The following is a 72,089-nucleotide window of genomic DNA, read 5'->3' on the forward strand; positions in this document are numbered from 1 at the left end:
AAAAGAAAATAGTCATTATTATTATCTCCCTTTAATGTGTAGGTATATATGAGTGGTGTATATATTACATGTACATGAGTGCTTGTCCTCCGATTTAATCTCATAGGGGGATATGGGTATATCTTGATACAACCTCATAAAAAAACTCACATCTTAGGACTTTGGCTCTTGCTGCTAGAGTGTTACCCCTCTCTTAGGTGAAATGAACAAGATTTGTTCCAAACAAGATGCAATAATAAATAATGAGTAAATAATAGTAATCCCAATAAGTGCAAGTAGAAAAACTCATAGATCCATGCACTAATTTCTTCTTATATTGAAAAAGGGAAGGCTTAGGTATCATCATCAATCAACATAGGGATGGTGCTAATGTTATAACAAATGTTATGGATAGACAAGACTATTGAATAAAAAGGTGATGTGATGCACATAGAGTGGGGAAGTTTCAAGCATCAAGAGCAGTTGAAGAGCATATAGTTTTTTCAAAATGTGCTAGAGATTTGACATAACCCTGATAAAATTTAAGGAAATTGCTACATAGTGTCAACAAATCAAATTAAAATGAACAAAATTGCTTGACACCACCCATAAGGGGTTTACTAACCCCCATGAGCTCCTATCTTCAAGTTGGCTCAAAGATTAACAGCATATGGCTATAGAATGAAACCATGTGATTCTGTGTAACCTTCAATCAATCTATTTTGTACTTGTGCCACTTAATTCTTTTCTCATGAAACGATTTTCACACATTAGGATTCAATTCTCTATGGGTGTGTGTGTGTGTGTGTACACACACACACACACACACACACACACACACACACACGTGATAAAAGACTGATAAAGAGAGAGCACACACTAAAGAGCAAACCGTAATCCATTAGTGTAACCCTAACCAAAGAGGGAAGCCATATCCACTCTCACACAATGCATAATAGAAGAGAACTTCACACCACACACTAAATGTACTGTGTTCACACACCAAATAACCCTATCTAATGTCCACACATTGTGGCCAGTTGGATGCGACCATTTATTGTCACACACACATGCTGCTATCTACCTTGCCAGCACATATTGTGCCTAGCTCTAGATGTCATCGAGCTTGTAATCTCAACAGCCCCTCTCAAGCTCATGATGTACAGCCATAGATAAAGAAGATGAGCTTGGGCTATCAACACTTTTCTTCTCAACACTCCCCCTCAAGCTCATCATATCCATCTCTCGTACTCCAAGCCTGTCTCGGAAGTACTCAAACTTGTCCTTCCCAAGTGACTTAGTGAATATGTCAGCCACTTGCTCATCTGCCTTTACATAAGACAAATTAATCTATCCATCCAACACTTTCTCCCTGATGAAATGATAATGGACCTCTATGTGTTTGGTCCTCACATAATCGACACGGTTACTAGCTAGTTGTATACTGCTCATGTTGTCACAGTGTATGATAACTCCATCATAATAATGCTGACCCAAATCACCAAGTAGCTTTTTCAGCAACATCACCTCACATACGGCCATAGCCACACCTCTATACTCCGCCTCTGTTACTAGACAAGGCAACTGTGGGTTGCTTCTTGCTACTCCAACTCACTGCAGCATTCCCAATGCTGGACGCATACCCACTAGTAGATCTCCTATCATATGAACTTTCTGCCCAATCTGCATGTGTGTAACCATACACATTCAACTCTTTCCCTGATTCATAAAATAGACCATAATGGGCAGTGGTCTTCACATATCTCATAATCCTCCTGACAGCATCCAAATGAGGCTTTCTCATTTTCCTGTACATGGTGACATCTTCCAGTTCATCACCCAAATTAGCTATAAGCTTCATATTCTGCTGCTCCAATGGTGTCATCATAGGCTTACAACCTGTCATTCCATACTTTGCTAACATGTCTAAGGCGGCATACTGCCTTTACACCAGCCATATACCATGAGATGTCCTGATCACCTCAATACCAAGAAAGAATCTGAGTTCACCCAAATCCTTCATATTAAACTGTGTGCTTAAAGACATCTTCACATCCTCAATGTCTTTCCCATGATCACCTGTCACAATCAAGTCATCCACATAAATGACTATCACAACCAATCCATTCTGTGTCTTCTTCACAACATAAAGTGAAGAATCTGAGTTTCCCACATGAAAACCAATGCTCATAAGATACTTGCTTATTTTCTCACTCCAAGATCTTGGTGCCTACTTTAAATACAATGCTTTCTTCAATTTACATACACATGTGGGATACTTAGGGTGTATATACCCCTCTAGTTGTTCCATAAATACTTTCTCTTGTAGCTCACCATTGAGGAAGGCATTCTTCACATCCATTTGAAACATATTATTCCATCCACGAGAAGCAGCCATAGATATCACAGACCTAACTATAGCCATCTTAGCCACTGGGCTAAATGTCTCATCATAATCAAAACCATGTGTCTGTGCATATCCTTTTGCAACCAACCTTGCTTTTTATGCCTCTCTATTGAACCATCTGATTTACACTTCATGTTGTAAACCCATTTACAGCCAATCACATTCTTGCCATTTGGAAAATCTACCGAATCCCACGTGTCATTATGCACCAAGGCATCCATCTTCTCATCCATGGCTCTATCCCATGTTTCCTTGCCAATAGCCTCTTCAAAACATGAAGGCTCTACATGCTTTACCACTGATGTCATATATGCATAATACATAGCATAACCGCTGTATGTCAACCTCTGTTTTACTGGGTATCTCACTCTCTGTGATCTCCTCACTGGTTGTGGCTCACTACGAGCTCCATGTTCTCATGTTCTCTAGCATGTAGTGGCACATACCTATCATCCTAACGCCTGGAGTTATTATTTTTGGAATCCCTAATTCTTCATCAAGGCTTTCTGAGCTTGATGAATCATAACCTGTAATACCAATGCCAATACCTTCGACTTTCTTCTTTCCTTTTTGTCCACAGCACTACTCTCAGTGCTCACATCATGTCTCAATCTTTCTGACCATGGACTCAAGTGGTCCACTCATACTCGTAGATTCTTGCATAGGAAGATTCACATCCTCATTTTCATCTATGTCATCAACTATGACATGCTCACTTTCTTTGTACCCCAAGTTCGCATCTTATCACAAAGATCACATCTCTACTAATGACAACCTATTTTGTCACTGGATTATAGCATTTGTATGCTTTTCTTTCTTGCGCATACCCAATGAAAACACATTTTTCACCCTTTGGATCCAATTTCCTTCTTCTCTCATCTAGTACATGAACATATGCAACACATCCAAAGACTTTCAAGTGACCAATATTATCCGGCCTAAATCCTCTCATCCTCATAATAGGTGTACTCTCATGTATAGCTGCGCGGTAGGAGTCATGTTCACACAAGTACACTGCAGTAGCAAACATCTTGTATTTATTTTAGTACATTACTCAGGGAACACGGCTCATATGTGGTGACTATTCAAGAAAGGGGTGCCTTAGCACTTTCTACGAAATTTTGGATTCTATTCAAGTACACTGCAGTAGCAAACATCTTGTATTTATTTTAGTACATTACTCAGGGAACAAGGCTCATATGTGGTGACTATTCAAGAAAGGGGTGCCTTAGCACTTTCTACGGAATTTTGGATTCTATTTTTTTTTTGGGTCCAAGCGGATTGATAACATGGCAATTGTGGAGTAGGGTCTGGATATTATAGTCCCTCGCAAATGGATTCTAGGGAATTTTTAGATTCTATTTTTTATAACATGGCAATTGTGGAGTAGGGTTTGGATATTATAGTCCCTCACAAATGGATGTTTTCTCCAAGTGAGGGATGGGTAGTCTCCACACAGGTTGGGAGGTGTGTGTTCACTATCTCTTAAGTCAAGTGGCACAACAAGATGGACATCTTGCTGATTAGAATAGATCCAATATTGCCATTCTTGGTTTCTGTTAGGATGCCACTCCAATACTTATCAGATGCATCAGAGTAGACTGTGAGATGCCCATTTGTAGAAAGATGCATCTTAGGTAGAGAGAGACATTTTTCTTATATTTTCTTGACTGCTTCAGTTTGCTTTTCTATCGACCTTGTTTTTGCTGTCATAAATTTTTGGAGGAGTGCCGATCTTTGGAGAGGTTCAAAGGGTAAATCCAAGGAGATATAATTCAAAAACTTTAAAAACATTTGGGCAACCTTGATGTTAGGGAATCTTTCTAGAAAACTGCATATTTTTTAGATTACATGCTCTTGCAGATTCACTCCTAGAAATTTTTTCTTTTGGAGAAACATATGTAATTTCTTTTTTTTGAAATTACAAATCCAAACCTTTCTAGTATACATATAAACTAATTCAAGTGCTTGACATGGTTAGTGAGGCATTTAGAAAAGATTAAGACATCATCAATGTATAGGGCCAAATTTTTTTAAAATTGCCTAAATAATGAGTCTATGCATCTTTGGAACTTAGATGGTGCATTCTTTAGTCCAACGGCATTACCTTTGACGACTTATATTGCCCTTGAGGAACCACAAAAAGTGTGATGTTGATCTTACTTGGCAATCTTTATCTAGTGGACGCAAGATTTCATATCTAGCTATGAACACCATTTTATCAAAGAGATTGAATTAATAAGATTATCCTTGTTCAGAATGGGATATTTTTTAATCAATTAGATGTTGATTGAGTTTTTTGTAACCTACTAGCATTCTCTTTTTCCCCCTTTCGATCTCATTATATTTATTTCCAAGAAAGCAGGAGAAGACTAGTTTGAGTCACCTTCCCCATAATCAATCCTTTCAGTATCATATCATTCTCATAAGCTTCCTACATTCTTTGAAGTTATTAGGACTCATTCTTGGGTGAGATGCCTTTATAGGGATGTCACCTTCTTTCAATGGTAGCTCAGTTCAAATCTAGATTTTCCCATCTAGCAAGTGGTTTTTTAGAACACAGATATTTCTTCTTGATTGCCTTAATCTCAAGAGCACAACTTTGCTTTTTTGAGTCAAAGAATTCTTCAATAGAATCTTCTTTGTCAGGAAGATGGGCTATCTTTTTTATAGGGTTATTAGCAGTAAACAATGATAATTCCTTTGATTTTTTGATCTTCATAGTAGCCTTGTTGACCTTGATCTTGAAGATATTCCTTTTGGAATAGTGATGATGTTGAAATCCATGGATATCATGTGCATGAGAGCAAGGTGATTAATGCTAATCTTACACAAATTAAACATGATTCGAGTGGATTAACCTAAGGTGGGTGTAATCTAAGTGTACTCATGTTGATGAGTAAGTGTAATAAAATCAAGCACAATTAGGTTACAAGATTAAGACTTGTACTCATAGAGACGCTTGAGATATGTGTAAGTGATATATTTCATTGCTTGAAATGGCCCCCTTTTATATGAGGAGGTACACCCTTGGTCTTGTACATCAATGTGGGACATATCCCTTTGCTCATGTGGCTACATGCTATGCTTTGCACTTTCTTTGGCTTACTCAACTCACTCCCTACCTCTTCTTTGTGCTCTTTGGCACCACACATCTCAACATCCTCCCTTGGTGATAAATCTGTGGGCTAGGTGGTCAGATGTGAGGTTTACATGTCATCACCCCCCTTATTTCTAACTTTTTTGGGTAACTCAAAGGCTCTTTGGCTTGGTTACTCTCTAGCTCAGAGGTTTTTAGAGGTGGTTTGAAGGGTTTTGCAAAAAGCTTGAGAGATTAAGGAGAAATTAGCAAAGTCAATGTTGGCCACAAATCGCTAAAGTTTAGAAAGGCTTGAACAACCAGAGCAACTCCATACTTGGATTCACTTGCTTAACAAGATTAAGATTTGTACTCATAGAGAGGCTTGAGATGTGTGCAAGTGATATATTTCATTACTTGAAATGACCCCCTTTTATATGATGAGGTACACCCTTGGGCTTGTACATCAATGTGGAATATATCCGTTTGCTCATGTGGCTGCATGCTATGCTTTGCACTTTCTTGGCTTAATCAACTCACTCCCTACCCTTGTGCTCTTTGGCACCATATTTATCAACAGATGATGCCCAATTTTGGCATCATTTTGGTCAATTTCTCATGGTTCTACAAGGGTAAATCTATGTTCTTGGAATTATTTGATGGCATTTATGCCTTTGTTGTACTTACATTGCTACAATTCTATGCTGTAAATGCTTAGCTATATTGGGTATGCAATACATTTAAGCTAATGCATAAAATGTTTGCTCTCTTATTTGATTTTGAGGCATAGGACTATAATTTATGAAATCACAAAAGTCCAAGTCAAATTCTTGATAGAGGATTTTGTATCGTGAGGTTTTAAAATGTATAAGGACAAACATGTTTAAGAAATGCAAAAAGGGGAGTTGGGGAGTTGTGTGTTAACCCATTCCTAGGGTTAACAAGAGATACCACCATTACATCAAGGAGTCAAGGTAGATACACCAAAGAGTCATACATTCAAGATATGAAGCAATGGTGTCCAAAGCTACAACTTGGACGGGTGCCCGTAATGGTTCGATGGAATACTTATGGCGATTTCTGCTTCTTCAAGAGCATGTGGTAGCATGTAGGATGAAGTCCCAAGTGATGTACATGGATATATTATGAGAGTAGTCATTGTAATAGCATTAGGCCTCTTATGAGCCTAAAGCGCCGGACCGCCGGCCATAGTTTAAGTGACTGTGAACACTTATGGCCATGTATATAAGTGAATTTCTCTCATAATACATGAGACTCTCCCATTGTGCAATAGAGTCTTGCTCTTGCTAATTCTCTAGTTAAATTTGCAGCAATGTGATGAGCTATGTGGATCAAACACAAGAATCAACATGATTAAAAGGTGATTAGATGATTAAGATGAGATTAGTGAAACAATTAATCTAATAGGATAATGTAGGCATGGATACTCAAAAACTAGCAATTTCTCATTAGGCCAATGCCTCAATTCATAGGTTTTACATCCACAAGATGCCAAGCATCTAATCCCACTGATTTCTCCTTGATTTGTACCACCTCCCCTACATCTGGGAGAACCTTTTCCTAGAATCTTTCCACACCCCTATATTCACTCATGCCACCCTTGATTCTCTCATCAATAGATTATTATCACCTTTTCATTGCTACCCACTTAATTACAGACTCCCTTTTTAAAGTCTCTTGCTAAGGGCTTGTTCCTGCACACACCCATTCACTTGCATATTTCAACACCTCCCCTCAAGTAAATAACTCTAGCACACTTGGACCCTATACCAAGTTTCTCTCTTACTTGGGAGCCCCCGACCAGTGCCTCAAGTCCCTAACTCAATAGTCCTTTGACACTCTCTCTCTCTATGTGTCCAAGGCTACTACAAGTGTCCGACCTTGACTAAAGTGCTCACACATACATCTACCACATGGCCTACATCATCGGTGGCTCAGAGGTGGTTTTACTCTATTGGGGCAGGTTACATTGGGTTGTGGGGTTTCTCTCTCTTTCTCTCTCAGAAAAGATGTCTTAACTCCTCTTAGGAGTCTACATGAAGTTTGCCGATGTCGATCCGTCTTCATTTGGTTTGCTGTAGTAGTCTCTAGCCATGTGTCTTGGCTTCCCACAGTTGTGGCAAGTGAAGGTCCTTCCTCCTCCCCTGCCTCTTCCTCTTCCTCGTCCTTGTGCAAGACCTCCTTGGGCATAGAATGCTTTCTCCTTTCTGTTCTTCCACTCATTCTCTCCATTTTCCACTGGACATTCATCTCTTCCCTCAACTAGTCCCCACAGATTCTTCCTCATGAGCGAATACATTGTCTTTGTTTGCTATGTATGGAACTGTTCCACGTTAAATTTAGCTATTTCTTATGCAGTGCTCATGATGTGAAGGGGGTCTTAGCTCTTGATCCAATCCAAGATTCAAGACCAGTGTCTACCCTTTTACAACTCAAATCTAGTGTTAAATGATGATTACAACATATTTACAAGCATGAATACACTAAAAATTGTATAAAGCCAAGGGTAACTGATTTGTACTGAATGGTTGGGATATCAAACCACTGTCAAATTGCAATCTAAAGTGATAGAGATCTGTATTAGATACCCAATGGTAAATTTGAACCATCAATTGCACCAAAAAATAGTGATTAGTACTAATTAATCATTGATTAGTGAAATAATCCCTTGTTTTGTGTGCAAAAAATAGAGTGTACGGGGAGGTCAGATCTGGTGCCTTAGATCCTTTCAAAGGCATCAATAGCAGTTAGTCTAGTAGAGGATCAAGCCAAGAAACAAAAGATTTGACCAAACATTGAATGCTTAATCTCTATTTTACCAAAGTCACTTGCAGATTTGATGTAGAGCTTGATGCCACTTCTCCTTGAGGAATTGCTCAAATCTGAGATAACCAGCATGTTCAGCACACCCAAAAAACCTTTGGGCTAGCTCCAATAGCTCCAATTCCAAGTAGTGATGATGTATTTGAAGTTTTTCTCAGAAAACAAGGCGTCGGTGAGACCACGATTTTTTGCAGATCCTGGCGGCGGTTTGACGCGTTGATGCGCTGGTCTGAGAAGCGTAGAGGTTGTAACTAGATGTGGCTAAAAGATTATAGCCTAATGTTAAGGCTGGAGGGAGATCAAGCCCCTCCACCAGCTAGGGGTGCAGAAGGTTAGTTGAAAAAGACTAAAAAGGTGATTAACTCCTAATCAAGATTAGTAGGGTGATTAGGAGGATGATTAGGCTAAAAGTTAGATGAATCCTAAGCTTGGCTCTGATACCAAGTTAAATTTGCAGCAATGTGATGAGCTATGGTAGATTAAACACAAGAATTAACATGATTAGAAGGTGATTAGAAGATGATTAAGATGAGATTAGTGAACAATTAATCTAATAAGATAATGTAGGCATGGATACTCAAAAACCAACAATTTCTCATTAGGCCAATGCCTCAATTTATAGGTTTTATATCCACAAGATGACAAGCATCTAATCCCACTGATTTCTCCTTGATTTGTGCCACCTCACATCCTCCCCTACATCTGGGGCACCTTTTCCTAGAATCTTTCCACATCCCTATATTCACTCATGCTACCCTTGATTCTCTCATCAGTAGATTATTCTCACCTTTTCACTGCTACCCACTTAATTACAGACTCCCTTTTACAATCTCTTGCTATAAGGGCTTGTTCCCGCACACACCCATTCACTTGCATATTTCAATACCTCTTGTTAATCTCTCTCTCTAAAAACCCTTTCTCATAGTCTATCATGGCCAACTCTTCATGCCACATCATTGCCACTTGCACTAACATGGCATTGTGCACACAACGATCGTGCACTTACTGAAAACTAAGAATTTAATTCATTACACAAGGAACATTCTCGCACACATCATGGTGGACGGTGCCACCTCCACATTGTCACCCTTATGTAGGGAGCATAGAAGGCAGCCTTTGAATCTTCCAAAACCATTTGTCACTAAAATGTCCCTCACCATTCATGATAATTCTTGCTCCCTAGACCTTGACATGATGTGCCCCCATCATTTGAGGATTTCTACTCCATACCCAATTCAAAAGCCCCATTGGAATCTCTTTAGGGTGGCCTACCTCTACTATCAGTAGAATTTCATGTCATGAACCATTTAACTAAAGTAGCCTCTTACCTCGACAAGGTCAATCATGGTCTTTCATAACCAATCCATATGGGGCTTGGATAAAACTATTCCCTTACATTGATTCCTACCATGATAAATTTTTTTTTAGGGAAGGTTGAGATACCAGATGGGTCACTTTGTCAGATCTTGCTCAGTGAGAATCTCATGTAAAGAGCCCTACACTTGATGGCCCATGCATCTGAATTCCATAGTGGGAAGGGAGCCATTGCCGAGGTTTGGCACCTAATCCTCGCAAACGATGACTTCAATTCTAATGGGGCTAAATTTGAAGACCTCAATTCTAAAGAGGCTAAATTTGATGACAGTCATCCCATAATGGGTTCCACTAGCTCGTGTGCTCACCTTCTTGACTCACTTAGAAGGCCCGAGACTACTATAACAGGGTGTCCCTCACCATCCTTACTAAGCTGCTTTTTTGGCCAACCGAGATAAATTGGGCTAAAGTCTTCTACAAAGCTCCAAAGCTCATGCGAACCTAGCATGCAAGGCACATTGTGTACATATGCTCACAAATATCCTTCGTCATGCCATTGACAAAGAGATTCCACCACCCGTGTCTCGCTGCCTCGTGCCCTCTGGTGTAACATCTCACTAATACCCACAAGCCCCAACCTTTTCCAAAAAGAAACACAAACAGGAGCCATCCCACAACTTATCTGTTTCTTTCCAAGTCCCGGAACCTTCTACTACCCCCATATCAATGGCTCTAGCCCAACTATAGCCTTAATCCCCTAGTGCCCACCATCCTGATTGCTAGTCCACTCACAAGATCTTGGCTCTGCAACAAGTGATATGTTTGAGCCTTAAATCTTCTTTACATTTGACCCACATCTGTGGGAGGGGTGCTTGAAGCCCAAGCTAAGATGCCCATCAAGAGAGTACCAAATGACCCATGATCGGGCTCCCACCACCCTCTCCAAATCTACTATCGCCAACTCCTACTTCACTCGAACCTCCACCTTCTCAGTTGGTCTTTTGCCCTTTGGACCATCCCCCCATACCCACCTCTTTGACACACTCAAGGATGTGATAGTTTGGTCTCTTACCATGTCTTCTTTCCATCAGAATTAACCCATGATTTTGTAGCTGCTCTTAGCACTTCCAACATCGAAACTCACTGGTGGGTCAAGCTTATTGGCCTTATAGCTGAAATCTCCAGGTGTCACATCCTCCAACACGAGAAGAGCTCAAAGGAGCGAGGATGTATACATCAGGGAAGAGGGCCATTCCCAACAATCGCTTTAGGCTACCCATAAGAAGAATGCTAAGCTTAAATCTAAGGTCAAGAAAGCTAAACGTGAAATCCATCGGCTTTGTGGTAGTTTAGCTAACGAAGCCACTTAAGAGGAGCTAGCTTGCACTCACAAGTAGGACATGTATGTGCTCTACCTTCAATACCAAGCCCTAGAGACCACCAAGTTTACAGTAGCGCCTAGGCACATAAAACCCAAAAGGAAAAATTCCTAGATGAGCTCAAACAAGCTAAAGTCAAAAAGCCCCAAGCAGTCCGTGCGACTAACCAATTTACAAAGGAGTGTGATGCTACCCTTGCCACAACACATAACCAGAGCTCATTGAGTTCCATGAGGAGTACAATCACATAGTGAGCAAAGCGGCTGCTAGGGAAGTGGCCTACCAAGACCTCCTCCTCTAAGAAAACCCTCATCACTGAGGCATATGTCAAAACTCATAAAACAGAGACCTTGCCTTGGATGATACCCCATTGGAAGGGTGCAACCAAAGGAAGTTAGGCATGCTTCTCTCATGGGTCCACAACCTTACCCTTATCAACCAAACCATGGCTCTTTATTTGCTTTAATTCAATATCCTTTTATCAGACCCTACTATTTGAACCCCTCCCTTCCACACCATCTTAGCCTGCATCAACACCATGTACCAACCCATCCTCACTACCCTTTTCTTCTTCGGTCCATCCTCACCACCCTTTTCTTCTTCAACCAAGCCATATTGTAAGATCCTTCTCTTACCCTCTATTTTATAAATGTAGAAAAATCATTAAAATCTATGTGATGTTGTAGAGAGAGAAAAAGGGAATAATGTTGTATTTTTCTTTAACTAAGGTTGAAATTCTTCTTAATGATTTGAATTATTTTAGCATATAAAAATTAATTATAGTGGGAGTACCAAGATTTATAAACCCAAAATTAATTATAGTGGGAGTAGCATATAAAAAATAATTAAGACTTGGGAGCCTACGTGCACATGTGCAACCCTGGTAGTAGTATGTAATAAAGTGAAGATGAGGGAATTTAAAGAAATAGACCCCGAAAAAGAGTTCAGTACTGTCAATTTTCCTAATGTTAATATTTGGTATAAAAACATTAAGGTTATCCCCAAGAAAATAAATAAAAATTCACCTTAGGCAAGGAGTGTGCACATTAATAAATTAAATCTACAAGATTAAATAGACTAAGGTTGCAAAACCATGGTATGATGAAAACCAAGGGTGGATTTTTAAGGTAGAAAGTGAGAAACCATGGGTAGTAAGTAAAAAAGAGTAGTACATGTGGTAAGTAGAAAGTGAGGAACCATGGGTAGTCAATAAATAAGAGTAGTAAGTCTGGTAAGTAGTTTTCACCAACCTTAGGTGTCATGCATACCTCTGTTAGTTTACTTTAGAAAAAGGCACCTCATACATACCTCAAGACTTTGTCTAGCCCATAATTTGCTCAAGTGCACACAATTAACTTTAGGTGCATGGTAGGCTAGAGTACCCACTTATCTAGAGTGGTTATGCATGTATGTAGGCATGGCTAGGGCTATAAAATGGGGCCATCCCCCTTCATTTTCTCGTGCCTCATTTAGAAGGACCTAGATGCTAGTTTATCAAAGTTATTACTCCTTACAATAGTACTCCAAGTCCTTGAAGTGTCATTGTACCCTATAGTCTACTCATTTTAGCTAGTAGACATCATAATTGGTCACATTTGGGCATTGAATTCAAGGTAGAAAAATTGGTGGGATCTCTTGAGCAAGTGGGAGGCTTCCACATGTTAATTTCAAGCCTTTTTACATGTAAGTTGGCATACCTTGATTTAAATTTGAATTTTGCAATACAAATTGTACTCTTTGAATGTTGAATTCAAAAGTTCATTAATTAGTGAGGAATGAATTTATTATTATTATTCAACTCTCTCTCAATAACTTAAGAAGAGAAATTATTGAATTTATTCCCATTTGACCACTAGATCTTAAGAAGCTAAATTGAATGGTCTAAGAAGGATAAACACACCTTGAATTTAAGAATTCCTTTATGCTATAAAAATTATCAAGGCTACCTTAGGATAAAAACTGCATAGAAGAAATTAGGAATCATTGGACCCTTAATTTTACCAAAGTAGGTTCGGAGAAATTTTTGGGTATAATTCCGTTAAATTTATCTAGATTTAATAAAAGAAAATTTAAGAGGCTAGGATTATTAACCTATGCATCCCCCCTTTTTCATGTACACCTAGTGTGCATATGCATAGGGTTCCATTTCACACATAAGGGGAAAAATTGTTTAATTCAAGTAAAGCTTTTGTTTTACATAATTATGTTCAATTGTTATAATAGACCCTTACGAAATGACCCTAGTAATTGTAAGAAATGACCCTAGTAATTGTAGGGAAAATAACATAATTCGAGAGAGTGAAGATTTTCAAGAGTCTCTTTATCTCTTTAGAATATAGGTTATAAATAGGTTGTTGTCCTATAATTAACCCTTAACCTAGAAGGAATTTTTGGGATTACAATGAGGGCTTGAATGTAGATTATACCTTGGAATAGTTCTAGAGAGAGAAGACTTCTTTATAATTTATGTATCTCTCTCTAAAAGGGGGATTATGTTTAGAAGATTAATCTTTGATGTTTAGAAGATTAATCTTTGATGTTTACTCCTACTTTAAAAAGAAATTTAGAGGAATGCTTGAGTCTAAAACAAGGGTAAACAATGATAAAGTGGATATTAGTTTAAACGTAGAGAGAGAAAGTCTTAGATTAAGTCCATAAGATAGGATAAATTAGGATTTCTAGAATGATATAGAGTCTTAATTTTTAAGGCCAAGTAACAAGACACTTAGGCTTAATTTGTAAGTGGAAATTATTCCTTAGACTAGAGATTGGAGTAAAGTAAACCTTGAAGATGAAGGTTTAATCAAGGTAAGTTTATGAGAGAGAGAAAAGAAGATAGTAAGACCTAGGCATTTAGTTGATCTAGTTGAGTATTAAAGATTTTCGCCAATAGAATGAACCAATGATTTAGTTGAGACTTTTATAAGTCCTTAAAAGCCCATAAGTATACTCAACTATGTATTATATATAGAATATAAAATTAGTTGTCCTCTAAATAAGACTTTTTGATGGAAAGTCTTAAAGGCCTAAAGTCCTAAGACATTGAATATGCTGGAAGACGTATGGAGATCTAAAAAAAGTTATGAACTTAGAACTAAAGGTCACATACACCTTATAAGTTTTTTTACCTCGTGACCTTAAATCTCACCCTTCATTAAATTTAGAAAGGTTATAAGGATTCTTGGTAGATTAAAGTATCTCAAGGAATTGGATATTTTTTTGTGGAATGGTAGAGACCTTGCCTAGACTATGTGGTTGGAGGATCAACAATCAAAGTTACAACTCGAGGACTATGGAAGTCTTGTCGAACTTGCAATGTTTTACCAAGACTATGAATGCATGAGTGATGCATAAATGCTCGATCATGTTTTACTTGTTTGCCTTTGTATTCATTGTGAATTATTTACTGTGGATGCCTGTGAAGGTACTGCATAGGTGCATGGATTGCTATGTAGATGTCGCTCCAGTGGTGAGTCTTATTTATAAACATGGTCACTCGAGGCCTTGACCCATCTTTTTGGGAGGTGAGTGTGCTCTTGACATGATTAGTGTGATGGACAAGGGGTGGCTCTAGTTGTACTGGGCAGGTCTATGGACTAGACATGTACAATGTCAATTTTATATGACCCTTGTGACTAGTTGGTTAGAGCGTTCTTGAAGGGGAGTGGTATGGCTATCAGAAGTGGCCCCTTGGATTTTGATATGACTATTGGATTCAGATGCGAGACTTGTGGGCTCCTCTGGTTTGGCATAGTGGTCCGAGAGTGTTCAAGCTTAGTAGTGCATGCCGAGGGATTTTATCTGGCGAGCTATTTCTAGCAAGTGCTTTTTTGGAATTGGGTGAGGATTTCAAAAAGATTCTCTCTCTCTCTCTCTCTCTCTCTCTCTCTCTCTCTCTCTCTCTCTCTCTCTCTCTCTCTCTCTCACTTTCTCAATTTCCTACCAGAAAGGTAACACAAAATAAGATATTGAATAATTGAACCTTCTATAATAGGTTGCTTCCAAGATAACTAAATAATGGTTTTTAAAAAATAATGCATTAATGATAACTGTTACTACAGAATTCCCAAAATACTATAGGACATTGTGAGACTTGGCCTTCAAACTGGAATACCTCTATAGCTAGCTAAGCTGCATTGTATATCACAAGTGGAATCACACTAGAAAACTATAAACACACACCATCACAATTTTCTCTCCTCAATTTGAAAGTAACTTCCTTTGACATTCAATGATAACTGTACAAGTGAGATCTTATGGTGATGGGAGAAAGCAAAAAGAGTTTTTACATTTGCATTTGGGTTGTACAACATTGAAAGCAATCCAGTTAAATTGAAATTAACATTGTTTATATTTTGAAATTACAATATCTAGCAAACCACACTTATGATCACAACTGGATCAATTGAGATCTTCTTCTTCACACAAACTTCAGCATGTAGGATCTCCTTTGGTAGATGTGGGGCCAGGTGAAGGTTTCCCATCCATTCAAGGAGTTTTAACAGTACAAATCATTCATATATATTCAGTACAAATCATTCATATATATTCAGTTCTCAAAGATCCAAGCACCTCCACAGTGAACCCAATACAAACAATATTTTTGACATGTGGTTCAGGAACCAAAGATAAAATCGTGGTTATAGTCTTGATCTCCAAACAAACCAACACCAGGAACAAGATGAAGTATGGGATGTTTGTGATATCTTCTAACCAATCTCAAACCTACGCAAACCATACAATCAAAGTAGAACCTCTTTGAACTCACTCAAACTTGGGGTAAAAACAAGCCGACTCTCCAAGAAAACCAACTTACTCTCCCCTTGATCCACTCAGTTATAAGGGTACAATGATTTAACAAAGTGATCAAAAGTTTTACAATGATTGCAGTATCTGGATTCTACACCTCATAAACTCTCTAAAAAAGAACTGCTGATGATGATAGAACAACACCACATAATATTCTCAACACAAGAAAAAAAAGTGACGTAAAGCTTGGGATCAGACTTGTTGACCTGCCCTTAGCATATTACTTTTCTCACAAGTATATTGGGTTCTATGTATTATAATCCGAAAGAAGTATCCCCTCTCTCCAATCAACACATAATTAGAGACAACAGTTAACACCTTGAGACAACTTCACCTTATTTGGATTCCTGACCAGCTTGAGCTTCAAAAAAGCTTTGGATATCTTGCCTTATGTGAAGAAACACCACTTGAGAGAAAGGTCTCTAGGCATCTATCCGAATTCTACTGCTGGTTTGTCTTCTTGATACTCACTTGCGCACACTACTGCATTCCTACTCCCTCTCATATGCTCCTCTCTCAGAACACTTTCAATAGAATGAAGCACACAAGACTGGCATCCAAGTGAGGTGGTAAGATTATATAGTGAAAAAACGATTCCTCACACAAATACAAGCTAGCCAAATGAGGTTGATGGGATTCTACTCTTCTTTCAGCCCAAGGAGCAGGGCGGCTTCTCCAACATGTATGGCTTGTCATACGCAGCTTCTCTTTGATCACCTCCATGGACTTAGACACCTTGCAGAAGCTACTATGCAATAATTACACAGTGGCCTTTTCTACTACTTCATCCTTGCTTTTTTCTTTTTGGCGTGGATTCTTGATCTTTCTATCAATGGCAGTGCACCTCGACAGCTTGGGTGGTCGTCCTCCTACTATTCTCATCAGTTGTCGATGTCGTTTGTAGCTACTAGATAAGCCACTCGAACCATATGACGCCCATTAACCACCATGGTTTGCTAGGTGAAAAAGTCAAGTTTTTTTTTTTTCCAAATTTATTTGAACATTGCTATCCCACAACCAAGTGGACTTGGGTTGATTGCAAGTAACAAGGCGGAATGGACAGAAAGACCACTCAATGCTTGTGGGTGGAAATCGTGAGCTGCAGACGTTTTCTAACAAATTTCTATGGTGCCTTAAGATGGAGAGTTAGTGGACAAGAGATCTTGGCCAATGGTAAAGGGAGTGTGGAGAATGACGCTTTGCAATCTCAACCTCTCACTTGGGTAGAAGATAAGGCTGAGCTTAACTGAGTGCAAGTGGCTAATAGAGTGGGTAGAAGATAAGGTTGAGCTTAACTGAGTGCAAGTGGCTAATAGAGTGAGATTACTGTAGTAGCTATAGGGATGATTGGGGTAGCCACAAACTATGGCTTTTGCAGGTCCTTTTGAGAGTGATTTATGTGCTTGCTTCGACTCTATTGCCACCGTCCTTAACCCCTCTTTGGGTTCCTTCACTAAACTACACTTCTTACTTGGGAAATTGTGTCTTGAGCCACTTCCGGTCATGCCACATGGAGATGGTGATGATAAGAATGACTTAATCTTACACTAATTAACATGTGATTAGTTTTAAGCTAAATTAAGCTAGGGTGGGTGATACCTAATAACAATCATAATGCATGAACTAAGCTAATTAAGCTTTAGACTCAAGCACAATTAGCTTACAAGATTAAGACTTTTACTCATAAAGAGACTTGAGAGCTTGCTTGTTTTCATTGCTTGAAATGGTCCCCTTTTATATGAGGAGAGTACAATGAAGATATGATAGCTCGTGGGATAACTTGTCTAGGTGACTTGGCACTCTAGCATCACTCATTTCAACACTCCCTGATGGTGGAGGATCCCCCTCTCCCTAAACCCCCCCCATCTCCACTCTCCACATTCCCAAGCCATCACCAGTTACCCCATGGAGACCTTAGAACCTCTCCCCAAATCTCATCACTCTCCTCCCTTGTTGGCCACAGTCGGGGATCAGTGGAGTTCACCTTCCAGTGCCTCCCACACAAAGACTAGCTTTACATCCACGTGGTTGGCTCCCTCTGTGTCTGCATGGTCCTATACCCCTCTCATCCTAGTCAACATGACATAGGAGCCATTGTATTTTCAACCCAATGAGTGAATGGTTAATTGATTGGATAGTGCTTGAAACGATTTATAATATAGTGTGTGTTGAGTTGTGCATGGCTCCGTCAAGCAAAATGGTGCTCATAATGGACTTAAATGTCTAGCGTGGTAGACACACTGAGTGGAACACTCTAATTTAGCATCATTGAGGGGGAGTGTTGAAAGATGACTTTTGCATAATTCCAAATTGTCGTGGGTTAGTGTTTGGTTAATTGATTATACACCCTTCGCTTAAGAGAGGTTGTTGAAATATGTAATGTGAGGTTATTTGGTTGAGTGTGTGAACACACCTTAGAGGTGCAAGATATTATCTCGTGAGTTGTGGAAAAATAAGAATGCCACATGAGATATTATGTAAATGGTGAGAGCCACTAAAAGCATGTCGAAAAGGTATTGCCACATGGCATGACACATATAAAGGAGATAAGTCTAGAGACTATCTATATTAGAAGCCTCTTATTATATGGTTTGATAACACATGCAATAAAGATTAGTTGAATGTGCCTATCTTGTCTACTTTACATCAATGTGCTAATTATCATTATGGATTTTCTTGATTATTTTGAGCCTCCTTAAGTATATGTTAATCATATGATTAGACTAGTCTTAGCACATCTCAAATTATTGATAGGCATCTCATGTTTTTGGGTGTTTTGATGTTTTTTCACTCAAGTTTGCATTTAGTTGGCTTATTTCATTCACTAGAGGTGGATTTGTCATTTTTATCAATAATTAGTCCAAGGTTTGCATCAAGGGTTTCACTCTGGCGAAATGTTCTCTAGTGCTTCCTAAAGCATGTTTGAAAATAATTTTAGACATGGCTATTCTACTCAAGCTACAAAAACAAACATTTTTTTCTTGTGTAACACAAAAAATTAAGTTCGAGCTCCTCTTTCTTAAGGAGGGAGCCTTGGAGTTTACAATCGGGAGTAAAGAAGAAGCATCACTAACCATCAAGGGAGAGAAAGGAAGAGATCATCCCCATTTGGAAAGAAGAGATAACACTTGGGAGATATCTTTACAACTAGGAGTAGAGAAGAACCATCATGAACCATTAAGGGAGGAAGCGATCCCCATTGGGAAAGATGAGATTACATTTGAGAGCAATCTTTGCTCACCTTGGGAAAGGGAGAGAGATGTGAATACAATGGATATTGTGAGCAGGGAAGTCAGCAAATCAAGGAGGATTAGTTTTAGTTTTGAGTTTTTTTAAACCTTTTTTGTTGGGCTCATGTCTCTAGGTTCACACCTCTAGACTCATAATTTTCCAAGCTCACGTCTATAGGTTCACATGTCCAGGGTCACGCCTAAGGCTCACATCTGTAGATTCATATCTGTAGGTTAACGTCTACAAGTTTACGTATATAGGCTCACGCCTTATTTTGTATGAACTAGACATTAACCTACACGTTCACGTCTGTAGGTTCACGTGTCCAAGGTCATGTCTGCAAGCCCATGTTTATAGGTTCACGTCTACAAGTTTACGTATATAGGCTCACGCCTTATTTTGTATGAACTAGGCTCACGTACTTTATTTTTATGAAATAGGCTTACTTAGGATATGAAATCTTTTGTAATAGGCCTATGAGATGGTTAGTGTTGTGCAATTATTGGGTAATAATTGTACTTCAATGTCCCAATAATCACAAAGGACTATAAAATTGGGCATTTTTTCCCTGTCAACTGCCCACGCCAAAACTAGCCCATTAAACCTTAAAAAAAAAAAAAACACAAGGGAAGGACTCCATTGAGAACAAAATTATAGCCTAGACACAACCTCCCCTGGAATGTCTCGCATTTACTAAAGTGGATCAAGCTATTTACAGCCAATGCTCTCCTTGGCAAACTACTGCCTCAATTGACTCTACAAGGTTCCACACCATTGCCCCTCCTTTGCACGTCAAGAACCACCCCATAGTGGAGGATCCCTCCCTCCCCCCAAATATCCATTCTCTATATTCCCCATCCACCGTAAGAAAAATGTGAGAGATGATTGCACATCAATTTGCCTGGAAAGAGGTTCGAGGATGTAGAAGCTTCAGTGCACCTCTTCAAAAAAGTTTGAACTTTTGGTAAGATTGTGTGGAACTTCAATCCAAAGTGAATAGGTGGATGGGACAAAGAGCCCTAGAGTTCATAGAAAGTATATTGCATCTCCAAGAACAACTTGTGAAAAAGTAGAAGTGCTTGCTCAGATTTATGAACAAATTGCTTTTCCAGTCAAAACATGATACACACAAAAAATAAAGGGGAAAAAAAACAGAGGATCTGAAAATGTTACGAGACTTTCTATGAATGCAAGTGGGTGGTAATAAAGAGAATCAGGTGTAAATCCCAGTACACATTAAACCTTCACAAGGAAGAACAACTAAGGGCCAGATGCGATTTTTGGAAAGAGTTGGAAGGTTTGCAGACAGCCAGGTGCAGGCTTCACGATTGTTTGCGGGCAGGTGAAGCGTCAACAGCCATCCCTTTTAAAAGAGGTGGACAAACACACATCAAATATACCCCCCCTGTCCCAACCCATGCAATCTCTGCTGCATGCTCGGCTCATCAAAGCCAGACAACTTTTTGGCATGGCTGGCACTAGTGGTGCCCTGCATGTGTGCACCGACCTAGTGACGTTGAAATGGGACAACCAACTTCTTTTGCAAATCAGCTATCGTCACAATGGTCTTGTAAATGCCCCCTTGATGACCTACTAGGTCCCAGAGCTGCTACACATGTCTAAGATGATGAGCTCTTGAGGGGTCGCACAAAATCAAAACGCCATAGAAAATTATGAGTGATTCTTCGATTAAATGAATTACAAGCTGTGTGTATTTGAAATGGAGAATTCAAGCCTTCCCCTTGGACAGTTCCCCAAAGCCATGACGTTGGCTGCAAATGATGTGGCAGTCCCCATACAAGCCCCCAATGTGCTTAGGAGGCTGTTAACCAACCCAGAACAGAGAACCTATCAAAAGAAGGTTGCTTGGGAGTGGACCGGGGCAAGGGGCGACATATGACAGTATCTTCCTGCATAAAAGGCACAGTTAAAAATATGAACACCACATGAACAAAACAAAGAAATCCCATATATTTGTATGACCATCAATTAGGTTTGGGCATACCTTGAGAGGTCGACATCAGTTATATAGATGAACCCTGCAACATTACTGCAGATAGCACCAAGGATGTCAAGCCTGCCCTGGGAAAGAAAAATCAACACCCCACCCCCCCCACCCCATGTATACATCAAAATTTAACCACAATGAAGAATGATCTATTAATTACCTTGAAAGTAGTCGCTCTGGATTTTTCGCATATGAAACCGCAAGCACGGAATGAATGAAATCCTGGCCGATAGTCACAGGAACTGCACATATGGGATTAACGCTGACAGGATATGCTGACCTAGAAGCAGGAGGACCTCCGATACGAAAAACATACACCTCACTGAAGTTGACAGAAGCTGCATGTGGTGACAGCTCGTTGAACCCCCCATAAAAGTATTCCTGCCAAAGAAAGGGGATGAAATGAGTATTGAAAATTTGTGACAACACCCATAGCAATTAAGCGATCAAGAAACAGCTCACCCTGGTCCTCGAGTTCCTTGTCCATTGCCTCAACTTTTGACTCCGTGCAACGACACCCCCAGATTTACAAAGGTTCACTATATCCATGCTAGGCTTGGCTCCAAACGTGTCTCGCAAAGTGCTGTAAAGCTTCTCCTGTAACCAGACATTCCAAGGTGTGGTGGGTAAAATGAGCGGAGTCTAGGTTCAGCACAGTACAGTACAACAAAATAGATATGGGGAACCATTAGGGAACAGATTGGTGCATTCGCTACTTGTGCGCCTTTACTCAATAAAGAAACAGAGGTGTTGGGGAAAATTGAGGAATGTTGTGGGTAGCCTATGACAAACCAGGCAATTATGGATGATACCGAAGGGGCAACCTCTGGACCAAATTTTGCAGCTAGGAGGGGCAGTTCAGGACTGTGGGCACCTTTAGAAAGCCCAAATCAGCCTTGACATGGTGTCCAAAGACTGCACTTGGGCTGGCAAGTGAAACAGTCTTATTCAAAAGAAAAACTCCAGGTCGTAACAGTTGCTACAATGTTCCTGTTTACCTGACCAAGGACTAGAACCACGTCTGCATTGAAGCTCTCAATGGCATGCAATAGCAGCTGAAAGAAATCAATGAACCCATGTCAGAAAGCTGTATGAACATAAAGTAAGATTTTTCAGAAGCACAATCCCACATTCCCATCACATTCCTACCTCACCTTATAACCCAGGCCTTCAACCCATCCCATGGTATTGATGACCATCCCTGCTGCACAAGTCTCCTGGTTTCCTGCAGACTGTACAGCTGAAGCCTGAGCAAGCTCTTTCACTAAGGATCTGTATAAATCTGGATTTACACTGCACAAACCAGTAGGATTTTAGTTGAAAGCTTTCTCTTAAGGGTTACATCGCAACAATGACTGCCCATGAATCTTGGAAAGGCTATCTTCCCCACCCATGGGGAATTCTTGTTATATAGCCTAAACATTAAAAAATTCAACTTCTTTACCCTTCTGATAGAAGTTACCTTGGAGTGGTGTGACCATAAAAATAAACAAGAGGAGCTTCCAAAGGGATGCCTTCCACTGGATCAACCGGTACATCAACGCAAGTAGCAGCTAAGGTGCCTGGAATGGTAAGAGAACCTTGGCCAATATCTAGATCAACAAAGGTGGGCTTCCAACCTTGCCTGGTGGCCCATCCTAAGAGCATCTTTGTAAGACTGCTCTTTCCAGAATCAGTAGGGCCTACCACAATGACTCGCGGACCCTGCGAAGTAACCAAACTTATCATTCATCAGATCTCGTCCAAGAACAACTTTTTTTCTTTTCCCGGACATGCCTTAGGCCGAAGATCCTCCCGTAGTTACCCGTTTTCAAATCCCCATAGGCACTTTTTTATCTGCCTGTAGGCCATGTTGCCGAGGAAGCACCTAGGGGTTTTGAACCCAAGACCTCTTGGTCCTAGACAAACACCTTCACCACTTGAGCTTTCACCTCACTGGCTTCCAAGAACACCTTTTGTAGCCCACTAAGGTAAACAACAATACCTCTGGCGGAGCTAAAGCCTCAGAAGTTGCCGTAGATGTAGAGCCTGCCCGAGCACGTCTACTCTCCAATATAGAATGCACATCCAAGTAGCTTGCCATTGGTGTCTGCAACCCACAAAACAGGCCTGTGTTTCGCAAGTCAAACTCATCAAAAAACTCTCTCTCTACTGCTACTACTACTAACTACTACTACAACTACCTACTACTACTACTACCACAACTACTACCACTACTACCACTACCACTACCACTACCACTACCACTACCACTACCACTACGACTGCGACTACGACTACTACTACTCAAATTTAAGGACACCGCCAGCCGGCAAACATTCTTGGATGATACAGCAGCCCTCAAAGGTCATAAAATTTATCTTGGTGATGACCTCACTCCCACAGGTGGAGCATAGGAAAATGAAGCCCGTAAGGCGGGAAAGTGGGCAGTTTATAGGGATGGCAAGGTCATCATCACAAAAAGACGTCCCAAATAGGGACACAAGGTCTATGGGACCACACATCTGAGAATGGTAGTGTAGAACTGCAACAAGACTGTGGTCAGATAGTGGGGGATTCAAGGAGACTTTCACAAGATGGGACATCATGTTCCACACAGAAGCACCAAAGCCAGGAGAAGGGTGTACCACATGTATTGGGAATCGGGATACCAGTGGGAGTCATCTTACCGGGGGGGAACCCAAATAGCAGGAGTGGTGTCACATGCACTCTGCACTGTAGTGCATGGTGACAAGCTGGCTCATCATCATCAGTGCAACATTGTAACAATATTACCATTCAGGATGATATTTGTCGTACGCCGTGACCCATTGTAATCCTCAGTCCAGGATAAGTCAGGCACGAGCTATGTAGATCATTCTCAGCCATAGTCAATCAGTCAGTCGTTCTAAGTCCCTTAACCCACTTAAAGAGACACATTCATGCATATACAGTCAGTAGAAACCTTAGGGTTTGCATCAGAAAGCATCCTGCATATTGCATAGCATCTAGACCATTGCAGGAACCTCAGATAGCATCTAGGAATTATCCAAGATTTATCTAGGATTTTTCTGGTATTTTTTCCATCATTTTCAGTATTTATGCATCATCATCAAGCATTTAATATTTATATAGCAGTCCACCAGCATCTAGTGCCAACCGACTAGCAACATCGCTAGTATAAATAGAGGCTTTGCATAATCATCTATTCATTCATCTCATAATTCAGTCAAGGAGCATTCAGGCGCATCCCATTCAGCCTTGAATCCACCTCAGATCCATGCGTTTTGGAGAAGCGAATCATCCTTCAGCAAGAGGAGCATTAACGCTTGTGCTTTCAGCCCTCCATCATCAAACGCATCAGTCCTTAGCATTCAGCCATCAGTAAACCTTGCATTTTCTGCATCCATGCAGTTTTCAGCATTCATTCATTCATCGTTTTGCTCCAGCCACTTGGTGAAGGTAAAACGCAACATTCTCATTCATTTACGGCATTCATATACAGTCTAGAACAGTCCCAAACAGCCCCTCTCTCAGCCCTAGCTTTGCATCCCTCCCTCATACCATTGGGAAGAGTGCATAGGCTCGAGATTGGACATCTTTGGTGTTTCTATAGTTCAGCCCAACACTTGGTCTTCAGAGGTCTTACGTTTGGCTTATCATCAGTCACACCGTCAAGTCTCTTTAAAGATAATAAAGCAAATACTATCTCGTAACGGGATAGGGGGCCCGTCAATGGGTAATTCGGGACCCCATATGGTGTACAATTCTCATCTCTCTCTCTCTCTCATATCTCTCAGAAGTTTGAAGTATTAAAGTGGATTCCTAAACTTGAGAAACTCAGGGTACAAAAGATCAACAATTTGCCTTTGAAGTCCAAAAGGCCTCATTCCAACGAGATTTCATCGTCTCGCCTCTATTGGGGTGTGATATGGTCTTAGGAATTCAGTGGTTCCGTCAATATGAGCCTATTCCCGATTGGGGGCAGGACACTTTTACTATTTGTAAAGGTTTTCCTGAGCCTGTCATGATTTGTGGGGATAGAAGCATTCTTGGCATCCCATTGATTTCACATCTCCAGGCCAAACGAGCTATTCGTCGCAAGGGAGCAGAAGGAGCACTACTTTATGTTCATGCTCAAACAGCCTCTTTAGTCCCTCAGTTAGCAGACCTCCTGTCTAGACATCAGGACATTATGCTTAGGGACAATCTCCCGCCCAGTCTCCCACCCTCTTGCCCCGAGGACCATCACATTGATTTGGTCCCTGGATCAGATCCTCCTAGTAGGTTTCTCTATCGTCTTTCGAAGACTTTAGAGGGCGAGTTAGAAAAGCAATTATCTGAGCTTCTTCGAGCCGGATTTATTCGGCCTTCTTCCTCACCATTTACTGCACCTATCCTATTTGTCCAAAAGAAGGACAAGTATGCACGCCTTTGTGTAGATTACAGGACATTAAACAAACTCACCATCAAGAATAAGTTTCCTATGCCAAGGATAGAGTACATTTTGGAGCCTTTAGACAGTGCTAAATGTTTCACTAAGATCGAACTCAAGAGTGGTTACCATCAAGTCCGCATTTTTGAAGCTGACATTCCAAAAACAGCTTTCCGGACAGAGCATGGTCACTACAAGTTCGTAGTCATGCCTTTTGGGCTTACAAATGCACCTGTTGTCATGTGCACCGTGTGTATCTACCGTGTGCTACACGCACACAAGACTAGCTTTGAGGTTTGGGGAAGCTTGGAGCTAGGCAGGCTGATTGGCGAGCTGAGTTAGGGATAGACTAACGGGCGGGCATCCAAGTATGGACGGGCAGGCGTCCAAGTGTGGACGCCCGATGACTGGTCGAGAGCCTATAAAAGGGTGGCCAAGGTTAGTCATTAGTCATATAGAGTCTCGCGTGATTTGTGAGAGCTCTATGGTCTTGGAACTTGGATCTAATGCAGACATGCACCTGCTTTACGCAGCCGAGGCCGGCAGCAATCTCGAGGCCCGCGAGGGCAGCTGCGTGGCGGTATGGGACGTCGTGAGGAGGAGATTGGTCGGTACATCAACCTAGTTAGCTCAGCTCGTGGCTCAGTGGGGACAGCCAAGACTATGGGCTTGCCCACCGCTGTCATGGTTGGGAGGTGAGTCAGGCCTGCAGCCCATTTGTTGTTTGTTTGTTTGCAGGTTTCGAGTCTCGTACCAGGAGCGTTCCACGAGGAGATCTGGTGGGGATTTGACAGTGGTATCAGAGCGTGCCTTGTGAACGAGCAAGTCGGTAGGTAGAGAAGATGAGGTCGAAGAAAGGTATGTGTTCAAAAAGCTTGCTGTTTTTTCTGTGCATACTGCTATTTTTCAAATTCAGTATGTTGTTTTGTTCATCATAGGAACCCGTGATGATAGCGATTGTGGTCTAGAAAGGGTTGTTTGCTTTGCAAAGAAGAGGAAAGATGTTTTTGAACTGTGTAAAAAATTTCAGGTGAGAGAAAACAGAAAGAAAAAGCATGTTCGTTTGTTTTGGTTGAACGAGAGAGAGAGAGAAAGTGTGAGAGGCGATCGTGGCAGTGTTGGTCGTACCGGGCATTGCAGGTGGGCAGGCGTTTTAAGCAACCGTGTCTATGCTGGCAGCCTGCCAGGCCTATGTAGGCGGCCCTGCTGGCGGACGCCTAGGCCTATGTAGGCAAGCGCCTAAGCCTACGTAGCCAAGCGGCCAGGCGCCTAGGCCTACGTAGCCAGGCGGTAGGCGCCTAGGCCTACGCAGCCAGGCGACCAAACTGGCGGGCGCCTCGGCCTATGCAGCCAGACGGCCAGGCCTGTGCAGGCGGCCAAGCCTAGGCGTAGGCCGACGCAGGCCGCCCTGGACGCCTGAGCATAGGTGGCGCCGGGAAGAAAGCTGGCGAAGGCAGCTAGGTGGATGACGCAGGCAACGCAGGCAACGCTAGCAGCCGGCGGTGTTAATCCAAGAGGGAAGAGAAAAAAAAAACAGTGAAGCATTCGCCGATTTGAGCTTGCTTTCGTTTTTTTAAGTTTATTTATTTATTTATTTATTTAAAGTTTAAAGGCCCCCTCCAAGGTTTAAAGGTGTTTGTTTTTTTTTAAAAGAAAGCAGAATATATATATCCATATATATATATATATATAAACACAAGCAAAAGCTCAAGTAGCTTTTGGGGACAGTTATATAAACCCCTTAAGTGGGCTTTTTGCCACACATCTCTCAAGTTTTCAAGCTCTCAAGTTCCCTCGTACTTTTATTGTGCAAAGATCGAATTTTCTCTCCACTTGCTCTCTTCACGATGTCGACCCAAGAATTAGAGTTGGAGCCCCTTGTCGAACGCGAAGGCTTGTCGGCTACGGAAGATACTGATGCCGATCTTTTTGATGATTATGTGTCAAAATCGAATTTCCAAGAGTTCAAAGTTACTCTCGAAGCTTCTTCTTCGGAACATCAGGCACAAATTGCCGCCCAGATGCAAGCCTTGCAGAACTCCATCTCTCTCTTGACCACTATCCTCTCTACTCTTTCGGGTATGGATACCTTGGTCTTTGCTTTAGGCCCCAATATTACTCCGGAACCGTTCGGAGGTGAGCGAAAGCAACGTACCAAGGAGATCGTGGACACATGGCTACATAAGTGGCAGGTCCATTTTCAGTTTCATCCATATGATGACGGAAAAAAGATCCAGTTAGCAGCACGTTTCCTCTCAGGCAAAGCTTTGCTTTGGTGGAAGGAACAACCCTAAGCCAACAACTTGGGCACAATTCGAAGACGTCTTCAAGAAAGAACTCCTCAAGAAAGAGGATGATTATGATGTTGCCCGGTTTACAGCTTTGACCATGACCTCGCAGCACCTCACTTATGAGGTCTACCTCCAAAAGTTTAGGGACCTGCAGATGAAAGCTACAAAGATGGATCCCACTACTCTTTTGGGGTTCTTCGTAGCGGGTTTACCAGACTCATACCGTTTACAGGTTAAAAATAACAAATGCAAAACATTGGACTAAGCCATTCATTCAGCTCGTATCTATGATGATACAATGGTCTCTTCCAAGTCGAAACCCGTTACCGAGCAGGGAAACAAGCATAAAAGAAAGTTCTCTGCACCTATGGCTAACACGACTGAAGGAAAGTCTTTGGACCAACCTTCGAAGAATTCAAGTTCGACACCAACGAAGAAGAAACGACTCCTTAGGGCTTAAAAGCTCAAGAAGGAAGAATGACGTTTTATCTGCGAAGAAAAAGGACACATGCGTAACGAGTGCCTGAAGTAAAAGGGTGCAAAGACCAACGCAAGACCCAAGCCAAAGGCAGCTAACCAGTTGTCTTTGATAGGTACGTCAGTAACTGTACTTTCTCGCCCTAGTACATGTTCTGATTGTCTGTTCAACTCTAAAGTATTTGGCTTACATGATCTTCTCCGAGTTTATGGAGAAGTGAATGGCCATAAAATTCACATTCTTCTAGACCCTGGCAGCTCACACAACTTTGTTAACTACAAACTTGTGCAAAAATTGAGCCTTGATACGACACCCAACGATCATACCTATGAGGTACGCCTACCTACGGAAAGACAAGTATGGAATCGAAAGGTGGCGATGCTTCCAATCCAGATTCAGGACTACAAAGATACTCTGAAATGCTATGTTATGCACCTAGAAAATGTAGACTTGTTATTAGGGATTGAGTGGTTTAAGACTCTTCAAGTCCAGATAGATTGGTCTAGTTATATTTTTTCTTTTCAGCATAGGCACATCCAGTATAGTATTTTAGGTGATTGTATACATCCCTCTCAGGGACCTCTTGTAAATACAATTGATTTTGAAAATATAATGGATTCTTCTTTGTATACCGCTTTCCATTGTGTATTGATTCCACTTTCTTCCTTTCTCATCCCTTCCATGGATGTAAATGAATTAAGTGTGTATTGATTCCACTTTCTTCCTTTCTCATCCCTTCCATGGATGTAAATGAATTAAGTGTGTTTGAAAGCAAAGAATTACAGAAGATACTTGATTCGTTTCAAGATGTATTTCCTAAGGAACTGCCATCGGGTTTACCACCTGAACGGGCCGTAGATCATCGTATTGACTTGATTCCTGGTGCTCATCCTGTCAGTATTCCACCTTACAGGATGAGCCAAGCTGAGGAAGATGAGTTGGCTAAACAACTCAAAGATTATTTGAGGATGGACCAGATCCGTCCAAGTAAATCACCTTGGGGTGCACCTGTGTTGCTTAGGAGAAAGAAGGACAACACCTGGAGAATGTGTATAGATTATAAGAGACTGAACAAGCTGAGTTAGGGATAGACTAACAGGCGAACACCCAAGTATGGACGGGCGGGCGCCCAAGTGTGGACGCCCAATGACTGACCAAGAGCCTATAAAAGAGTGGCCAAGGTTAGTCGTTAATCATATAGAGTCTCGCGTGATTTGTGAGAGCTCTATGGTCTTGGAGCCTGGATCTAGTGCAGATATGCACCTGCTTTATGCAGCCGAGGCCGACAGCAATCTTGAGGCCCGCGAGGGCAGCTTCGTGGCGGTATGGACGTCGCGAGGAGGAGATTGGTCAGTACGTCAACCTAGTTAGCTCAGCTTGTGACTTGGTGGAGACAACCAAGACTGTGGGCTTGCCTATGGCTGTCATGGTTGGGAGGTGAGTCAGGCCTGCACCCCCCTTGTTGTTTGTTTGTAGGTTTCGAGTCTCGTACTAGGAGCGTTCCACGAGGAGATCCAGTGGGGATTTGACACCTGTAACCTTCAATAAGATGATGTCTAGGATTTTCGCATTCCACATTGGGAAGTGTGTTTTCATATTCCTTGATGACATACTAGTCTTCTCAGCCACTGCGGAGCAGCATGAGAGAGATGTGGAGAAAGTCTTGCAACTTTTGCGAGATAATCAGCTCTATATAAACGCCAAAAAGCCTGTCTTTGGTGTCAAAGAAGTTCAGTATTTGGGCTATATCATTGGTTCCGATGGGATTAGACTGGATCCATCAAAGGTTTAGGAAATCTTAGATTGGGACATTCCTAAGACCGCCCAAGAAATCCGCTCATTCGTAGGTCTTTGTCAGGCCTATAGTACCCATGTCCATCAGTTTTCCGACCTTGCAGCTTCTCACACCGACTTGCTCAAGGGGGTGAAGACTCGCAAGCAGAAAGTCTCAGTTATAGGCAAGGCACTTGATGCATTTTGTGCACTCCATAAACCTGCCTCAGAAGCGCCTGTATTAAAGTTAGCATCTTGGGATGAACCTTTCGAGGTCATTACCGATGCAAGCAATATAGCCATAGGTGCGGGTTCTCCAACAGGACAATAGACCCGTGGCATATTACAGTAGAAAGTTGGATGTCGCCGAAAAGAATTATTCGGTGTATGACAAAGAGCTTTTGGGTGTGATCACAACGCTAAAAAATTGGAAGCCTTTCCTTTATGGACATGTTTTCACAGTGAAAACAGACCACCAAGCACTTAAGTGGCTTCAAACTATGCCAAGTGCCCAGTGGAGTGATCAACAGGCCAGGTGGAGTCAACTATTCCACCAGTTTGGAGGAATGATTGAATATATCCCTAATATTCCAACAGTTCGATATATCTATGGACTTTGTAGGGATTCTACCAGCATCCACCGGATTCCATAACACTCAGTGTTTCACCATTGTGAATCCCTTCAGTAAATTCTGCATTTAAGCAAGCATACGGCCACAGTCAAGGACGTAGCTCGTCTGTTTCTCAAGCATTGGTACCCAATTTGTGGTTTGCCTAGCACCATTACATCAGATAGAGATTCCAAGTTTACCTCGCATTTCTGGAGGGCATTATTTAAAAACTTCGGAACTAAGTTGTAGTTGTCTAGTGCATTCCATCCGCAGACAGACGGCCAAACAGAAATTTATAACTAGTTGGCCTTTGATGTTCTCAAGTCATATTGTCATGACCAGCAGTCCAAATAGGAACATTATCTTCCATTGATCTAAGCTATCTTGAACGACACTCATTCATCTAGTGTCGGACGGACTCCATATGAAGCAGCCTTTGGTCGCCGTTTCTCTTCTCTTTTGTCTCCATCTCTAGAGGCTAATAAAACCACGGAAGCATTTTCCGAGATCATTGAGTCAGTCAAGGCCCGCTTGACCAAAGCACAGGAAGCATATAGCGCTATAGTTCATAAACTTACAATATGGAAACATGACCTTCTTGGGGCTGATTTCACTGTGAAGATAGATCACCAAAGTTTGAGATATTTTCTTACCCAAACTAAGTTGTCAAAGAAGCATATGAGGATGGCCAATTTCCTCTCTATGTTTCATTTTCAGATCTTACACACCCCAGGAAAGAAGAATGTAGTGGCCGATGCATTGTCACGAAAGCCGTATGTAGCAGCTATCTCGGTTGCCTCTCATGGGGACTTGTCTGCCATGTGTGATTTGTATCATACGGATGCTGATTTTGCCACTATTTGGGCTGATTTGATGGCTGGTCATGCACATGCCTCATGTGATCAAAGAGGGTTATCTCATGAAAGATAATTGCCAATGTGTGGTGTCTAACATGAGGCAAAAGGTTTTGGATGAGTGCCATGCTCCTCCATATGCTGGTCAGTTCCAGGCCGTACAAAGATCACTTACATGGGTGGCAAAGTTGAGGTGGTGCACTCATGTGTCTTTCTCACAGTTCTAGCCTTATTGGAGAGAATGTTTCCACGCGCATTTTCAAGAGTCGAGGACGAATGATTTGCTTTTTGACACCCTAGCCACCTCGGCACTTATATACACATGGTGAGGGCGATGGATCCACTTCGACCCCCCCGACTTGCACTACATTCATCTCAGCAAAAAGTGACCGGAGGACATCATTCATCTTGGTATGGCACCGTACTCACCAAGTTTCACGCCACATGGATAATAGATAGACCAACCCCCCTCCCCCATTTCAATATGATCCAGATTTCCCACACATTAGGCTTACACATGAGGATGGAACTGGGTGATCCGATACAATCTATTGGGGCTATACACACGTAACACATGGATCACCGGGTAGGTCCATTGCCTACCAAGATGCAGTACTACATAGATTATTTCCTAATATTCACAGCAAATGGTTTTATACAAAAACCAAGTAATCTCAATGCCTTCATGTCCCATGCAATGAGGATAGCCCTTGGCCAGCTACGGGTATCATCCCATAGACAGAGGATAGAGACTAGCAGAGCTAAGCGGATACCCAGAGAGATGACAAGACATGTGGACTCTATCAAACGGGGGTTGAGTCGGAGAAGCACTACGTTTGCCACTACGAGATTAGAAGGAGATTTCATTGTCTATTTAGAGAGGGCTTTGGACCCTTATCCCGGATCATGAAGTACCCAAATCAAAGGTGCCTTCGACTCTTCCTACTAGAGCTCAGCCAAAACAAAGCGTCACCACTTAGAGATCCTTGCCCCCCAACAGCCCTCCTCAGCTTACCATCACCAATTTTTCCCAGCCTAGAGGGGTGGATAGGGAGGCACCAGAGACCATCACACTAGATACGAGAACCTATACCCCCCTCACAGTAGGCCCATGGGAGTCACATCAAATCGGGCACGCACACTCCAAAGAGCTAGACGCCCTCGTCTTGCCGGACCCCGACCACCCCCAGCTCATAAACCCCGGATTCAAGAGATCCTAGCCCACCATCAAGCACATCAAGCAGCCTCATCCTCACAGCAACTATTGACATCTCTTGTCTCACCCATGATGAAAATCCTAGATGGGCCCTTGCACAGCATACAGCATACAGGGTTGATTGACTGTTTTTATTCAGCTCTCCCATATCCCATCACTTTTTGTATCCTATACCTAGCATATTACGAACTAGACTTTTGAGATCTTAGCTTTCAAATTTCAATTTTAGTTTACTGTTGCTTTTTCTTATTTCATCCATGACGAGATTTCACGGGCACCATTTTGATCTCATAGACCCTTCGGGTCTTTTGAAGACATTAATATAACATTCTCTCTCTCTCTCTCTCTCTCTCTCTCTCTCTCCGCACCCCCATGGAAACCATGCAATTACCTCGTCTGCAAGATATGCCGTGTCTGTTGTCCCATCTATCTCAACTGTTGCTGCACTCCACGTAAAAACCTGAAGAATCCCCAATAGAGTTAATATCCACTGCAATTCATTGGAAGACTGAAACACTATTTTTGGACTAACATCAATTGCTGATAGCTGCACCCAACATTCTACAAGCTTAGGAGCACAGATGAACACATACGCACTCAACACACATGTGCGACAAGATTACAAATGTCAAACGCACATGCATGTGTCTCCTAATCCCATGGATGCACCACTACCCTTGGATGTCCATGGCCTCACCACTATCTTGGAACCTACAGCCCATGGATAGCATACATTCGCCTGCGTGCAACAAACACAACTGCACAAGTGTTCTGCAAACTTAGGAGCACACATGTCTCACTCACCTGTAAATAAGCTTGCATACCCCACCCATTTACAAAAACACTGCACACATCTCCCTCATATATGCATGTGCACGACGGGTTTACGAGTGCATATGCACACATCTCATTAGCCCATGGATGAGAATGTTGGCCATCTTGACACGCTTACACACATGCCTACTGCTGACCTCACGCACCTATGGATTATACACAAGCCTGCCCAATACATACATGCGGCAACACGCTTATGGGCACTCATCCCAAGCCTGAGGATGTTTGGCTACTGCTGACATACTTCGCCTGCACCCCCACCCGCACACAGGGATTGTACGAAGGATATCTCGCCATCAGACACTATCAACCCATCTTGGCCATCTCATCCGTATATATGTCCACCCCATCCCCCATCCATGGGCCTGTGCTGGACCAAAGCCATGGCAAAATTTAGCAAGAGGTATTTGCGAGAGAGAAAAGACTGCATGAGGACTTACTGCAAATTTGTGGCCGGGAGGGAATTTGAGCCAGTGGCGAGGAGGCAGCTCGGCACCAAAGATTTCGGCGTTTCCGCTCACAAGCCGGAGGTAGATTTCAGAATTCCACCCAATTTCAACCCTCAGCTCGCTCTCTTGCTTAAGCTCGAAACGCGTCGTCATGATGATAGCATCAAAGAAAAACGCCACACGACCTGCATATACAGTAAAATTTAGTTCAAAAGTAGATTTATTCACAACAGCAATACCTCACTTTTTAGATATATATATATAAGGCTTTCCTCTCTTTTTTAGCGCAGAATTATATTATGAAGTATAGAAACTAATTACATGGTTACAAACAAAAAAGCTTTTTAGAAGAAGAAGTAGAACTTCGGACTTAAGGCTTAAGCCATATGATCCCTCAAACAAGTCAGGTTCTGAATGAACTCTATCAGGTCTGTGTCTTTTCTCATAGTCTCTATCTGCTCCTTTCCATCCTTTGCCAACCTATCTTTCTGAATCCGACTAAGCTTTAGCTAGAATTCTTCTTTGGCTTCTTCCATCTGTAGCATTTCGTCGATGTTATTCTTTGTATATTATGCTTTGCATGACTTGAAGGTGGCTGTGTTTAGCATTTTCATCTGCACATGCAAATCGTATCATAAACTAGGGAGCATGTTGGCATTTGTATGATTAAACACATAGTTGTTCCGATTCAACCATACAGCCCATAAATATTCCACCTGAATGACATTCCACACAACTGCAAAGCATTTTAATTGCTGGCCTAGTAGGATTTCCTGCCAAGTCAGATCCCAATTCTGTAGGGGTGATACACATTGGTTCAAAAAGTGCAGTGCTTCTCTATTATATGGGAGCATCCGATGAAGAGGTACAGTATGGTTTCTTGCTCTTTGTTACACATAGGAAATAATCCATCCCCATATCAGATTTTTACGTTTGTCCACAATGCCTTATGCATAATCAACCATAGTAGGCCATGACTTTTTCGGTGGTATCTGTTAGTATACACTCAATGCCCACCTCTCAGCATGTATCTCACTTTGATGTATAATGCACGTTTGTTAGGCCCCATTATGAGGAGTAGCCATGGTGCATATGTCTTTAGTGGGAACCCTGGCTTAGACGCCAATGGGGTCATTATTGTGACCATTGATGATGGTTAGGAGATGGTCAGGGGTACGATATGAGGAATATTCCCTTGAATACTAGGTCCATGGGCAGTGGGCAGTGGGCAGTGGTCCGCGTTCTTGATATACGGGCGGTGACTGTGTCTATGCAGTGTAACCGCCCTCGTTGTATATGCGTCTACCACATCACCCTATAGTACTATATATGGACATGGTTGCCATGAGTATCCACCCCCTTCTACACCTCGTATATACTCCATCCAAAGTCTATCTAGATCGCCATCTAAGCTCTACTTGAGAGCGCACGGGTGGACAGCACCATCACTTGTACCTCTTTGGTATAGTCAGAATTTTAAATTCTCTCCATTGTATATCTATTGCATTGTCTATTGTGCTTTGTCTTGCTATCTCTTTCTGTTGTGCCATATTCTTATATGGTATCAAAGCTTAGGTACTCTTAGCAAGAATAGTGCATAAAGTTTAGTCTTTCTTTACATAGAATCCTAGGAGTGATGGCTTTTACCTCTGGTGCTACTGCTGCTGTTGCACCAGTCTTGCGCATTCATCCACCTGCCTTCACGGAAGGCAAGCTTGATGGGACAAACTATACTCTTTGGAAATTCAAAATTAATGCCATTCTAGACTCTTATGAGCTCCTAGAAATTGTTCTGGGAATGGATGTAGAACCAGTGGTGGGAAGTCTCGACCCCAACAACCCTACAAACATGCTTCCTCCAGATGCTACACTTCTTCGGGCATGGAGAAGGCACAATGCTGACGCACTTTGTGCCATCATCACCAGTGTAAGTGATTCTATTCTCACTTTGATTCAACATACTAACAAGTCTATAGAGGCTTGGATCATACTGAGAAATCAGTATGAGACTCGCAACAATCAGACTAGGATTTTGAACCTGGAGAATCAGCTTACAGCTGAAAAGTTTGCTGAAGGAGAAGCTGCTGAAGCATTTATCTCGTGGATCAAAAATCTACGAAATCAAATGGCTGCTGTAGGGATTACACACACTAGTCAGGAGTTGGCCCAGAGGTGCATCCGAATTCTTCCACAGAAGTATGACAGCTTGGCTACATCACTAAACACTCAAGTTAGAGTACCATCTTTATCATTTGAAGAATTTAGTGCTATGCTACTTGAAGAGGAGATGCAGCTGAAGACATGCATGATGGTAGTGATGCTGCATTTTTAGCCAATGTTAAAAGCAAAGGCACGACATCTTTTGATAAGAAGAAGAAGTTTCAAGGGAGCTGTTATTACTATGACAAGAAGGGTCATGCTGTCAAAGACTGTAGAAAGAAGCAGGCTGATGAGAAGAACGGCACCTTGAAGTCTTCATGGAAGGGAAGAAATGCCGATTTGACATCCATGTGAAAGACTAACCACTTTTTAGGATGAGCAGCCAAGGCAAGTACCGCCCTGTCATACGAGCTGTGGGAGCAAAGGTTTCATCAAAGTCAAAACCCTCTACCTGTGCAAATCCCTATGCAACAAACCTAGCTTTGTATTTTTTAAGTGAGCCATCAGCCTTATACTTAGCTTTCCAAACCCATTTGGTACCAATTACCTTTCTGTTTGGTGGTCGGTCAACTAGCTCCCAAGTGTTGTTCTTTATGATGCTGTCATACTCAGACTGCATCGTGGCTTTCCACTTTGGATTTGCTAAGGCTTCATCCAAGGTGGCTGTCTCCTTCACTGTTCCCATTATCTCAGCCCCATTAAGGCCATATTGACAATGAGATCAGATGCTCTTCTCTACTCCTCTATTCTCCTTGATCTGCATGGTCCATCTGCTAAAGATTCTGGCTTCTCAGGTACTGGATTACGCTCAACAAAGAGCTATTGTGCCCACTTTGGAAGTGGCTTTCCTTGTGGTGCAACACCAACCTGTTGTGATGTGTGAGAGTCTTCATCCTCTGAAAACTCCTTCTCCTAGAGAGGAAATCTGACTAGTGGGTTGGGCTCATGGTCGACTATTTCTCCGACTGATGATAGAGTGGACGGACCTCCTTCCTCCACTGAGTGTGGCTGTTCTGCAAATACACCTCAGCTGGCCACAATCTTCTTTGTATCATAGAGCCGATACGCCTTTAACTCTTGACTATATCCAAGAAAGATACACTTCTTACTTTTGGCATCTAGCTTGGTCCCGGATGCATCTGGAATATGCACATAACATTCACAGCCAAATGTTCTGAAATGAGAAATTGAAGGTTTCTTACCAGAGTAGGTCTCTTGAGGTGTAACATCCTTGAGTGCCTTTGTGTAGCTCCGATTGAGGACATAAACTACTGTGTTGACTGCTTCAGCCCAAAATGTATTGGGTTTGTCTTCAACATGCATCGAGCCATCTCCATGACAGTTCGATTGCGGTGTTCTACAACACCATTATTTTGCTGAGGTGTGTGAGCAGTGGTGAGCTAGGGCTTGATGCCATTCTCCTTGCAGTAGCTGTTAAATTTCGTTGAAAGGCCTTGATTTGTACGAAACTTCTTCATCTACTTTCCTGTCTCATTTTCCAGAAGCTTATGCCGCTATTTGAACTTGCCAAAAGCTTCAGCCTTATCCCGAAGGAAATAAACCCACATCTTCCTACTATAATCGTTGATTAATCGCATAAAGTAAGAAGATCCCCCTAATGTAGTAGTAGACATTTTACCACAAAGATCAGCATGTACCAGCTCTAGAGGAGTCTTTGCCCGATTGCTGCTTTCCTGTGAAAATGCCTTGCGTTGTTGCTTGCCTATCATACAAGCTTCACATGGTTCCTGCAATTCTGAAAATGTAGGCAAATTAGCTACCATACCACGGCTAATCCAATGTGACCAAATCGCTCGTGCTGCCAAAGCTTGCTTGTGCTCTTATCTGTGTAGACACTATAAGGGCACTCAGCTCGTAGAGATTCTTGCACCTTACTCCTTTGCCGACTATCTTGCCCAACAACATCTAGAATTTTTGCTTCAATTTTCTTGAAGCGTACTTCAAGCCCACAATCCATCATCGCACAGTAACTGATAGTAGATTTCTCGTTATCTGGGTACATAGAGCACATTTGACAGCTTTTTCTCTTCACCTGTATCTGCCACAAAAGATATGGTTCCAGACCCTTCGGCTGGACATTTAGCATTATTCCCAACAACAACAGTGCTGGACATTTAGCATTATTCCCAACAACAACACTGCTGGGTTCCTGTAGAGGCTTCTAAGAACTATACTAGCCCTTCTTACTGGTCATGTGTCACGATGCTCCACTATCCAAAATCCATGAATCATCAACTAGATCCTGAGCAGATGAACATACCTCTTCAATGGCGACCCAAAGTTCAAGCTCGGTCTCGACATTGTTGACTTCAAGGAGGAGGTATATGTAGCTCAACCACCAGGTTTTGAGATGCCCACATCAGAAAATAAAGTTTGCAGGCTGAAGAAGGCATTGTACGGGCTGAAACAGGCCCCAAGGGCATGGTATCACATGATAGACCAATTTTTCAAAAAGATTGGGTTTAAGAAGTGCTTCTGATGCTAACTTGTATGTTCTAAAAAGTCATGGCAAGATTGTGTTTGGTTGTCTTGTATGTAGATGAATTAAACATTTTAAGTGACAATGAAGATATGATCCAGAGAAGACAATGGATATACTGAGCCATGAGTTTGAGATGATAGACTTGGTCTTATACATTTTTGTTTGGGGATTGAGGTCTGGCAAGAGTTAGGTAAAATCTTCATTTCGTAGCAAAAGTATGCTTGGGAGATTCTCAAAGCATTTGGGATGACAAACTGCAAGCCTGTGTCTATTGCAATGAAAGTGAACATGAAGCTTTCTGTAGAGGATTCTTCATCACGTATTGACATCAGAAAGTATAGGAAGTTGGTGGGGAGTTTGATTTTTCTCACTAACACTAGACCTGATATCAGCTTCATAGTTGGTGTGTTGAGTAGGTTTTCCAACATGCCATGAGAGAGTCATTGGAAGGAAGGTATGGGGGTACTTATGTACATCATAGGTACTCTTGAGTATGGCATCACTTATAGCATGGATGACACTTTAACAGGTTATTGTGACTCAATTGGGCAGGAGATTGTGATTCTAGGAAATCAGTTTCTAGATATTGTTTTTCTCTTGGTTCCGGTGCTTTCTCTTGAACCAGCAAAAAGCAACCTACAATGGCACTTTCTTCCACAGAGGCTGAGTATAAGGTAGCTTGCTTTGTTGCATGTGAGGCAGTATAGTTGAGAAGAATTTTGGTTGACATGGGAATTCAGATCAGGGAGGCTACAGTCTGGTGCAACAATCAGAGTTGCATGGCTATTTCCAAGAACCCTATGTTTCATGCTTGACACAAAGCACATTGAGATTCAGTATCATTATGTGCGGGAGCTGATAGAGGACGAGATAGTAGAGCTAGAGTATTGCTCTACAGAGCAAAATTGTGCCGACATCTTTACCAAGGCTCTTGGGAAGGACCAGCTCACTCGGCATCTTCATCGACTTGGCGTTGGGCCAAAAACCTAGTTCATCTTCGAGTGGACATTGAGGAGGGGTGTTAGTATACTGAATAGTAAGTGATGTGTCTCCCCAAGATCCAATTTCCTGTTAGTGGTATCAGAGCTTTGGGGGGAGAGAAGGTGAAAAATATTTAGTACAAGAAGAAGGAATTTAAAAAAAGGAAAAAGAAAAAATCCAATACTTCAAAAGAGGCTTCAAAGTGGCTTCAAAATTCTTCATGTTGACACCAAAAGAAGGCTGCAAATACAAGTGCAGAGAAGGTCAAAGAAAGGCAATATACGAAAGCTAAATCCACTCCGTTGGATGCGTCCAAAATGCTCTCTTGCATAAAACTTATACCCTACCTGCACTCTTTTATCAAGGATCCAGTGATTGGAAATTGCAATGTGGTGGTTGTGAGTCTGCAGAAATCTATGATCTCCATAATTCCCATCTTCTTTTACTCATAAAAAGCTTAAAAGATAAGAGGAGATTCATGTGTGGGGCTCTTTTGAGTAAAAAACCCTTCAAAAAGTGTCCAAATTCATTCAAATTTGGCCCGGCTTCAAACTAAAGAAATTTTTAGTGTTTCACGCTTGTTCTAAACGCAAAATTACAACACATCAAAGTTTTCAGAATTCGCAAAATTGGTCATCGTTCACTATTTTGAAGCTCAAATTCTCTTCCAGTGCTCAATATTTCTCCACCCGATTGACCTTTTGACACTTCACTCTGCTACTTTCAAATAATTGGAGATTGCGTTGGATGGCCACATCACTCTTCCATTTTTCCTTGGGTTACATGAACTTCACAATTATTATCAAGAGTGGGAACTACTATAAGGCGTTCTTCATTCAAACGACCTTTTCACACAGGGGTCAAGGTCAAAGAAGCCAGCAATTCAACAACAATAAAGCAAAGGTTGGCAACAATAATAATGGAGCAAGTGGAGAACCAAAGAAGATAGATATTCCAGATTCAGCGACTCAAGATGAAAAAGCAAAGAATATCCAATGTTATATTTGCCATCAAAGGGACACTATGCTAAAAGGTGTCCAAGTGACTACAACAACAACAAGAAGCCAATTCCATGACTTAACGTGGTGGATGGAGATGAAGACACTGGCACTGGAGACGATGATGATGCCTACGATGACAACTATGAGCTAGGGTGTGATGGTAGCGAGTTCGATAGTAAATCTGATCAAGAAGGTATCTCTATCCTTGATCCTCATTCTTTTTCATCACACTTTACTTAAAATGAAAGAAAAAATTCAAGATAAAGAAATCATAATTTTGCATGACGATGGTAGTATACATGATTTTATTTCTAAACGTCTTGCATATGCTCTTCATCTCGACATGATTTCTTCTCATTTTAAAGTAAAGGCTGCTTTTTAAAATCAAAAGTATAATTGCACTCAAAAAGTGAAAAATCTTGCTTTGTCTATTGCACAATTTTTTATGAACGTACTTTCTTAGTAACACCTTTGCATGGTATTGACATGATTTTGGGAATGCCTTTTCGACATTAGTACACACCACATATTGATTATGCAAAGCACACAATGTCTTTTATGTATCATGCTAAGAATATTTGTTTACAATGAATTTTTGAAGGCAAGGATCAACCACTTTTGAGCCATACTTAGGCTAAGAGGGCTTTGAGGAAGAGGGAGAAAACTTTCTTAATTTTAATTAACTAGCTTAGTGCTGAAGAACCATCTGCCAGGGGGGATACATCCCATGACTCTTTCCTTTCTAAATTTTTCGATTGTTTCCTCAATGAGTTACCTCCTGGACTCCCTAGTGCACGTCCTGGAGGATCATCAAATAGACATTATTCTTGGAAGTGCACCACATTGTAGAGTACCTTATAGAGTTAACCCTCTTGAGCAAAGAGAAATTTAGACTCAAATCAAGGAATTACTTTCTCGAGGACTTATTAGACCAAGTAGTTCACCATATGGAGCATCGGTCCTTCTTGTAAGAAGAAAAATGGTACTTATCGTATGTGTGTAGACTACAAGGCTCTCAATAAGAACATTATCAAGAATAGATTTCCAATTCCTAGAGTTGATGATCTATTTAATAAATTAAGGGGAGCCAGCGTCTTTAGCAAAATTGACCTAAAATCCAGATATCATCAAGTAAGAATGACCAAGCAAGATATCTATAAAACTACTTTTAGAACTCAGACTAGTCACTTTGAATTTTTAGTCATGCAATTTGGTCTTACTAATGCTCCTGTGACTTTTAGTCGTATGATAAATGGCCATCAGAACTTTGTGGTTGTCTTTTTCGATGATATCTTAGTTTTTAGTAAGTCTAAAGAAGAGCACGAAAAACACTTGGAAATTGTATTTAATTTGCTCAAGGAAAATGAACTTTATCGTATCCCAAAAAGAGTAGTTTCTTCCAGAGTGAGATTGAGTATTTGGGACATATAGCTTCTGCTAAGGGTATCCATGTTAATCCCAAGAAAATAGAAACTATTGCGTCATTGCTGTGACCTAAGAACCTTCATGAGTTACGATCTTTTCTAGGGTTGTGTAGCTATTATTGCAAGTTTGTCCATAATTTTGCATATAAGGCACATCATCTTAGTGAACTTCTCAAGAAAACCAAACCTTATGAATAGACTGAACTTCAAGAGAAATCTTTTCTTGCATTAAAATATGCACTTACTCATGCACATGTGTTACAATTACTGTTGGAATTAGGGTTGCAGGAAAGCACACAAAGCTTGGAGAAGAAGAAGCAAGAATGCACACAACACACAATGTATTAGATTGTGTCAATGTACAAAGATAAGTTAGCCCTAGAATAATGGGCGTATATACAAGCCGGGGGAAAAAACCTCCTAGAGAGGGAAAAAGTGCCCCGACGGTCCTAAGTGTGTTCACACACATCACTGCCTATATATATGGCAACAAATCCCCCCTGGGGAGTGATGGTGTGAACGAGAGCTGGCACTCATGTATAGGGGAGTGCCATGCCCGAAGTAGATCAATCCACAAAGGGAAGCAAGCCCAAAGCGTTGCAGAAAGCTTCGAACTTCTCACGAGGAAGCGCCTTTGTGAAAGATCGGCGAGGTTGTCCTGTGTTGGCACATAGGCCAAGCTGATCTCTCCTCTGCTGAGAGTCTCTCCCTGACATAGTGATAATGCACCTCAATGTGCTTTGTGCGAGCATGAAAAACTAGGTTTCTCGCAACTGCCAATGCGCTCTGACTGTCAGTGAAGATAGAGGTGGCAGACTCCTGTCCAACACCCAAGTAAGCCGTTTGAGCCACACACACTCAACCGTAGCTGTGAAAGCTGCCCTGTACTTAGCTTCTTGCTCAACCAAGATATGCATGAGCTACCGAGCATGAAACAAAAACCACTTGTGGACACTCTTGTGTCATAGCAACCAGCCCAATTTGAGTCCGAAAAAGCATGCAAATCTGGCGGCAAAAAACGATCCCCCCTTGGGATAAAACAACCCAAGATGTATGGTGCCACTCAAGTAGCGAAAGATGCATTTAACTGCTTCCAATGCTAAGACCCTGGGCTGTGCATAAACTTGCTCACCTGTGAGACTACAAACTGAATGTCCGGCCTTGTAATGCATACATAAATGAGACAACCAACAGTTGATAGAGTGTGACATCAAAGTGATCTCCAGCATCATGAAGACTCAACTTCAAACCTGTCTCCATTGGAGTAGCAATAGGCTTGCAGTCTTCAAGGCCAAATCTCCGCAACAATGTCTCAATATACTTTGTCTGACACAAAGCAATACCTCCATCACACTGCTTAAATTGTATCCCCAAATAATGATGCAAATGCCCCAAATTTGACATCTCAAAAGAGGCATTCAAATCAGCCTTAAAATCAGCAATGTGACTCTCATTTGGTCCTGTGAGCAGCATGTCATCGACATAGAGAGCAATGAGTAGATGTACATCATCCACACGTTTAGCATACAAAGTGCTTTCTGTTGGACTATTTTGAAAACCATGTGCGGTCAAATATGCATGTATCTTTTCATACCAAGCTCGTGGAGCTTGCTTTAAACCATATAAAGTCTTTTTCAACCTGCACACTTTGTTTTCCTGCCCTCTTTGAACAAAGCCACGAGGTTGTGATACATACACCTCCTCATGCAAATCTCCATTCAAGTACGCAGTCTTTATGTCCAACTGATGTACATTCTAACCATTATGAGCTGCCAATGCACAAATGCTACGAATGGTAGTCATACGACAAGTGGGAGCAAAGGTCTCATCAAAATCAATGCCCTTTTCTTGAGCATAACCCTTTGCAACAAGTCTAGCCTTATAGCGATCAACACTACCATCTGGCTTTCGTTTCAACTTAAAAACCCACTTACATCCAATGGCCTTTTTACCAATAGGCAAATCACATAAAGACTATGTACCATTCTTCATTATAGCGCCTTATAGCGATCAACACTACCATCTGGCTTTCGTTTCAACTTAAAAACCCACTTACATCCAATGGCTTTTACCAATAGGCAAATCACATAAAGACCATGTACCATTCTTCATTATAGTATCATATTCACTTTGCATTGCAGCCAACCAATTTTCTGATTTTTGTGCCTCATCAAATGAAAGAGGTTCTTCCTCTTCACACATACTAGACACAGCCAAAGCATAACAATCTGATGCATAAGAGGCATGCTGAAAACCTGAACGAGTACGACTAGATATAGGTGCATCAATTTTACTATCACGCAAGGTTTGCACCAGCCATTTAGGCATATTTCTAGCCTGCTCATTTTTAGCCCTATCCTCAAAAATTACATCCTGTAAATCTGCATCAGAAATAGGCTGATCTATGATGTCGTTTGAAATCTGCATAGGCTGAATATTTGCCTCATTTAGGACTTACATTTGAATTCCCACCTGTAAACAGAGGCAACAATATATCAAATACATCCCGTGAGCTCACACCTGTCTCTTTGGTACATGATAACAAAGGCTGCACAGCATCTTCCACAAAAACAACATCTCGACTAATCAAGATACGCTTTGACTGCGGATGATACAATCTGTAATCCTTGCTTTCAGCACTGTAACCAACAAAAATGCATTTGACAGCCTTATCATCCAATTTTTTGCGTTGTTGCAAAGGCACTAAAACATAGGCCAAGCAACCAAAGACACATAAGTGACCAATAGAAGGCTTCCTGCCATGCCAAGCTTCGTATAGAGTAATAGACTGCAAGGCCTTAGTGGGACACCTGTTGAGTACATATGCAGCACACATGACAGCCTCAAGCCAAAACACATGTGGCAAAGCTTGGCTCTTGACCATACATCGTGCCATCTCCATAAGTGACCTGTTTTTCCTCTCAGCAACACCATTTTGCTGAGGGGTATACGGTACTGTACAGTGGTGTTTTATCCCACAACTAGCCAGAAATGCATCAAACTCTTTAGACATGTACTCCCCCCCTCGATCAGAACGAGGGTGCCCACAGTACAATTGGATACATTTTCAACCATAAGCGTAAACTGTTTGAAGCACAAAAACACTTCAGACTTTGCCTTCAATGGATATACCCATGCATGCCTTGAGTAATCATCAATGAAAGTCATGAAGTACAAGTGTTTACCAAATGACGAAGTTTGCATAGGCCCACATACATCACTATGTACAAGCTGCAATTTGCGAGTGGCCCGCACAGAACCATCCTTTGGAAATGCAGAACGCTCCATTTTGCCCAAAATACAGCCTTCACAAACATGTTTCAATGGTGCCTCAAGAGGGGGCAATGAAGCAACCATATCAAATTTCTGCAAATGCAGCAAACTAGCAAAGTTCAGATGACCAAAACGAGCATGCCATAGTTTTGCATCTGAAACTACCTTTTCATCAGAAATTGCATTTGCTGAATCTTCCACACACTTGTCATAAGAATTGAGCCTATACAGCTCACGGAACAAGGTGCCAGATACAATAATCGTATCACCAGAAGTCAAATCATGAACAGTACATCTGTCATCCATAAATTTGAATACAAGTCCAAGTCTAGCAAGCACAAAGACAGATAATAGATTCTTCTTTATCCCTGGTACATACAAAGCATCTGAAAGTGTGAAAGTGCTGCCATTTGTAGCAGTAAGCATAATTTTACCAATGCCCTTCTCACTGGGTAAGAAGCATTATTGGCACATGTGACAGTATTCCCATTAGGGACAGCCTCAAGAGAAGTGAACATATCACGATGCGAGGTAATGTGCTTTGTAGCACCACTGTCAAAATACCATACATGAGAGTCAACAGAAACTACCAAACATGCATCATGTACAGATGGGTCATACTGGCAATACACACTAAACGCCCATTCTGTATCCGCACAACATTTGCAGAATCTGCATTTGTAGAAGCATCCGCTATTGTGGCTGCATTTGACTCTTTCTTCTTTGCCTCTTTAGCCTTTAGCTTAGGGCAATGACATGATCATTTGCCTTACAATAGTTGCACCTAGTCTTTTTCTTGCCTTTATCAAGAGCGTTCTCAGACTTATTGTTGCTACCTGTGGAAGGAGAAGAAGTTGCAGACCTACTAATAGGAGAAGAAACAGTGGAAGGGGCTGCCTTACCACTTCTTCTCTGCTGTTGGGCAGCAACAAATGCAGTTGATCAAGCATTTATTGCTACTGGGCAGCAATAAATGCTTGATCAACTGCACGCTGCCTGGCCCTGTGTTTTGCCTGCGCTTCTTGCAAGAACTTGTTGACTAAAGTATCATACTTGACAGCATCAGGTCTGTCCTCAGCAAGAAGTCTCCACGTGGAAGCAAAAGTCTAATATGTCTCAAGTAAAGCATCAAGAATAGTCTGCACAAGAGAATGATCAGGAATAATCTCACCTGCAGAAATCAATTGTTCTTTGAGATCTTTAATCTCAGCAAGAAAAACATTCATGTCATCATCTTCCTGCATAATCTTCAATTCTAGCTCTTTACGCAGGTAATGATAAGAAACGTGGTGCTCATGATAGATCAAGTGTGTGGAGAGGAGAGACTCACAAAATACAAGAAAGAACTCTTGCTTATTAAGTTGCTTATACATACAACTAGGCTTTGCTCTCATGCAAAATGCCTCATGGCCTCACCTTTAAATAGGTGAACAAGTGGACCTCAAGTCCATTCACACTCACACCCTTCTCTCACCCTTCTACTCAACCTTAGTCTCTTAATACCCCCCCTCAATACCAACTATGGAAGGATGGAATAGGAGGTATTGGACATAAGATGCCTTTATAACATTAGGCGTACAAGGCTGGAATATAGGTGTGGTTATCTAGGATTTACAAAAGTGTTCCTAGAGCCTTAGAGGCTATTACATTGATTAATTTGTTGTCGATGAAGATGTACACCTCAATGATGGTGCACCCCACTCTTTGTGTTTGCTTGGCTTCTTGTAGATGACATGGTTGAGACATACATGCCATTGCTTCCACCACATGCTTTCCACCTTGACCATTCTCACACAATGATCATGACAAGGCTGCCACCCTTGCTTAAATGGTTTGCTTTTAGATGGTCCTCCAACATGCTTTATGCTTCCTTGAATAGTATATCTCCTCCATGAGTAATGAGGTAGATTTAAATGGGGAAGGGAAAGGGAGGGTCTTACCACTTGCCTTATGCATTGGTCAAGGGCAGTGTCTACTCCACAATTACAATAGCTTTTATGCATGTTAGTTACAAGATACCCATTAGGGTTTGAAGATTCAAGCTTAGTGAAAGTGAGTAAATTGTTGAGGTAAATACTCAAACAAATAGGTTTTATCATCTTTGGCTTAAGAAGAAGAGGACATGGCTCATAATGTTGCCAATGCCTCTTACAAAAGTAATGCCAAAAAATGCTTAAAATCATGACAACCAATAAGGTAGAGCATTTAGGGATTCTATGCTCATTGTTACAACTCATCTTATACGATGAAAAATCAGAATATGCAGCGGAATGAAGTGCCTTGGGCTTGGGAAACGAGAGCATACGGCTTATGGCTTGCCTATGCCTCTTACAAACAAGGGCCTCAAGGGTAACACACATAAACATTGAAGATGAGCACTTAATATACATGTGCCCAACTTTAAGAACACTCAAAAATCTGAGTTTAATGATAAAAAACCAGAATTCTTCAACCTCTTTAGCTTATGAGGTGAAGACAATTGGTCCATGGTTGCACCATTGCTCTTTGGAAGAAGCGGTGTGGACGATGAAGACTTGAATGTGGCACTTATGGTGTGTGCCCGGCCTCCATTGTTGATGAAGAAGAGCCTCCGTAATGTAGATGACCTCCTCCTTTGATGATTAAGACCACCTTAGTGTTTAGCAACACTTTAGTTGATGATTAATATCACCATTTGTGTGTATAAAACACAATTAGTGCTAAAAAGCACATTTTTAGTGTAAAATAACACTTATTTTGGTGATTAACTCACCATTAGTGTTTAATAACACTATGAGTGTTTAAAAACACTTTAAGATAACCTCCCTTTGCTGGATTAACAGAGTGATTAGTGTTAAACAACACAATTAGGGCTTAGAAGCACACTTTAATCACTTTGAAAGCTTAAAACTTGATGTCGGTGTTGAAGCTTGACGGGTATGAGGTTTATGGCTACCTCATGTAGATGGAAAACACTTAAAAATCAATATTAGGACCAGCAATACTAATGCACTCTCACACTTGAGTGATTAGTGGAAAGGAGAGATGATTAGAGAGAACAAAACCCAAAAAACTCAAGCTTTAATGGAAAGCTTGAGTGGAAATGAGAGAGGCGACTGATTTTTCCTTGATTACCGGCGCGTTCGTGGACGATTGAAGCTCAAATCAGATCTGTAGAGAGTAGACACAATGGGCTACCATAGCCCTAAGCTTTTGCACACTATAATGCACTGTAGGCAGCGTATGCTTGTACGACCAGCGCTGCAGCGCCGATTTGCCACAGGAGAAATGCCGCGTTGGAGAAGCAATGAATGCTCAAATTGGCTGTACGAATTAGTTCGCCGGCAGCTCCTCTACATCTCCCGTGAAGAAAACGTGGAGAGATATGCCTTCTACACGACTGTGGAAGGCCTCCAAGGGCTGTAGGTTGAGCTCCACACAAAGGAGATGAGCAAAAAGTGGATAATTTTGACCTATTCTCTACACCACAAAGTTTGAACTCACCTAGGCTCTAGATACCATGATAAGAAACGTGGTGCTCATGATAGATCAAGTGTGTGGAGAGGAGAGACTCACAAAATACAAGAAAGAACTCTTGCTTATTAAGTTGCTTATACATACAACTAGGCTTTGCTCTCATGCAAAATGCCTCATGGCCTCACCTTTAAATAGGTGAACAAGTGGACCTCAAGTCCATTCACACTCACACCCTTCTCTCACCCTTCTACTCAACCTTAGTCTCTTAATAGGTAAGAGATTTTTGCCTCGTTACGACCTGCATACAAACCAACTAGAATATCCCAAGCCTGTTTTGCTATTTTAGCTGAACGAATATGTGGGGTGATGTTACATTTGATAGAAAGTGCAATCAAGGCATGAGCCTGTGCATCTTTACCATCCCAATGAGCTTGTTCAGCAGTGGGTAAAATAGCAACAACAGTAGAGCTGCTAGAACCTACAACATCCTCAACAGATCCTACATCCACAGAACCTGGACGTACATCCGTACCTTGCACAATGTTCCACACTCCTTTTGCAACCAAAACATGCTGCATCATGTATGCCTAAAGTGGGTAGTTGTTGTCTCCATCCAACATGTGAAATACATCATTGCTGTTATCAGCCATGGCCACTGACTGAAACTGATGCAAAAGCTACCTGTAATGAAGCAAAGACTGAACAGAAGACAACTTGTGCTATGTAGCATGGTCCACAATAGAACACGTATGCCTATTTTGCAGAAAATTGCACTGTCGAAATTTCTGCAGAAAACACCTGTGCAAAACTTGAAATGCAAAAACGGAGCCCGAAACGACCTCAGATGCAAATTCTGAGAACGCATAGCCCTACGAGCTGTTTTGCAGAGTATAGGGACCTGCAAGTGCTCGTGAAAGCTCACCTCAATCGGAGAACGTGAGTCGGAGGGTGCCGGCGGCGTAGCCCTGGGAGCCGATGCCTGCTCTGATACCAATTGTTGGAATTAGGATTGCAGGAAAGCACACAAAGCTTGGAGAAGAAGAAGCAAGAATGCACACAACACACAATGTATTAGATTGTGTCAATGTACAAAGATAAGTTAGCCCTAGAATGATGGGCGTATATACAAGCCGGGGGAAAAAACCTCCTAAAGAGGGAAAAAGTACCCCGGCGGTCCTAAGTGTGTTCACACACATCACTGCCTATATAGATGGCAACAATTACCTGATTTTTTATGTCCCTTCTTGCGGTTGTAATTGATGTTACTGGTAAGGGCATTGGTGCTGTATTAATGCAAGATGGTTATCCTATTGCTTTCGAGAGTAGGAAATTTCGTCCTACTGAAAGTAAGTATAGCACCTATAGACAAAGAGCTATTTGCAGTAGTCCATGCTTTAAAAATTTGGAAACATTATTTGATAGGCTCGGAGTTTCTTATAAAAACTGATCGGCATAGTATCAAACACTTACTTTCTCAACCACTTATTTCGGATATATATATTAAATGGGTAGCTTTTATTCAAAGTTTTCAGCCTATTATTCAATACCAACCTGGTAAAGAAAATGTGGTTGCTGAACGCTTTGAATAGAAGACCTTCCAGTCAAAATATATATGTGATTGAGAATACATCTTTTAACTCTATGCTTGAGACTTATGACCAAGACCCTGGCTTTAGTGACATTTGGTCTAGATTGAGAGAAAACCATTAGAACCCTTTTGCTAAGTATTCCTACAATAATGGATATCTTTTCTTCCAAAAAAATATTATGCATTACTCGACTCTTTAGATAATTTATTCTAGAGGAATTACATTAGTCACCTTATGAGGGGCATCGAGGTGTTTCATCTACATTCCAGACCATCTCTAGTGACTTTTATTAGCCTAAAATGAAATATGATGTCGCTAGATTTGTTTCTAAATGTAATGTTTGTCAAAAAGTGAAAAGTTAGAAGGGTAAGAAACTTGGTTTGCTTATGCCTCTTCCTATTCCTAACGGTCCTTGGGAATAGATATCGATAGATTTTATCACTGGTTTTCTCATGACTATAAGCCATAATGATATGATTTGGACCATTGTTGATAGATTTAGTAAACATGCATATTGTCTTCCTTGTAAAAAGACTCTTACTGCACATTAAGATGCACACTTGTTTGTTAAACAAATTTTCACACATCATGGTTTACCACAAGTGATCTGATAGAGATTCTAAGTTTTGCAATGATTTTTTGACTACATTGTTTGATAGTCTAGGCACTAAATTGGATTTTTCCATTGCATTTCATCCTAAATCTAATGGTTAAACTGAAGTAACAAATAGCACAATATTGGATTTACTTTGTGCATATGTTTCATCACAACCTAAACAATGGAATAAGTATATCCATATTTTGTAATTTGCATACAACAACACACCGCATTCATCCACCACACTGGAAAAGCACCTTTCTGTAATTGTGTATGGAAAAGTTTTACCTACTCCTATCACTCATTTGTCACACACTATTAAAGCTGCAGATCAATTCACCATTGATTTTACTTCTATTCATGATCATGTTTGTAACGCACAAGAGAAATACACTAAATAGGCTAATAAGAAAAGAAAGCACATGGTTTTTCAAGTAGTCCAATATGTTTTGCTTTGTATTGAAAAGAGATGTCTTAAAAGTGTTGAGACTAACCCTATTGTTAAGTTAGCTCCTCGTTTTTATGGTCCTTTTCAAATTACTCACATGAGATTAATGACCTAGCATATAGGCTTTCACTTACTTCTCATTGGAGAATTCATAACTCTTTTCATATTATTCTTTTGAGACCTTATAGGAGACCAATCCCTATGCATCTTGTATATGAGGAAGCACCTAGTCTTGTTGACCAAGTAGAAGAAATTCAACCTGAGGCTATTATTATCCATGAGACCACTACTACTCGCACAAGTACTATGTATAATAGATATCTTTTGACATTTAAAAATCATCCTCCGTGAAAATGCTAAATGGATGCCTCAATGGTTTTTCTACACCTATCCCGACCTCACCCAATCTTACTTTCAAATACGTGCCAGTTAATATGATGCAGCTGAGCACAATTGCTATCGTGAGGCAAGAGGGATGTCACTATTTGTTCATCCATCCTTCTGTGGTTAATTGGGGACTCCTAGTTTTACCATTATGTTCGTAGCATGGTACTTGGGTGATTCTGAATATTCCATGTGTAGGGACATATGAAATTAGGGATGGCTGGAACTAAGTGTTGGATTTAATACTTATGTGCTGTTGTGTACTTTTAGCATGTGTTGCTAATTTGTAATGTGTTTGAATGGAAAATCTTGTGTAGGTTGAAAGTTCGATGCCACATACCAAGCTAAGATCAGTGACTTGCCTAAGCGAGGGAGTAGAGAATACATGATGAATGTAGAAATGTTTGACAGGAACTACATGGATTCTCTCAAGGAGACAAAGGCACTTTTTATTAAGAGGGAACATGAGCTGGCAAAAATTGCCAACCTCGATTGTGGAAAATAGTTTTTTTTAAAAGTGATCTCGTACCAGGGCTGGGGTGAAAAGGCTAGAAAATTCACTACTCCCAAGCTAGTAGAGATTGCTCAAGCACATATTTCAAATGGAGAGTAAGATCTTGACGCATTAATATTTTTTTAAAGTAAGTAGAAACATAATGCGTTTTCACAATGCAGGAAATGTGGGCTCCTTAACATATTGGCTAGTGGCGAGTTTGCTATGAGGGACACGCAAATTTCTTTATCCAAAAGAGCGTTCTTCATGTGGATCCATTATCATGTATATTGGTTCCAATTAATCGAGTACACGCTACAATTGTACGCAATGTTGGAGATGAGCTCACCTGTAGGTAGCCGGCATACACGAGAGAGCCACAGTGGACTCTGGTATAGGTATCATTGATGACCTAAAATCTTACCAAAAGTCTCATTTTGAGAAGACATTTGTAACCACCTTGAATCTTGATTAGCAACCACATCTGTCATGCACAATACCACGATGCCTCTTGTAGAGGTATGAAGTAGCACAACTCTTTTTTTTTCACATTACATGGTAGAGAAGTTGTCATTCTTATTATATTGGTTTCTTAGACTTCTTTAGTGTTTCTGTATTAGGTGGTGGAGAAGTAGTGTATGTGATTGGGGTATACTTTCATGAGCACCCTTTAGACGCATGGGTGCTGTTTAAGATAGAGGAGACAAGATTATACCCCAAAGAGTAGATTGACGAGCTTTGGGGGGCAAGGACACATGGATACTTTGCCCATGGTAGTTAGACTACCCAGAGGAGGAGTTTCCTCCCATAGGAGGCAGAGTAGTTTCAAAGTACGTTTTATTGTGTATAGTATTTAATTTGTATGAATTATGAAGCTTGTTTTTGGGAATTTAAAGTTCTAATGTTTAGTAGCCTAAAGGGTAAGAAGCCTACCACCGAGCAGCAGCGATCGGCCCCTGAAAAGAAAAGGGTAGGCAATCCACAAACAAGGAGCCTCCATCGTCCACAACCAAGACACCAACGCCCCAAAAAAGATCCCGGCCAGAGTGGGAAGGGGATGACATTGATGAGGAATCTAAGGACAACCATTCCAAGGATGATGACATGATGATGAGCAACAGTCCCACGCACAGGGCGAAGAGCAGGTGACTCGTTCACATGGTGAGAGTAAAGGGCAAGGGTCAAAGAGTTTAAAAGAAGACGAAGTGGACCTCTTAGGATCTAGTAAGTGAACTTAACATGTTTGAACATTCTCCATCTCGTGCTTTTGGGAAAGAGAAAACACTGGGTATGATCTCTCAGGCGTGCTAGTGACTGTCTCCATTCATCGCTATTATAGTGTTTGCAGTCACCTTACATGCTTTGTTGTTCTAGGAATCTTGCAATATTGCAACAATTCATAGGATCTCTGACAAGGTGGGGAAGCATGGATGCCTTCGATAGCCTTGGAGGCTTGTGTTTGGTGTGAAATGATGTATCATACCATGGACTAGGCTTTCACCCACCTTTTCCCCCCATCCAAAGATGTACTTAGATGTCGAGGCTTGGTGCATGTGCTAGCTATTGTGAGTGCCTATGCAAGATGCTTATGAAAGTGTGTGAAGCCCTTGTGTGAGTAGTGCATGGGCTATGAGGGTTGAAGGTGTGCCCATGTGTTTTCTCCTTCTAACTTTGTCCTTTCTTCTTTGACTCTAATTTCTACTTGCTTCGACATTTACCTTTCATCTAGATATTGGGGAATCAAGGTCATGAAGCTTATACAGTGCCCCTCTTTGAGTTGACAAGTTTTTCTTATAGATCTATGTCTCTGCCAAAGGATAATGTTGTGGTTCCTCGATGGAATGTTTTTAGGGGGATACTTATCGAGTCTGCTTTTGTGCTTGCTGTAGAGTTCCTATAGGCTGGATGGCACATGGTGTGCACTCTACATGTAGAGCACCAGGGGATTGCTATGCGAGAGGTAGGAACTTGAAACTTCACATTGGGAAGGATTTTGTTCTTGCACTTCCCGTGATATCTGTATGTCATGTTAGAAGATGGCTAAGAAGAGGTGATTTTGCAGGATTCTCTGGTGAAGTCCATTTCATGTCGTGAATTACACCCTGCTGGTTCACATTGTGAAAGAGGGTCCGTTGGCCAAAATAAATAAATAAATAATCAAATTTGATAAAATCTGTGAAGTCCGTTTCACGTCGTGTACTGCACCCTACTGGGTCACGTCGTGAAAGGGGGTTAGTCGGCACTAAAAAATAAATAAAAATAATAAAAAAGACTCTAGAAAACAATCATGTTTGTAGGCTCATATCTCCTAAACCGTGAACCCAATGAACGTGCTTTAGTGCTCATCAGAAAGTGGACATCGAGCTTTTCAAAATTAGTCTTGAGTGTCCGAAGGGAAAATCCATCATTTTGGCCTTCGACCAGCAGCCTCAGAATTTGACCCGAGAATCGAGGCAAAAAAACGATCCTTAAAGCACTAAAAATGCCCAAAACAGGGCGAAGATGATTGCGAACCATATTCAGACTACTTTTTGAGAGTCTAAACGACAAAATCACGAAAAACTCAGACAGACAAAGTTGTAGTACTCCAAAAATACTATAACTATCTCATACAGAGTTTTTCCAAATTCCTTTTGGAACACCTCAAAAAATGGGTTGCAAAACAGGGAAAATCTTTTCGAAAAAATTTCATCTTCAAACAGTGATGGCAAATAGGTTTTGAGACATCCTCTTCCATCTGGGATGATACTAGCATGTACTTTTTCTAAAAAAAATATCTCTAAGAGGTCGTTCACGTAGATGTAATGCCTAAGCTAATTAGGGCAAATGGACACTCATTTGACCCAACGATGTGTTGAAATATGCAAGTGAATGGGTGTGTGAGGGAACAAGCTCTTAGCTAGAGATTGTAAAAGGGAGTCTGTAATTGAGTGGGTAGCAGCGAAAAGGTCAGAAGAACCTACTGAATGAGAGAATCAAGGGTAGCATGAGTGAATATAGGAGTATGGAAAGATTCTAGGAAAAGGTGCCCCCAAATGTAGGGGAGGTAGCACAAATCAAGGAGAAATTAGTGGGATTAGATGCTTGGCATACCTTGTGGATGTAAAAGCTATAAATTGAGGCATTGGCCTAATGAGAAATTGCTGGTTTTTGAGTATCCATGCCTACATTACGCTATTAGATTAATTATGCACTAATCTTATCTTAATCACCTCTTAATTACTTGCTAATCATGTTAATCCTTGCATTTGATCCACCATAGCTCCTCACATTGCTGCAAAATTAATTTGGTATTAGAGCCAAGCTTAGGATTCATCTAATTTTTAAGCCTAATTACCTTGTTAATTATAAATTTGGAGTAATCCTTGTTTTTAGTATTTTCTAACTATCCTTCTGCAACCCCAGCTGGTGAAGGGGCTTGATCTCCCTCTAGCCTTCAAATTAGGCAAAAATCTCTTAGCCACATTTAGGCATCATCCCCATGCTTTAGCCTGCCACTTCAACTTGTCAAATCGCCAAGAGAAGCTGCCGGTTTTTGTCGATTTCAAGGTGCCTTTTTTCTGGAGAAAATCCTAGATCTACACTCCCACAAGTGGAATTAGTCTAATTCCTCTCGATCCCAGGGGTTTTCAAGGGTGTTGTACATGCCTATGATCTCAGATTTTAGAAATTCATCAAGGTTCTATAAGTGGCATCAAGCTTTGGATCAAATCTGCAATAGAGATTAAGCATTCAATGTTTGGTCAAATCTTTTGTTTTTGGGCTTGATCTTGTACTAGACTAATTGCTATTGATGCCTTCAAAAGGATTTGGGCTCGTTTGAACTCTAAGGCACCATATCTGGCCTCCCCATATACTCTATTTTTTGCACATAAAATATGGGATTAATCTTACTAATTAGTAATTAATTAGCACTGATCACTGTATTTTGGTGCAATTGATGGTTCAAACTTACCATTGGATATTTGATACAGATCTCTATCATCAGAGAACAAGCATGGCCCATAGTAGTAAAGATGATAGTTTTCACATTTTTGTATTTGGAAGTTGTCATGAAATGATGGTTTTATTTCAGTTTGAATCAATGTAGAGGATGTGATGTTGACATGTTTTTCTATGTTCACTCCCTATGGCTCACTATCACCCTCTCCCTCTCAAATAATTAAGTCATGTTGCTCTCTCCAACTTGCTTCGCCCCTCTTTCTCTTCATATGGAGGGGGGTATCTTTTTGGAATCCACTCGCCTAATTCCCAAAAAGGGCTCACTAAAAAATGCTCACCAAAAAAACCCCTCGACAGACCCAAATGCCCTTGATGTTTTGGAAGGATACATATATGCCATGCAACTTTAGGGATTTTTGTTAACATTCCTAATATGGGATTGATCATGGTGATAGACACAAGATTAAGCATAAGAGTTAAGGTGGATTAAACCACATAAGAAAATTCATTAGTAGAGAGAGAGAGATTGCACGCTCAATAATAGCTTTGTTATATTCACCACCAATGAACCATACAATGAGGCTTCTAATATAGATAGCCATCATCTCACTTTACATGTGTGCATCCATGTGGCACACTCTTTTCCACTCTTTTGGTCAACACTCACACACCATACAATATCATATGTGGTATTCTTATCTTACCACAATATCTTGCACCTCTAGGGTGCATTCATACACTCAACCAAATAACCGATTCATTTTACATTACACATTTCAACACCCCTCCTCAATGTAAACTTGGGTGTGTGCAAACAATCTCTCGATTTGACCAACTCATCTCTCATCCCCAACAATTTGGCATTGTCAATCTCAACACTCCCCATCAATGCAAATTGGAGTGTTCAACAAGTGTGTGTGCATGTGTCTACCATTCTAGACATGAAGTCTTTTTTGAGCCCACTTGCTCATAGTGGAACCACTGCCATAGCTGCTCTGTAAGATTTTTTTTCTTTGCAAGGTGCTACCAATATCGGCTACCTCTCTTTCTTCAAGCTCTCACAGAGCTTTCATGGTTGAAGTTATCGTGCTTCCGATATTGGTTCCTCCTATCTCTTGGCTGATTTGGTGTCTCCAAATTTCTTATCTTGAGCACAACTACAACTCCCTTGTATATGTAGCTATGTTAGCTGCTACCTTTGCCTTGATAAACTTCCATCTTGAGGTACAAATATAGCCATTAAAAATAGCTATCATGCGCTCTCAAATGAACTCCATGTGTAGCATGCTCTTCCATATGCATGCCAACATCTTTAAGGGTGCCTCTTCTTTTGAGGTTTCATTACCAACAATGAAACCAAGGTGAAAAACATGTGGAAACTGCCAAGGTTTCCATCCCCTTCTTTGCTCTCCTTCATTGAGCAAACTATGAGCCATGCCATTTTCTTGACAAGCTCCAACATGGACTGCAAATCAGCCCATAACCACATGTCCACCACTTGAACAAGTATGTGCACCTTCAACCTCTTTGCCCAATGCAAAGAACCGTGGGATTCATGATCCCATTACATAGCAACCATTTCATAGAGCATTCTTCCATGCTCAAAGACCAAAAAATTGAAGCAATATAATACACAAACTAGCCTTCAATGTTGCAATTGCAATTTTCACCTTCCTTGATGATGAGATAGCTTCCAAGACTCCATCTTTGCTGCTTGAAAGTTTCATTTTCAGCTTTCATGGTTAGCTTCAAGATTCTCTCCAATCATCATCAACATAATCTCTCTCCAAATGCAATACTAATGAAAATGAGTGTGCTAAATTTTTTCATAATAAAATGAAAATAATGCTTAATCAATTAACCTCATAAACAAGAAAACTATACATAGATATGCACCATGATCAAAAGCTCACCCTAGCTCTGATACCATGTTAACAATCCTAATATGGGATTGATCATGGTGATAGACACAAGATTAAGCATAAGAATTAAGGTGGATTAAACCACACAATAAACTGCATGAATAGAGAGAGAGAAAGATTGCACACTTAACAATAGCTCTATTGCATTCACTAATGAACCATACAATGAGGCTTCTAATATAGATAGCCCTCATCTCACTTTACATTTGTGCATCCCCATGTGGCACATCCTTTTGGTCAACACTCACACACCATACAATATCATATGTGGCATTCTTATCTTACCACAATATCTTGCACCTCTAGGGTGTGTTCACACACTCAACCAAATAACTCATTCATTTTACATTACAGATTTCAACAGTTTTTCCCTCCTCTATATTACCAAACCATAAAAAGTTTTTGCATGGTTTCTCTAGTTGTTTGAGATGTACATTGGATGGGTGCTAGTATGATAGTAGATTGCAGTGGGAAAGAGAATGTGTCTGAGCACTATAATTCTTCCAGCAAAACTTTGTTGCAATCCACTCCCCTTTTTGAATTTGTCCTACAAATTTTCCATGACCCACATTCACGTTTGATGTAGATTTACTTCGAAACCCATCGGTATACCTAGCAATATATGAAAATGTGACCTTCCTTTAATCATTTACATCCTTGATCTAAGAGCCACTTAGGGGAGTCATTAAGCATGGTTTTGATACCTATTTTTTCATGGTTAATTACAGACCCTAATGCCAAACGAAAGAGTTTGAGGCATTCCCAAAATGCAGAAATAGATAACTGGTCATTATGAATCAGCCCATTAGTGTCATCTACAAACTGCTGGAGATAGGTTTTCCCTTTGTTGTCAGGTAGAGCTGTACTTTATAACTGGCCTTTGTCCATAGCATTTCGAACCAGCCAACCAAGGGCATCTACTGCAATAGCAAAGAGAAGGGGCGCTAAGGGACAACCTTGTCTTATGGATCTCTTAAGAGAAAATGTTCCAGTGAGGTGTCCCGTTAATTGTCACTCTAGCCTATGCATTACCAAATAAAACAGAGATCATATGAGCGAAATTCGGTCCTAACCCCATATCTCTTAGGGATTGAAGGATGAAACCCAATTTAATCTTTCATAAGCTTTATCGATCTTAAAGAACGTGTAATCCTAATGAGTTTCCTAGGTTCTACTCCTTCCACAGTGCTATGATGGCATCCAAGATATATCTACCCTTAATGAAACCTTTTTGTTCTGGCCTTATCCAATCTTTAAGATGTATGGACAATTGGTTGGCTAAGGCTTTTGCATTGCTTTTATATACAGTGTTTAGCACAGTAATTGGTCTCTAGTTTGAGATTTCATCTTTGGGGCCTCTTTTGTGGATTAGTTTTATGACCCCTTCATTTATGGAGAAAGGGAGGGCTCCATATTTGGATGATTCTATCTATACCTTCAGTAAGGGATATAGTAGGAAGAAGGGAGGGCTCCATATTTGGATCATTCTATTCATACCATCATTTATGGAGAAAGGGAGGGCTCCATATTTGGATGATTCTTTCCATACCTTCAGTAAGCAATCTAGTAGGAAGTCTTTGAAGGTTTTGAAGAATTCTGCCGGCATACCATCTAGTCCTGGGCTTTTGCCATTCTGCAATTGCCTCCTCAAGCTCTCCCTTGGATAGATCTTCTTCAAGAATGGCTGAGACTCATAGGTACTATTTTCTTTCTACAGACTGAAATGAATCGCATTGATTCTTTTTTCTCTTGGGTGTTTTTATCTTGTGTCCCAAAGATTATAAAAAATGTTCTTTGACAATCTCCATGTTCTCAGCTATTGATTCTACATGACTACCTCTTTTATCCTTTAACATAGGAATATGATCTATGACAGCCTTTTTCTTTAGGAGAGAGAACATTAGTGTCTATCTATTTTCCCAGGCCACCACTCTCTTAAAAAAAGTTTAATGTGTTGACACTAAATCTATTCCTCCTTTCTAAGTATAGCTCTTACTTTGATCAACTCCTCTTGAAGATCTATCTGTCCTTGGTGGATTTTTTCCTCTAAAATTTACACCTCTTGATACTTTTTGGCTTTCTTTTCTATCTTGATTTTAATGACCTCCTTCTTAATGTCTTGTAGCACCTTTTAAGAGTCTTTAATTCCTTGAGACCATGCTTTTTTTAGGGATTTCTAAACCAGAAAATGATGGTGCCAGATTTGTTTTAGTATCTTTCTCACTGAAGGGAGTTGGAAAAGCTTGGGGTTAGTGTGGAACCAACCCGCTCTAACCTTTTGATCCCCTTGTGATAATGTACATAGAATCGAGTAGTGATTAGAAGGAGTGATACTATGTTAACATTAAGGAAAAGGTTGCGTATACTCCTGGAAATGTAGCATCTATCAAGCTTTGATTTTCTTAGCTGGGTGCCCATTCGACCATTGCCCCATGTGAAATCATTATCAAGGTTAGGTCCTAAAGGTCATGGATGCCTTTTAGGTCCATCCACTTGTTTCTTTCTTCCAGCCCCCGGATTGTGTGCCCCATGCCCAATAGCCTATCCTTAGGTGACTCTACCATATTAAAGTCTCCAACCAGTAATATTAGGCTAGTGAAATGTATCAACAAGCTCCATAGTTTTGGTTTTGAAGCATAAGTGCCAGTAGAATATACTGATATTATCACCAGTTTGAGGTTATTCACTTCAAGATGGACAGCTACCCAGTTTGAGGTTTTGAAGCATAAGTGCCAGTAGAATATACTGATATTATCACCAGTTTGAGGTTATTCACTTCAAGATGGATAGCTACCCATCTTTTGGAGCAGAACCAGAAATACTTCATAGAGATCCCCTCAAGGTTTCTCATCAGAGTTTGACCTACCGTTTTGACTTCTTGTAGGCATATAAAGTCTAGTTGTGTACTTATTTGATACATCCAATCTTTAAGAAATTTGGCCCTGTTTAAGTATGTGAGAAATTTGGCCCTGTTTAAGTATGTGAACCAGAAATACTTCATAGAGATCCCCTCAAGGTTTCTCATCAGAGTTTGACCTACCGTTTTGACTTCTTGTAGGCATATAAAGTCTAGTTGTGTACTTATTTGATACATCCAATCTTTAAGAAATTTGGCCCTGTTTAAGTATGTGAGCCCTTTGGCATTATAGGATATAAGGTCCTTTGATTTTTAGGAGGGGGTTTAGTAGAGTCTTGAGTTCTCTTCTTTGTGGGTGGGGAGGGGGGAGATCATCCCACATAAGGGCAAAGTATTCAGTTTTGGACATTCTTGAGTTTTTTATAGTCTGTTAACAACAGCTAAAGAAGGGGATTTTTTTCCTTATGGTGGTAAGGATTCTTCCTGCCTGCATCCAAATTAACTAGTTCTTCCTCATCTTGTGAGGGGCCTACATCCAAATTAACTAGGGAGGCATCTTGGAAATCCATAGCCTCAACTTCTTTTTCAAGAGTAAATTATGTGCTAGGGACCTCTTCCTCCTCCTCTTCACTTGAGACATCTTTGACTGTAGGGTCAGCAACATCTATTAATAGAGGGGAAAATCTATTAGTTTCTTCTCCTAGTTGTATTTTTACCTGATTCATTTCATCCCTGCCCTCTACCTCTTCTTCCAACCATATGAAACCCTTGATTATCTTCTTTGGGGTCAGGCTGGTTAGTCAGTGGTGGGGGGAATTTGATAGGGAAGTTTCTAATGAAGTGATCCTTGTCGCCACAATGAAAGCATGTATTGTGGATAGTTTTATATACTAGAGGTTGATCCATGTGGAGTCTTGGGCTTGCATTGATAGAAATGGAGTTGGGAAGTTCATGGCTCAAATCAACTTCTACTAGGGCCTGCAGGTGCCACCTGGGTTCAAGTTAGAGTTTTATCTCATTCCAAGCACCCTCTCTGAAGGTTCGAGTAGGAGTTTTATGAAAGAGTGGAGATGAAAAGGGAGATTGGGTAACTCTACCCATATCGGATAGAGAGTGGATTTAGGGCCGGGGAAAAAGACGGAGTCCACACCAGAAGAGAGATAGGGGGAGTTCCTCAGAATCCAATGTCCAGCACCTAAGGCATTTAGGGCCATACTTTCTTCCTTGAACAAGAAACAGAAGTAGTTATTTAGGAGGTATTGTGTGTGCTCTACTAAAATCCCCCTTGTGGTCCAGTTGGCCCTCATCCATGTTTTGAGGACCTCTGTTAGAGGTCTTGGCCCATAGCATAGTCCAATTAACGCCTTGGTTTGGTAAGTTAACTGCCACTCCTATACAAGCTCCACAGGAAGATAGATAGTAATCTTACGAGGTCTGCCTAATGGATATTGTCATTCAGCAGGTCTAGCAGCTCCATTCTCGTGAGATGATTGGCTCGATCTCCATCCTTAAATCTCTGGGCTTCTTCGTCAGAGTTTCCTTTAGTTGATTTAGCTCCATTTTGCTAGGATAGTAATATCTTGTCTTGGTAGCTTTGTTGATTTTCCTCTTCTTCGAGTTGGATGGTCCCTCCTAGTTCTCCATGGTGTGTGCGTAGAGGGGTTTGAAGGGTTGTGTGATTTGGGCGAGAAGAAGAGTAATGGGTGAAGGGAATAGGCTATTGGCATAAACAACAACGCTTTCCATGTCTCCATCTTGTAAAGGTAAGAGGGGCACCTTTTGCATGGAGTCCATGTGGCTCACATGTGCAACTTTTTCTCGATTCCATTAAATCTAAGTGAAAAAGAAAAAATGAATTTTATCAGAAATTTATAGTAAAAACTTAGGAAGAGCATTTAAGTATTGTGTTTTCATTCCTTAAGCTTCATTAATGAAGACTTTTGATCAATGAATTGGATTCTATAGATGGCATCCCATGTTTAAATCTAAATTTTCATTAAATCTAAATTTTCGTTCACTTTTTGGATCCTTGATCCTCTCAAAGATTCTAGATTCCTTTTTCAAGGAAACTATGAATAAATAAGTCATACGTTCATTCAACTAAGCATGTTTTTGGTCTTTTTCTGGGAAGCCCTTTTCCCATTCCAGAAAGTACAATTATCCAAGTTTTCTCGATGAATATTTTCACATTCTTTCTCAAATTCCTCAAAATAAGATATACTCAATATTCTTCTTTTCTAAATGAAAGATTCATGGGATTTACAAAATCAATTATACCCATATTTCTTCTTAGAGTGTAAACACTAATTTAAATGATTCTTTTCCATAATTCTCATAAATTTAATGATTCTAGAAAAAAAAAGTGCATAACCCTCTTTATTTTTCTATCAATTGGATAATGCTCAAAACTCCTCTTTTTGCATAAAGTTTATTACATAAATTCATTCCCATATTTTCTAAGAAAATGATAATACTCAGAATTTCGCTTTTGATAAGAATACTCATATTTTGAAATATGCCAAAATTTCCTCTTATAACATTTAAATGTTTGAATCTAGAATATCATGGGAATTCCTCTTTTAAAATAAATATATCAAAAATCTCTCTTTTATCTAATTAAATAAATATGCATAAAAAGTATTTTCCATAAATAAGACAAAAATCATTCTTTAGCATAAAAATATCTATGCCTAGAATATGATAGGAATTCCTCTTTTTGCTTTATTAAAATCATGCATAAAAATAAGATTTATATTTTTTTCTGAAAATTTTTACCATAGCTTTGCTGCAATTACTAAGAATATTCAATTTTCTATTTTAAAATGAATACTTGTAATGAAAATATGATAAGAACTCCTCTTTTAGACTAAAATTAAATTATGTATACATAGCATAATTATAAGCATAATTATGATTAATTCTCTTGATTAATCTAAAATAACCATTCCTCATTTCTAAAAATGTTAGCATAACCCTCTTTCAATTTAGAATGAGTTAATATGATTTTTCTATTTCATAAATAAGTTTAAAAGAATTAATCATCCTTTTTTCTAGATTAAAAATCATAAAAATAACTAATCTCTTTCTCTAGCTTGTCAAACTTAGAGTTTGGATTAAGATAAAGAGATTATCATTAAGAATCATCCTTCTACCAAGGATCTAGCCATAAAGATGATTAATCTTTTCAAGAGAGATTTTCTTAAAGAAAATATTATAATTAAGTATAAAGATTAACATTAATCTAACTACACATTATGAATCTTTGGAAAGCTTGAATTGAAGAAAAAACCATTGCTTTGAAAGCTTCAAAGGGGTTAAGAAGAAGAAAATCATTGAGAGAATTGAAAAAAAAACCATTAAATTAGGTCTACATTTGAATTTGGCTTGATTCTTTGGCTAAAAGTGAAGCCCCCAAGAAAGTCCCTGGACACCAAGAGGGGGAGGGTAATCTCCAAGAGAGGATGGAGAATAGAGAAGCTTCAAAGCTCTCAAGAGAAGAGGCAAATTAGAGGGAGAAATATGCTAATTTAGAGATAATAGTGGCACTGTATTGCTCAAAGATGAAAATACAAAGGAATGAGGGTCTATTTATAGGTGACGGAGGCCACTAACCAAGTCCAACTGGGTTCTAGAGGCTTCCAACTTTAGTCTAACCCAATTTGCACAAGTTTTGGATCAGTTTGGCTTCCTTTTTGATCTAGTTTGCACCAAGAGAGAGGAGAGATGAAATATCTTGATTTTTTTGAATTAGAAATGTCAAGCAATCATGATAAAAAAGGTGTCTACCTCGCTTTTCCTCCTTACTGAGGTGTCAAAATGCATTATTTTACTAAAATATCCCATGTCTTTACTAATATACCTTAATTTTTAACTAATAAACCCTATACTCACAATTAACTCTTCATCTTATGTGAGCATTTACTCATTTTTGGGGTATTTTCTTTTATTATTTGCATTTTTCTCATCCCAACACTTAGATTAATCCTATTGGCCCTTTGGAACCTTATTTGGACGACCTTAATTCAGTTTTTTTTTTGAAAATGTGGACCCTTAGGGCTAAGGTCTCTTATACACATCAATTAATTCCTAATGCACATTGAAAAATTTATTTTGAACTTATGTTTTAGGAAAATTAATCTTAGATATTAGGGAAATTTTTGTATCCAAAGATATCTCAATTTTGAATTACCTCTCTCTAGATATTTTCTCTCTCTAGGCCAAAACTGGGTAAAACAAGATCTTTTTCCATTTCTGAGGGGGGGGGATGATTACAAGAGACAGAAGGGGAGGTTTTTACACCTTTACATCTCAAAGCTGGAGGGAGGAATCTTACATCCTACCCCACTTAAAAAACACGAGATGTCCTCATCTCGTAGCTGGAGGATAATCTCTTTCATCTCTTTCTACTTCTATCACTTCCAGCATTACTACCTTGGAAGTAGATGGTTGATTTGGAAATATCTCTCTTTAACTTCCCCTATTCTGAGGCGGAGGTCTTGCATTACTTTGCATTGAAATTAAGGGTTGGTTAGAGGGTCTTCCTCTAGGGTTTCCCTGATTTTAATGGAAAGGACCCTGATTACTCTGGAAGGAAGGAGCTGGCATATCTGGAATCTTGGTCCTTGACTTCCTTGTCTTGAAAACTTTGATCCAAAAGGAGTTGGGAAATCCATACTATGATGACCATATCCTTGGCAATTAAAGCATTTAACTTCTTTGTTCAAGGGTGGAACTTTTGAAGTTGAATTCCAGGGGATTGTGTTCCAAGAAAAAGACCTTTCTTCCATTCTGGAACTTCCCATATCTTGAGTTTGACCTTGTTGTCTCTTAAGAGGTGGAAAGTTGGAATTACCTTCCAGAGCTAGGAGTCTTTTGAAAGATGATGGTGCTGGCTTCGGCGGGACTTTGACAACAAAAGCTTTGGCGAAATCCTTCGCCATCCGTACTGCTTCAGCCATGGAAATTGGCTTGGAATTCTTCACCAGGGGTATTCAAAGGTTCGTTCACTCCCCAAATGAACCTAGCCCCATCAGCTGTTCTTTATAGCGGTGTGGTGAGTATTTGAGGAGGAGAGTGAATGCCTGGTGGTATTCCTTCGTCATTCGACTTCCCTGGGTTAGCTCTAGGAATTCATTCGTCTTAGTTTCCAGGAAGTCGGGAGGATAGAATCTCTTCCTTAGGTAAGCTTTGAGATCATTCCATGTTTGGGTGTCCCGATCCAAACGGTTTGTCCTCATAGTAGTTTCTACATGCTACCCTGGTTGTTTCTATGATTTTTCAGCCTGGCAAGAGCCACCTTACTTTTATCATTGTATCCAGTGACATCGAACTATTCTTCCATGGCTTTGATCCACTTCTCTACTGTTTCTCCCAAGTGCTTCCCTTCACCTTTGAAATCTTGAATTGAAGAAAAAACCATTGCTTTGAAAGCTTCTCAAGCTTTAGAGGGGTTGAGAAGAAGAAAATCATTGAGAGAATTGAAAAAAAAAACTATTAAATTAGGTTTACCTTTGAATTTGGCTTGATTCTTTGGCTAGAATTGAAACCCCCAAGCAAGTCCTTGGCCACCAAGAGGGGGATGGTAATCTCCAAGAGAGGATGGAGAATAGAGAAGCTCCAAAGCTCTCAAGAGAAGAGGCAAATTAGAGGGATAATAGAAATATGCTAATTTAGAGATAATATTGGCATGGTATTGCTCAAAGATGAAAATACAAAGGAATGAGGGTCTATTTATAGGTGAGGGAGGCCACTAACCAAGTCCAACTGGGTTCTAGAGGCTTCCAGCTTCAATTTGACCCGATTTGGAGAAGTTTTGGATCAGTTTGGCTCCCTTTTTGATCCAATTTGCACCAAGAGAGAGGAGAGATGAAATATCTTGATTTTTTTGAATTAAAAATTTCAAGCAATCATGATAAAAAAAGGTGCCTACCTCAAGTGGCTTTCTCTCCTTATATATTGAGGTGTCAAAAATGCATCATTTTACCAAAATATCTCATTTTTTTACTAATATATCGTAATTTTTAATTAATAAACCATGTACTCAGTCAACTCTTCATCTTATGTGAGCATTTACTCATTTTTGAGGTATTTTCTTTTATTCTTTGCATTTTTCTCATCCCAACACTTGGATTAATCCTATTGGCCCTTCGGAACCTTATTTGGACCTTAATCCAAAAAATTCTGAAAATGTGGACCCTTAGTCTAAGGTCTCTTATACACATATTCAATTAATTCCTAATGCACATTGGAAAATTTATTTTGAACTTCTGTTTTAGGGAAATTAATCTTAGATATTAGGAAAATTTTTGTATCCAAAGATATTTCAATTTTGAATTATCTCTCTCTAGACATTTTCTCTCTCTAGGCCAAAACTAGGTAAAACAAGATCTTTTTCCATTTCTGAGGGGGGATGATTACAAGAGACAGAAGGGGGGATGATTACAAGAGACAAAAGGGGAGGTTCTTACACCTTTACATCTCAAAGCTGGAGGGAGGAATCTTACATCACTCCTTCAATCTCTCTTAAGTCACAACAAGGGGAGAGCTCTCAATAGCACAAAGGGGATTGTGTCTTTACATTATGAGAAAATGCCTTGTATACATTTGGCTCTTATTCACACTTGGGCACCCAAAACTTACTTACAAGGACTTGGGTGGCCAATATCTCATAATGTACAACCTTTATAGTGCCTTTTCATGACACTTATTAATGTCATCAATTGAGGATCATGTTGTTAATCCAAAGTGGGATTAACACCCCCCCCCTTCCTGATGTAGGTTCTGTCCTCAAAACCTGTTACCTAGGTCAAAAGACCTGGTCACCGAACTCATGTCGGTATAAATTTCTCCTAGATTGGAGCTTCCAAAGTGTGTCACCACGGAATGCTGAATGTGATTTTCAAAATCCAGTATCCACCAGGTCTTCGAATGTAGCATGCATGTATGTATGCTAGAAGACATCGTAGTTGGTGGTAGTACAGCATGATACCTCTGTCCGACGGCCCTTGATTCATGTCGAGCTTTAGGTTCTCTGCTTCAAAGCCATCGTAGGCTTCTTTGGGTTGATCTATTATCACAACCAGCAATTTTCTAAATCTGACACTTGCTACAATGGCGGGATCAAGTATTCTTTGCCATGCCCTGATCCATGTCAGCATCTATTGTCTTTGTTCTTGAATGTGGCCAAAAGTTGCTGGTATGAAGATAGGGAAGTTGTAACACACATGTGAGTCCTGCTTTTTGGCCTCTTGGATTTCCAGCAATGTCCACCTTCTCTTGATGGGCATGTACAATGGATCGACCCTCATTGTTGGTGGCACGCTCGTGTATACTTGGCTGTATTCTAGAACTGACAAGTACTCCTTCCTCAAGTCGAGTTGCATTCCAAAATCCATCAATTGTGGGTTTTCTTCATTAGTCAGATGATAGTGGCATAGCCACCTCTAGTGTGTATAGGATGTGTCCTCCATCTCCTAAAATAGTAGCTGATCATGAATGTTATAATGTGAATTTTGAGCAAGTCAGCCAACTAAGGATTTGCGAGCCCACAATGTACCCTCTCCAGCCAAGTAATTTGTCTAAGTCAAGGCATGGGGCACGGAGAGGGTATGGTACATTATGATGCCTTGTTGGTGTGATTGCTAAGTATGCCTTTGACATGATTTGGCAAGTGGGATCAAATGGAGTAATATGCATGAGAACTTTGAACATCAGCTTTAGCTTTAAAAGAGGGTTGCTTGGCGTGAATGAATCCCTCGTACTACTCAAGTTGTTGTCAAATAATCCAAGAGATTATTTTAAGTGGAAAGGCTCAAGTTTATCTTGTGGAATGAGATTGTGTACCTCCTGAGGTTGCCGTTGGGGATGGGTGAGGTGCCAGTACCTCCTCGGGGGCGAGAGTGTTAGTGGGATAGTAAAGGATTTAACCAAATAGAAAAAAGAGTAATATGAGGAATTGCTGGACAGGTATCCCAAGCTGAATGCTAAGTAATATACTTAGATGAGGGGTACCACCAGTGTTGTTCATGAAATCAAGTTGAAAAAAAAAACTCTAAGTTAGTAGTTCAAAAACTAAGGAGATTAGGAACAATACTACAGAGATAGATTTTGGAGACAGAGGTTACCAAGCTATAGTCTGGTTTTATCTATCTAGTAGATGATGATGAATGGGTGTCTCCTATTGTTATTATTCTTAAAAAAGGTAATAAATGGAGAATCTATGAATGTTGCAACCAAGAGACATCACTACCCTCTTCCCTTTCAAGATGAGATTCTGGATCAAGTAGCAGGGCATGAAAGGTACTTAGTTTGTGATGGTTTTAGTGGATACTATCATATCATAATAGCTCTAGAGGACCAGAAGAAGACAAGTTTCATTACTCCATGGGGAGTGTTCTACTACAGAGTGATGCCTTTTGGTTTGCTTAATGCCTATGATAGCTTTTAGAGTTGGGTGGACAACATCCTCGCCCCATATCTTGGAACTTTTGTGAGAATATTCATGGATGATTTCTATGTATATAGTGACAAACTGTTGCATGTAGAGAAACTTGATGTTGTATTTAGACATCTTGATGATGATGGAGCTTAGTTGAACCCAGCCAAATTCAAAATAGCAAGGGCTAGAGTATGTAGGCTTGGGATTTCTATCCAGCCTCACATGGTGCTCTTGAGGTGAGCTTGAGTGTCACGGCCTCTTGCCTCCTCAAGGCATATGTTGAGCCGCTCTTGCCAAATCCATGACATTACCTTGGCATCAATTTATGTCTCTCTTTCTTGTCTGGCTTCTTCCACATCAAGTTGATCACCTCAATTGTTTTCCCTTTTGGCATATGTGTTGGCGTAACTCACCACATCGTACTTTTGGAACATGAAGTGAGTAGAATGGAATAGCCTTAGACCCATCAAAGGTAGAGACTTTGCTATAGATGGAATTGATGAGCTTTGTTCAAAAGCTCAGATATCTATCTAGATCTTTCTGTATGCTGGCTGAGTTTTGTTTACCCTTTGCAAAAGGCAAGTTAGCGAGATCCATTCAAGTGGAGCCAGATAGAAGAGGATGCTTTTGAAATCCTCCTTAAGGGTAAAGTGTCTACCCTTCCAGTCATAATGTCCCCAGATTGGAGCTAACCCTTTTATCTAAGTCTCAGAGTTAGGAAACATGCAGTAGGGGCAGTGTTGATGTAGAAAATTGATGTAGAAGGAGCCAAACAATCATATATGAGGCCAGTTTTTTACATCACTAGGGAAAATGGTGAGATTGAGAAAGCCTAGCATGAGGTTGAATTGTTGGCATTTGTTTGTGCTACAAAGAGGCTGAAGTCCTATTTGATTTATAGACCTTTTATTGTGCTTACCTCTTGTAACCTTCTACCTCATGTAATGAAATATATTGGAGATAATCCAAAGATACAGAAGTGGATCATGGCATTGCATGAATTTGATATGAACTTTATTAAGGAAGACTGTTATGGCTCACCCTAGCCATCCTTGAAACACATCCAAAAAGAGATTACCTGGCGGCGGCAACTATCGTGGAGGGTCTTTCCAATGGCTGAGCTCATAACCCTTGAGGTCTCCAAGCCCTACAACTCCTTGAGAAGTAATTCCACCGCGTCTCCCAACGAGCGTTGTCACACCACCGCATTGCATTACGGGTCATCCCTCCTCTCACCTCACTTCACTCACACACACTCATCACTAGCATGCATTAGGGAGAGAGGTTAGCAAGAGGATTAGCAAGAGCAAGACTCAATTGCACAATGGGAGAGTATGTTGTATTATGAGAGAAATTCACTTATATACATGGCCATAAGTGTTCACAATCACTTAAACTGTGGGCGGCTGGGCATTTTAAGCTCATAAGAGACCTAATGCTATTACAATGACTACTCTCATAATATATCCATGAAGTACATCACTTAGGACTTCATCCTAACTTGCTACCACATGATCTTGAAGTAGGAATCACCATAAATACTCCATCACACTATTACGGGTGCCCATCCAAGTTGTAGCTTTGGACACTATTGCTTCATATCTTGAATGTATGACCCTTTAGTGTATCTACTGTGACTCCTTGATGAAAGATAATGGCGGTAGTTCTTGTTAATCCTAGAATTGGATTAACATTTTTCCCTTCCTAATGACTATCGTGTCCTCGTGATCGCGTTGAAGACCTTTGTGTGGGGAGAATGAACAAGCTTTGTCAATGGCTTTGATGTTGAATGACATTCAATGGTCTTTATTCCTTCTTCGGAAGGAATTAGAAAAGCTAGTTTATAAATGAAGAGGTTAGTGGTGTATTGGGAATTCCTAATGGGGTGGGGGGGGGTTTGCGAATGATTGCATTTTTATATTTGTGTGATCCCTTTTTTGGCTCACTTTGTTTTTGGCGGCAGACATCAGCAAGGTTACATGTGATTTTTGTTAGTGGGGACACTAAGAGATGTTAATAATGGGAGAGAAGAGAGAGAAGGATCTGGAGGAACATAGACTTAATCATCAAAATGAGATGGTGATTCTTAGTTCCTCATTTGATTCATTGAAGCATCATTTAAAGTAATTGGCTTGTGATGATGTCAAATGTTGTTGAGTAGGACCTGATCTTGTCTTCTTCTATCCATGTGCTTTTTATGTTTTTATGCATTTTTAAGTGCTCTTATGAAGCAGATTTACATGAAGTACAAGAATTGAGTCATATAGACTCTTACTAAACTGCTTTGTGTTGAAGTAGCCACTTGTTAGTGAGGATTGAAAGAATTATGTCGGCTAATATAGATATCTTTACTAAGGATTTGAAGATCATTGATTTGTGAAGATGGTGGCGTCGTTTGGAAAGGTTTGTAGTTTGAAGGAAAATTCTAGGGGATGGGTTGTACCATTGACCAAGCTTTTGCCCACCATGGCCCCCCCATCTAGAGATGTACCTGGAAGTTGTTGATGGTGAGGCTTTGGTGCAAATGTTCTCTAGTGCATGAGTATGGATATGTACTCATGGAGTAGCTTGCTACATTAATTTAGCCAAAAGAATAGTAATCAATAAGCTTAACAAATATATAGTGGCTATTGCATGATATGGCTTAATCC

General features: G+C 40.5%; 1 protein-coding gene across 3 annotated transcripts; it reads right to left on the reverse strand.

Annotated features, from left to right (window-relative positions):
- Positions 1–20,706: 20,706 nt before the first annotated feature.
- On the reverse strand, positions 20,707–34,205 carry LOC147627177 (protein CLP1 homolog). Of its 3 annotated transcripts, none has more exons than XM_086815800.1 (10): positions 33,962–34,205; positions 33,079–33,147; positions 23,035–23,139; positions 22,513–22,754; positions 22,205–22,343; positions 22,049–22,105; positions 21,513–21,647; positions 21,211–21,431; positions 21,048–21,092; positions 20,707–20,952 (listed from the first exon to the last, which is right to left on the reverse strand). In XM_086815800.1, the coding sequence occupies exons 1-10, from the start codon at positions 34,121–34,123 to the stop codon at positions 20,868–20,870; spliced, it is 1,260 nt and encodes a 419-aa protein (XP_086671926.1). In that variant the 5' UTR covers positions 34,124–34,205; the 3' UTR covers positions 20,707–20,867. The 3 variants fall into 3 exon arrangements, with proteins under 3 accessions (XP_086671926.1, XP_086671928.1, XP_086671927.1); XM_086815802.1 differs by having other exon boundaries at positions 23,035–23,159; positions 33,962–34,196; XM_086815801.1 differs by lacking the exon at positions 23,035–23,139.
- Positions 34,206–72,089: the final 37,884 nt, after the last annotated feature.

The sequence above is a fragment of the Cibotium barometz genome, chromosome 21 (assembly GCF_041138505.1).
Source record: "Cibotium barometz isolate CiBa-2024 chromosome 21, ASM4113850v1, whole genome shotgun sequence".
Classification (NCBI taxonomy): domain Eukaryota; kingdom Viridiplantae; phylum Streptophyta; class Polypodiopsida; order Cyatheales; family Cibotiaceae; genus Cibotium; species Cibotium barometz.

Excerpts from the sequence above, each read along its gene's own strand:
- LOC147627177 (XM_086815800.1), bottom strand. The coding sequence starts at position 34,123 with ATGACGACGCGTTTCGAGCTTAAGCAAGAGAGCGAGCTGAGGGTTGAA. Across the intron at positions 33,148-33,961 it reads CTCCCGGCCACAAATTTGCA|GTTTTTACGTGGAGTGCAGC; the intron begins GTAAGTCCTCAT and ends GGGATTCTTCAG. Across the intron at positions 22,106-22,204 it reads TTGAAGGCCTGGGTTATAAG|CTGCTATTGCATGCCATTGA; the intron begins GTGAGGTAGGAA and ends GATTTCTTTCAG.